The sequence below is a fragment of the Calypte anna genome, chromosome 4A, assembly GCF_003957555.1.
Source record: "Calypte anna isolate BGI_N300 chromosome 4A, bCalAnn1_v1.p, whole genome shotgun sequence".
NCBI classification, from domain to species: domain Eukaryota; kingdom Metazoa; phylum Chordata; class Aves; order Apodiformes; family Trochilidae; genus Calypte; species Calypte anna.
The window spans coordinates 30,849,451-30,921,539 of NC_044248.1; the positions used below are offsets into that span (position 1 = coordinate 30,849,451).

General features: G+C 36.4%; 1 protein-coding gene across 1 annotated transcript in view; it reads left to right on the forward strand.

Annotated features, from left to right (window-relative positions):
* The window catches only part of FSTL5 (follistatin like 5), a 253,234-nt gene extending 251,641 nt beyond the window's left edge, over positions 1-1,593 (forward strand). Inside the window, 6 exon segments of the mRNA XM_008493813.2 lie at positions 938-1,074; positions 1,077-1,183; positions 1,185-1,293; positions 1,296-1,441; positions 1,443-1,505; positions 1,507-1,593. Coding sequence (XP_008492035.2) covers positions 938-1,074; positions 1,077-1,183; positions 1,185-1,293; positions 1,296-1,441; positions 1,443-1,505; positions 1,507-1,593 — 649 coding nt within the window.
* Positions 1,594-72,089: the final 70,496 nt, after the last annotated feature.

Genomic DNA, 72,089 nt, shown 5'->3' on the forward strand with positions numbered 1-72,089 from the left:
ATTCTTGCTGCCATAGTGCTTTATATCAACAGGATATGAAAGGCATTTTTAGATTTTATATCAGCAAGCAGCTTCATTCTTAGGATCAAAGATTCAGTGGAAAACTGTAAGAAATGCACCAAAAAGAAAACAGCTTTTTGGGGAAAAGTGTTGTGAAAGCTACTTGGATTATAAACAAAACTAGTATGCTTTCACATGACACCCTAATATTTAGAGCAGCGTTTTTCACATATATACAGCTGAATGATTGTGCAGTTTTGCAGAACATAAACATTAACATGAGAGAATAGTCATATATTTTATAATTTAAATGTCATAAATATTCAGCTCTAATATTTTTAAGTTTTACCATGTTACTCATGTTCAGTGAAACTTCCTAGATGTACAGAAAAGAAAAAAAGTAATTTAAATTGTAAGAAATACAGAACTTGAGTAGTTGGGAGGCATGAACCTCAACCCTTTTATGACACTGAATTAATTTCTACTGAATTAAAATGAGGAAGATCCGGATAATTATCTGAATAACAATGAGTCCTGGAAAGTCAAAGATCTTTATAAAGTGAATTAAAATATGTAGGATGTACTCTCTATTGATATTTATTCTTTCTTCCCTGGCTTTTATAAAAGTTATAACCAAATAGATATGGTCAGAGTACTGTTTACCTTTTCCCCAGTGACGTTAGGAAGAAAGCATTTTTCCTATTAATCGGAGAAATGGGTTTTGGACATTTTATTTGCACTTTACATTACAATTGCAAGAACACTAAAATTCAAATATTGGGAACTGCTTGGTATCTGGAACATTTGAAGCTGAGATATATAGTAATGCAGTGCTGCACATATTAGCTCAGCTGCTCTGCATATAATGGCTTTCTCCATTTGTATATATTGCACACAATAGCTCTGACTTCCTTTGGTTTTGTGCTTTTCCTTACAGATTTGGATTTATTCTTCATAAGGATGAGCCTGTGCTCCAGAAAATTGATCTAGAAACCATGTCATACATCAAGACTATTAGTTTAAAGGATTATAATTGCATTCCTCAGTCATTGGCTTATACACATCTGGGAGGATACTTTTTGTCTGTTGTAAGCCTGACACTACTGGGGCTATCCTGCCGCAGCTGATAGTGGATAGCATTACTGATTCTGTGATTGGGTACAATGGGGATGTGACAGGCACCACCACATATCTCTCCAGATGGACACTATCTTGTCAGCATTGATGATGCAAAAGGCCTCATGAGGATCCAGTCCATAACAATGAGAGGAGAAATACAGGATGCATTTGACATCACACTAATTTGCACATATCGGATGTAGCTTTTCAGCCATCATTCACTGAAGCTCAACAGTACAATGTCTACTGTTAGCTCCAGCACACAACTGATGTCTCTTCGTGGAGCTCTCCTCTGGGAAAGGTTAAGATTGGGAAGAGTCTGGAAGGAGCCTCTCCCAAGGCAAGCGTGAAAATGGCCTTGGAACAGTAAGAATCGTCTGATTAAACGACAGTGGCCTTTTTGGTCAGTATCTCCTGACCCCTTCAAAGGAATCTCTGTTTTATCCTGGACCATGGACGGCTAAATTAAGTTAAGATTGTGAAATCACTGAAGTGTGAGAGGCAACACATTATTTTGGCGTTGGAGAGGCATAAAGAGTCTGCAGTAGATTACTTTACGGTATTAAATAGTTTTACAAGTACATTAGCACTTAAATTACACCATTCTTCAGATGCTACCACAATTTCTGATTTTAAAATGTTAAGACCTTTGAATTGGTAGGGCACTGTTACTTTTTTTGACTCGAACACTTTGAATTAACTTCCTTGTAAAATTTACTAAAACTACGACTATTTCATAATGATATTCCTTATTAATATCAGCGTGAAATTGTGTTGGTTGACTGAAATGACTAAATATTTAAATTGGTTATAAATATCATGGCATTATTTTAAAGAAAGTAGGAAAACAAAAACAAACAACAAAAACTTCAGGGGAATTTAAATATGATATTTTGCATTATAAATTGAAGGACTTAATTGTGATTCAAATATTTGTTTGGTTTCCTTTAGATACAGGCAAAAAAAAAGCAACTCTGCAACCTTCGACTTCTTAAACTGAAATGTTATGTCCTGTTCTGTCTAGTCCACTTTTTAATCTTTTTGTGCCTTGAAGTGAAAGTCTCACATGAAAGGTAAAGCATAGAAATTGTGTAATTTGTTCCCACTATGGCTACAGGATTGCTTGTCATTTGAAAGAAACTTTTAATATCAAATATCTAGTCTCAAGTTGTGGAACTTAAATGAAGGAGGAATAATTATATTTGCAGTGTTTCCTGATGACTGCAATTTGCAGGGAGTTTATTTTTATGGTGAGTCTTAGTTGAAAGAGCTGATTGCAGAAGATTTTTTTTTTAAAAAAAATGTTATTTTTTCAGCTATTACAGGGTTTCATCAGCAAGGAGTTTTAGTTCTACTAAAGAGAAATAATTGCACTTACTCTTTCAGAGTGAACCCAATTCTAAAAATTCCAGCATCACAGAGCTTCATTTATATTGTCAAGGAAAATGTTATTTAAAACATCCCCCCCATATTTTAAAAAACTGAAAATACAAAAGAACTGAGGTCTATGATCTGATCACGTTTTGCTTATACTTTGCAGCATTGATCCATATTTGTAAACCGTTTTGGTTAGCTCAACAGGTTTTCTATCCATGCATCCAATTGTATTATTGCAAGAACCAAACAACAACAAAAACTTTTTTTATGTAGTTTGTTTACTCGAGGTAATAATAATAACAATGGTTGAACATAAAATGGGAGAAATGAAGATTCCCAGAAGTAGAATAACAAGTCCAGCTAGGGTCAGAAAGCCAGCAGTAAACAACTGTCCAGACTTAGAGCAATGACGTAAAAGTTTAGGAGTATTTTTATTTTTGGTTTTAGTTAATGAGTGCTATAAAGCTCTTAAATTTATAAGCTCGACTTACTGAAGGCAATCAGAGAAAAATATTTTTTTTAAACAAATTTTACTGCAATTTAGTTTGTGTAAAAATTGTTTTAGAGATCTGGAATTTTCTAGCATTGTAATCTTGTGTGCACTTAGCATCCTGCCCCACGTGGTAACAGTAGCATCTCTTATGCTTGAACAAAATCTCCTGGTATGGTAGATTTAAACTAAGATAACAGTCTACTTACATTTCTAGCTACTGAATGTGTTTTCCTTTTTAATAGCCTTTCTCCATTGTGAACAAACAAGAATCATATAAGTTGTCTGTTACTAACCTATTTGCAGCAGTCTGTCTCATGCATATTTCTTCTGTAACTTACACCATGTGAATGTTCTGTATGTAGAAAATGCTTGACAAAACGAGAATAAACCCCGTAAGTTTTAAACACCTCCTGACTTTTGTGAATGCTCCAATGCAGCCATAATGAAGTGGCATATAACACCAGACTTGATTTAAAAAGCAAGGTAGATGGAAGTTTATCTGCCCACAAATTTTATGTATGTAAAGATACATGGAAAGAGAAAACTTTTTAGAAGGGCTTAACTGGAAAAGTTTTCTTTGGCTGCTACACAGAAAAGTTCACCTATTAATCAACTAGGCACAGAGTAGTTATTCTCAGAGAGTCTATTCTCATGCCTAGCCTCTGGAGCCAAAACTTGCTAGTCTAAAAGCTGTACAGACATAAAAGCCAAACCAAGAAGCAATCACTCCAGTAGCACAGCTGAACAAACTCCCCATCTAGTCTACTCAGTGTAGGTGAATTTTACACTTACTTCCCCCTCTCCATGCCTTGCCATTAATGTGAAATATAAGAAATTAATCCATGACAATAGTGAAATTCCCTTGACAAAGATGCTGTCCTGTGTTGTGCATGATCCCTTACAATCTGTCAAAGTCCAAGTCAGTTGTCAGTTTTGGCAGCTTTTTATGCTTTTGTATAAGCAACATTTGGCAACTGGAGAAGCTTTAAAATTTGAATAAAACTATATTGCTCTTTATGTGAAGCAGGAGATCAAAATCTCTATTAATAAAAATTTAACAGATTTGACTATGTTAATATCACAGTAATTTTTCTAGTATAGAAACTGTTCCAATCAGTTTAGAATTCTTGTTTGAAACCAATTGCTGTGTTGCCATTCTAAGAATATCTTTGACTCCTTGCTAAAGCAGTTTCCTAAAGGAGAATTGACGATTCCCTGTATTTCTTTTAACTAGACTAGTGTAATAGCTCAAAGACCATGGTTTGTTTCTTCCCCATTATTATGGAACTGAAACAAATTTCTGATGTCCAGGGGTTGTTTGATCCCACTGATTAAATGAAAAATCAAACACTTAAGTGTTTCAGATTTCTCTTCAAACAAAACCCAACAGTTAGTTTTGAATCCTGTCTTTCCAAATTACTGTTAAAAGCATAGCAACAGATGCTTGTTTCTTAAATCATGGAAAACACTCATGTTTTATTTCACAAGCTGTTACAAACTTTCAATATTTAGGATTTTTTTATAGAAACACGTTAGAGAAAAGTAGTAAAGACAATGGAATGTAACAGAAGGAACAAGAAAATGTACACGATGACCACATCCTGTTGCAACTGATGGAGGTTTTCCCTATATTTCTGTATGCTAACAAATATGAGAAGCTCATGAGAGGACTAGATTCTCTTTGCAACAAAGAGGACAATTCTCTTTGCCAGGAATTGTGATGGTGGAGCTGCTTTTGATAAGATATTTTTAAAAAGATATTATTTATGAGGCATGGATAAAAGGTTCTGTTAGGCTATTTTAAGTTACCAAAGAAAAGAAAAGGTGGGTAAGTAAAAAATGTTCATTTTGGCAGTATAATTGTTCCCAAAGGTATCTTTTAAATACTCTTCCATGCTAATAAACAGATAGTTATTTGCTTCACTACTACCTGTACATCACTCAATATGTATGAGGGATTAAAACAGAGGTTGTTTTCCTTGAAAGTTTGTCTTCTAGAAACTAGTAGAGATTTTTATTTCAAAGTATGATCTTACAATTTTTCACTTTTTCAGTTATGGTCTAAAGTATCATCATCTGTCTATCTACACTTTCCAACTGCTTGTTTTATAATATCAATTGTGAGAGATTGCTGGTCAAGCAACTGCATAAACATGTTAGCTAAGCTCAGAACAACCCCTTCGGTGCCTTGTATTATATTTCTCACAAACAAATTAATTCAAACATCTAGACATATGGTGCCAAAGCTTTAATAAGTGCAAAAATAAGACATCTTTGCAAATACATAAGAAATATGTATTGTGTAAGCATGCCTTTAAAAACTTTAACGGAAAAATAATGAAACAAGTCTCAAGGAACTTAACATATTTTTGAAAGTGATATCAATGAGGTTAAAAGTATTGCTTTGAGTTTTTCTTGAGCTTCCTGGTCAGACCATATCATTAAGGAAGCCTGTCTGTTAAACACAAGTTAAATGGCATAAGGCCATTTAAGACTGCCTTAGTATTACTTACATTTTAAATAGTGACTCTTCATCAGCAGTTTCAGCTTCTTTCAATTAACAGAATCTTCTGAGCCTGCAAATGTAAATTGTGAATACTCTGTTAAGAAAATAACATAGTTATGACATTTTTCCTACTAACTACAAGATATTCAGTTTCATTTCAACTGAAGAACATCAATCAGCTTAGTTTGGAACAGTTGCTTTTACCTAGTGAAAGACAAGTGAAACTGAAGAATATTTTGTAAATAAATTGCTAGGTCAAGTCTCTGTTTTAAAAATAACCACATGGCTACCAGTCATCTGAACTAATTTTTTCCCCTTTTCATGGCATTTTGAAATGAACACCCATTCAAGAGCTTCTGGAATAATGAATCAATTACTTAGTATGGGAACAGTCCAAGTGAGTATTATAAAAATTCAAAATTGTATTAACTAAAACATTCACTTACTCTCCTTATTCTGCCAGTTGTTCTCTCACATAACCTTAGGGAAAACCGATACAGACAGATAAGCTTTTTTAAAACATTTTTTTAAAAAACATTTCTATAGGTCAAAAGATTTCAATTTTGTCTTGATTTAACTTTATTGTGTAAATGTATGGATGCAGTATCCTGGACAAGTGGTCTCAGCCCTGGACAGGGTACAAAAAAGAGGAAGGCTTTGCTGGCTCTTCCTGCATCTACATTTTAGGAAAACGAAAATATTCATCTTCAAAGATTGTAGATGGCTTTTTTTGTCCTTCTGAACTCAGATCCAAAACAGTGGGAGGCCTCTTTCAGCTGTTCTCAGCAGCAAACTGAAATCATAGTGGAGTCCTACACCGTGTATCAGTTCCATTAGCTACCTCTAGGACCATCTTTTCATTCTCTGGCCTTTTCCAAGCTCTAATTCTGAGTTACTCAACATTTTTCCTTGACATAGAAGACTCCTAACAATAAGCTCAAGAAAGCCACTTAGTTAGTAATACCTGACACCCTCATTTCTGACTCTAAAATTAACTCTAAATACTCAAGCCAGTATGTATCAACTTTACAGCACCCTGCTTCTCCCAGGTTATGGCCAGAGTTTCAATGAAGGTAAAAAAACCCACAATAAAGATTATTTTGGAAGAAGATGTGTTAAAATTCTTTGCCTTCAATAATACTACTACTTCTTCGATAATGTTTTCCAGACTGTATGTGTAAACAGTTGTCCAAGACCTCTCATCATTTTTTCCACTGAAATTAGACGAATACATTATCACCATGTTTTGCTTTGATAGCTGTTACAGTTCAGCTTTCTTGAATACAAGCGGCCTGACTGAAACCACCAATGCTGAACAAGGGGAAGAGCTGGAACCCGAGTGTCGATTTTTTGCTGTCAGCCCTATGAGGAGAGCTGAGATAAAAGGGTTTTTAGCCTGGAGAGGAGACAGCTTCAGGGAGGCCTAATAGCAGCCTGCTAGTACTTATGGAAAATATATTAAAAAAGAAAAAGAAAAAAAAGATAGAGATATATTCCTCACAGCTGTGCATAGCAAGAGTTGAAGACACAACAGGATGAATTCAATGAAGAGTTTCAGCCTGGATATAAGGAAGAAGCTTTGAGGACAGCCAAGCAAGAAAGTGGGTTGTCCAGAGAGGCTGTGTAGTCTCCATCCTTGGAGTTTTTCAACCCCTGACTGGATTAGACCCATCTGATTTTTTAGCTGAACTGGTTTTCGTCAGGGTGTTGGACTAGAGATCTGCCAAGGTTCCTTCAAACCTGAATTATCCTGTGATTCTATGATTATGACATGGGATGACATAACAATCTTAATTTGTTTCAATTATTTGAGTTTCTGGAAGACTTTGCAGAGCAGATATTTAAATTTCACATTTGCAAATGAAAAGCCCAAGTGTTAAGGCTGGAATGAAATATGACCCTAAGCAAAACTCAAATTTATATGTTTGATCACCTGAAATTCTTAGCTCTGAGTGTCTCATCTTAAACCAAGGATTTTGTCAGTTTGAAATCTGGAATACATTTCTTGAGTTCCAGAAAATCCCAAGCTGGTAACAGGTCTTGCACAGGATGAAATATGTTAAGGTAAGTGTTTTTTTCTAAATATCTAAAGAATGGCTTTAGTGGAGGAAAGGGGTACTTGGGAACACTGTTGTAGGTAAGGTCTCTTGGTGTTCTGTGACTGCATATGTCTAAATGTGAATGTAGCGTCTTAAGTGAATCTTTTGTCACAGCTCTTCAAATAAAACCATTCTGGACATTTTATTGAGACCTAATATGTACATTTATAATCTGGATCTGTGGTAGAATAAAAAAAATTGTCAAGTTGCTAATCAATTTGAGATAGAAGAGCTCACGTTGTATCTGTAGTCATCTCTCCAACAGAAACACTAATATGGAGAAGGTTCTGTTCACTTCTGAGCAATTTATATTTTGCAGTTTGATTTTCATTTTAAACATGTCTGAAAGAAACCTACTGATGACTTGGTTTGAGGTTATCAACAAAAATCCCAATCTCAGCCAAAGTCAGTTAAAGACAAAAAAGAACATACTAGATAAGGGAGGAAAATTCATTCAGGGCACAAGTATCTACTGATAAGAAAGTTGTGGGATGGAGTCCAGCAGTTAAGAACTTGGTGCTTGTATCACATTTACAATGTTTCACTGTGATCAACATCCCACAGTGCAGTAATGAGTGAGGGCAAAAATAATGAATTTAGGGAAGAATTGTAAAGAATGACCAATAATTGCAAAGAAAGTTGCAATTAAGGGGGACTAGAAATTAACCTTGTTATAGATATAGTGCTATACCAGAGAGACATCAGATTGGTATAAACAAGCCTTCCCTGAGATAATTAGTGGAGAGTAATGACTTTTTGTGCTAACCAGAGCAGTATGGGTAGAGACAGTATATGTGTAGTTCAACCTTACATTGCTAAAAAACGGGGAAGCTACTAAAACAGACCTTGAAGAGAACAATGGGCTTGACCTGGATTCAATCCCAATATATGTTCCTGGTAACTGAACATTCCCAGCATCATAAGATGAGCATATAGAAACTGGTAAAGATAATCATGTTGTGGTATGGAGTCAACTACATACTGCAACAGCTATATTGTGCTTGTGTATATACTACACTATGCTGCTGTATCACTCTACTAAATCAAAATCCCATGCAACAGCAATGAAGTAAGTAAACTCAATGTTAAACTTGTGTGAAGTCTGTTCAAGAATTTAGAGGATATTAGACTATGACATTCACCAATATAATTCATTCACCAAATAAATGGGAAAAATCTTAGCTATGCTTGTATTAGGAGTTCTTTCATAGTCAGTGAGCTTCACATTACATGCAACATGGTAAAGGCAACAAAAACAATGTGGCAAGCTATTCTTCCATTGGGGAAAGAGGATATTGTGATGGTTCTGTAATCTAATGGTTTAACTGGTGTCTTATATGTGCAAGGCAAACATGTTCATGTTCTTTGACAAAGACAATTGAAATCAACTTCCAGATTGAGTTTTTTTGGGTTGTTCTTTTTTTGTAGTGCAGGAAAGAACTCCTCAGAGAAAGTACTAACAAAAATACTGAACACTGTGTGTTCAGAGCAAAACTGTATTTACAACAGTTTTATGAAAATTCATAACCAGGAGTTAAAAGTAATATATTTCACTTGAATCTCACCTGTCACCTCATAAGAAGTTATACGCCTCATTTTTAAAACTGTATTCAGTGAGCTATCTTTCACATAGTATGACAAATTCTGTTACTGGAAAAGGATGGAAAGATACTGAAATTGCCTTTTTCTATTTAGAAGTCATATGTGAAAAATTACGTCTTCTAGTTTATGATATTAAATTGTTCTTATGAATATTAAAATTGTTCTTATTTTAATCTAAAAGATGAAAAAACACCTTCTTGTTATTAGTCATGATGTTAATGTTCTTATTTTTAATCTTCCTGAGGTAGTACATCTTTTATCTTTCCACAAGGATGGACAATGCTTCTCTCATTTTGCAATAAATCTCTTTTATATTTTTCTCTGGTAATACAAACTTAGGTATATGCTTTTCTTTTAATTAAAAGTGTGTTAAACCTATAGAAAAGAAATGTATTTGCCTATCAATATTTGTCAGTCTTTTCCATTTGTTTGTTTCAGGAAAAAAACTCGAAACAATTCACCATTCCCCAGCAACTCCCTGGGGTCTTCCACAATCAGATTCCCCTCCCACAGATGCCCCTCTCCCTGTTTTCACTTGACCAAAATTTATTGCAGTTGTCGTCATATTGTAATACTGAAGGAAATTCATTTAGTTCTGTGAAATGATGTCTCAAGTTTAAAAAAAACTATTTCCCTCCTGTTTCCAGCGCAAGGTTTGTAATGCAAATTAATAATGTGAACACTCTCTTTAGGAGGTTATATAAACCATACACATGATTATTAAAAAAAAAACCAAAACCAAAAATAATAATCAACAGTATTTTTTCATCTCAGTGTATCTATGCTAAATCATTGTTAATGATGCAGCCCTACAGTGTGAGGAAGTAGAAGCAATATCATATTCATATTGAAGACTGTGTAAGGAAAAATTAGTGCATAAATGAAAAGGGAAGAGGTGCTAGGTCTCCAAGTTATTACAAAATTAGTTTTGAAGTGTCTTAATTAAAGATGTAAATAAATAGCCTTTTCTTCTATGATTACTGTAAAGATTAACTAACAATACACACTTGTAAATTGTATTTGGATGCTCTTTCCAAACAGAAAGTTTCCTCCAATACTTACGTAGTGCTGCTTTTAAATTTACATTCTTTAGGCTGGATTGTCTGATCTTCATATCTTCCTCCACTGGTGGCTTCTGGCTCTATTGTATTTCCAGTTAAGTGCACTTCTGGGGTGGCATTTTTCTCCATCTGCTTCTCTGGAAGAGAATGGATATGTTATAGAGCATTTATATCCCCTTACTCGTGTGTACTAAGGAGAAAAACCATGAAAGAGGCATCTTCGCATCAGTTGAGACCTGTGTAGCAGGAAACAAAAGCAATAAGCACCACAGTGCTTTCATCCTGTGTTTACCTACTGCTGTTTCACATGCCAGAGGTGCTGACAATTACAAGGAGATGGAGCAATGGATGTTTTTCGATGCAGTTTCACTGTGTCTGGGAGCAGGCTGGTAGAATACTAACTTTAGCACAGGAAACTCCAGCATTTCTGGGCTCTGTAAGTGGTGAAGACAGATACCAGTTTCAAATTTCAAACTAAACATCACACATGGCACTCTCAAGCACAGGGTCTAACAGAATTCCAGTCAATGCCAGTGCGCTGCTGTCTTAGACTCAGGAAATTTTCTCAGGGGAGCTAAAAGTACTTAAGATTGTTTTCCTTTCCAATTATTATTATATTTTTTGTTGTCACATATACCATTTATACTGGGTTTGGCACCTGTAGCCTACTGTTCTGTAACAGAAATGCTGCTACTTTTCATGTCTTGTCTGTATGCCAGAAGAAATTATTGTGTGTTGCTGTTTTTCACACTTGCCAGCATTCTGCTTGGTGCCATAAGTAAATCTTTTACTGTGCATGAGACACAGTAAAGCTGTGATGGTCTAAGGGTAGAAGCAAGGTCTCTTATGAGGGGATAAACTTTTTACTAACTACTTGCCATACTATGGAAAAAACCAGAAATGTTTCTGGTTCTGAAGTGTTTCTTCAAGGAAGCCCAAATATCTGATGGACTTTACCTAAAAAATTAAGGGCTTACTTGATCGACACAGATATGTTAGAGTATTTAAGAACCCACCTGGTGTTCTGAGAAGTCTACCTGGTTTCTAACAAAGTCATTACAGTAATTCTTCTTTTCTTAAAATATAAAGAGGTAATTGGAATAAAATGCTATTCATGCACTTAATTTTCTTTTATAATTTTAAAAAATGTATTGAATTGCTTCATAAAGGTTTCCCTTTTCAGTGCTCCCAATACCAACATTTTACTTCTTTGTGAAAGCAGGTTATCTTTTGTCTCCTTATCGACAATGACTGCAGCCAGAATACCTGTTTTAATGATTTTTAACTCTTAAGTAATTCTTCTATGTCTAGGCAGAAATAATATACCTTGCCTCATTCCTTAATGTTTGACAAAGACATTTAGTTGAAAAGTCTATCAACTTCCATTTCTCATCTTGAGTGAGATGCTGGTAATTATCAGTTTAAGAAATGTCCTTCTATCAGGAAATTTTTGTTAGTAATAGGCACAGAAATGGTTTTGTCATTGTTTATAGAATACAGTGAAGTATTCAATGGATAATTGCATGATAAAATATAGGGTGGTGGTTTTTTCCTTTTTGGCTGAAAAAAAACATTATATCAGAAGATTAAAAAAAAAAAAAAAAAAAAAAAGCCAAAACAAATGTGCTATTTGCTGAATTTAGGAAGAACAGAAATCTCAAAATAGATGTGTGAAAGGGCATGGCTGATTCCAGTAAAGTGACACACTGCAGAGCCATTACAGAGAAGCATGGTGGTTTCATCCAAAGTAGGTAAGACATGAGGATGCACATATTCTGCACATATTTTGAAATGTGCAATTGTATGTCCTGACTTGCTGAAGGGTAAAGGTTGTTAGGAGGCTTAGCCATCATAGTATTTACATCTACTTTTTAAAGCTTGAGGATTTCTATGAAGAAACAAAGATGATGGAAAGCTGGACTAAATTGAACTTTTTGAGGTTGAGAGTGACAATCATAACCCACAGCTGAAAGCCCTGGTTCCTCTGTGTCCTGGTTTGGGCCAGGATAAAGGTGGTTTTCTGTTTTTGTACTTTTGCTTCTAGCTAAGTCTCCTGTAAGTAGCTGCACTTGCTGAAACTAACAGCAAGTTTCTTAGTGTCTGTTTCTAGGATTGATAACACTTGATGTTTATAGTTACTGCTAGAGACTGGTATGCAGGGCCAAGGACACTGCTCAGCTCTGCATGAAAATATTTTACTGTCCAGGAGGACACAGAGGCCCCACCTGAACCCTCCCTTTAGGGAGGAACGGACAAGATAGATGCCAGAATTGACCAAACAGAGTATTCCATCCCATATACGTCACACTCAGTATAAATCTGAGGCATCACGGGGACCGAGCCAGATCTTTTCCGGATCTTTTCCTGATCTTTTCCTGCTTCCCTTCCTTCACCCGGCATCCTGGAAGGATCCTGTCTGTTCGTGTGCCTGTGGTCCTGATCCGTGCCAGCCCATATCTGTGTGTTCCTGCCTCCAGTTCCCGACTGCTGCCGACTCCAGGAGTCCAGCCTGGACTTTCCCAGGGCTGCCCTACAGCCTCGGTGGTGACGTGAGAGTTATTGGGGGAGAGGGGGGAGGAATGTGGTTTCCATTTTCCTGTATATTTGTATATATTTAGTAATTTTTCCCTATTTACCATTACTGTTTCATTAAAGTTGTGTAGTTTAGTTTCCAACTCATAAGTCTCTCTCCCTTATTCTCTCTCCTTTCTTCATCGAGGGGAGAGAGAGATTAATAGAGAGCGTCTGTTATTCGGTTTAATTGCCGGGTCAGTGTTAAACCGTGACAGATTTATTGGCGCCCAACGTGGGGCCCGAGCTAATTGGCTCGAGTCCAGTTTAAATTTTGACTAAATTGCCTGAACAGTTTGAATTCCAACTCCAGAGAAAGAATGGCTTTCCTGAGCTGGAATCAGACCTTGTTCTTTGAAAATTTCACAGGGTTGGAGATTAAACCAATCGTGCCATATCTTTGGTATTTAGGGTATGTGATGTGTATTTTCGCAGCTGGAATTGCTGTTGCTATGTGGGTTTTCGTTCGTAAGAAATGCTTAAGAACCATCGTTGCAATATGGTCCTCCATACTGATGTATATCATCGTGCATGGTGTAGTGGTGTTTCATAGAAGGATTAAGAACTTTGTTGGTAATTACATTTTCAGCCTGCTTTTGAGGAAATACACCACTCTTGGGCTGAGTTCAATGGATTCTAGTCAAAATGGCATTATGATTGTTATAGTTTTGTGCCTCCTGATTCTTGTAGGCATTGTTGTTCAGGTGTCTGTGAATATTTTCATGTGCTACCATATATTGGTGAGGAGTAAGACAATTACAACTAGGGGAACGAGCTCGCCTCGTAAAGAGAGCACCCCCACTCCTGCCTCTGCAGCCGCTTCTCGCCCCCCCTCACGCAAGGGCACAACTCAGATAAAACCGGCCAGCATTGCCAGCTTATCGGCTACAGCTCCAGTTGCTGTGTCTACTCCCACAGACACTGCCGCTGCTCAGAAAGCAAGCCCTGCTGCTGCTACTGCTGCAGATGCCTCAGCCTCTCCCCCTCAGCCCACACAGTTACTTGTTGACCCTGTAACTAGGAAAAAAGGAAAACAAGGGAAATCAGAAATTAACCCTTCCAAGTCTGAACAAGATGACCAGGTGATAGAGGAAACAGAGGAAACAGGGGATACTGCCTCTCCTCGTACAGCATTCCCTAGAGCAGAGTCAGATGAGGACTCAGACTCAGAATCTGCTCAGCCCTATTCCATGAGAGACTTGCGTACTCTGAGAAAGATTTCAGCCGTTTTACAGGTGAACCACTCCTCTCTTGGTTATTCCGATGCTGGAATGATGGGGCTGCTACCATAACATTAACTCAGAAGGAAGCTAGGCAGTTGGGCCCTGTAGCCAAAGATGCAGCTATTGATCGGGCATTTGGGGAAAAGGCTGGAACTACTAGCCTGTGGAAACGACTCTTGTCAGCTGTCAGGGAGAGATATCCCTATAAAGAGGCAATAGATTGCCCACGGGTCAAAGCAGCCACACTTGGAAAAGCTATCAGGTATCTGGAAGAATTGGCTGTACGAGAAGTGATCTATAATGATGATGACATTGAAGACCCTTATCACGTACCATGTCCTAAACCTATGTTGCAAAGGTTTGTGCATGCTGCACCATCACCTTTTAACCATACTCTATCAGTACTGCTATGGGTTCCTGCAGAAGTGGATACAACTGTGGGTGAAGTGATTAAAACTGCACGAGAGTGTGAGGAGGCTGTCACAGCCCCTCATCGGGCCTGGGTCTCAGCTATCAAGAGAGCATCTGAGAAACTGCATTCACCCCTTTTTCCTCAGACAGACGGAGGACGCCCCATTGCCACCATTAAGAGGAGACGCCCTCCTATGAGACAGAATCGGGGGAAACAGAATATCCCAAGAGGAATTCTATGGGCACTCCTGTGTGAGTGTGGAGAGGACATGACAAAGTGGGACAAGAAACCTACTGCTGACCTACAGGACCGAGTGATTAAGTTGATGAGTAAGCCGAAGGCAAAAGGAGGTCCTTCTAAAAAGATGGCTGCTCAAATCTCCAGTGTGGAGCTACCCAATCCAAATATGCTGGTGACTCAAGATCCCTGCACATCAGGTGTGAGTACTGGGGATGCAAGCTCCAGTAATGCACCTACTGATAATGCTGTATGTGCTCAAGCTTAGAGGTGCCCTGCCTCCAGCCAGGTGGAGGAGAGGGACAACCGAATCTATTGGATTGTGTGGATTCGATGGCCTGGCACATTAGAGCCACAAAAGTATAAAGCCTTGGTGGACACTGGTGCACAGTGCACCCTAATGCCATCGAATCAGAAAGGCACAGACTCCGTCACTATTTCTGGAGTGACGGGGGGATCTAAAGAACTGACTATTGTGAAGGCTGATGTGAGCCTCACTGGAATAAAGTGGCATAAACACCCAATAGTGACTGGTCCAGATGCTCCAAGCATTCTTGGCATAGACTACCTCAAGGGAGGTGATTTTGAGGACCCGAAAGGGTACCGCTGGTCCTTTGGTACTGCAGCTATTAAGACTGAGAATGCAGAATGGCTGCATACTTTGTTTGGCCTTTCAGATAAATCCTTTGTAGTGGGATTGCTGAGGACTACAAACCAGCGTCTGCCAACTGCTACTTCAGTAGTGCATCGTAGACAATATCGTGTCAACAGAGATGCTGTGGTCCCCATTCACAAGCTGATCCGGCAACTAGAGAGCCAAGGAGTGATCAGCAAGACTCATTCACCCTTCAACAGTCCTGTATGGCCAGTGAAAAAGCCAAATGGAGAGTGGAGGCTGACAGTGGACTATCGTGCCCTGAATGAGGTTACACCACCACTAAGTGCTGCTGTGCCGGACATGCTAGAACTTCAGTATGAGCTGGAGTCAAAGGCAGCCAAGTGGTATGCTACCATTGACATTGCTAATGCATTTTTTGCTATTCCTATAGCACCCGAATGCAGAGCACAGTTTGCCTTCACCTGGAGAGGTGTCCAGTACACTTGGAATCGACTGCCCCAGGGGTGGAAACACAGTCCTACCATCTGCCATGGACTGATCCATGATACCTTGGAAAAGGGTGGAGCTCCAGAACATTTACAGTACATCGATGACATTATTGTGTGGGGTGACACAGCAAAGGAAGTCTACGAGAAAGGTAAGAAGATAATTGAAATCCTCCTAGAGGCTGGTTTTGCTATTAAAAGGAGCAAGGTTAAGGGACCTGCACAAGAGATACAGTTTCTGGGAGTTAAGTGGCAAGATGGACGTCGCCACATCCCAATGGACGTGATTAACAAAATAACTGCTATGGCCCCACCAACTACCAAAAAGGAAACTCAGTCCTTCTTAGGAACTGTTGGTTTCTGGAGAATGCATATTCCTCTTTATAATCAGATTGTGAAACCTCTCTATGAGGTTACCCGGAAGAAGAAAGACTTTAAATGGGGCTCAGAACAACAAGCTGCTTTTGAGAATATTAAACAGGAGATTGTACAGGCAATGGCCCTTGGACCAATTCGAACAGGGCCAGACATCAAAAATATTCTTTACACCGGAGATGGAGGTGATGGTCCTACATGGAGCCTCTGGCAGAAAGCTCCAGGAGAGACTCGAGGCCGACCTCTAGGATTTTGGGGTCGAAACTACAAAGGCTCCGAAGCCAACTACACAGCTGCTGAAAAAGAGATATTGGCTGCATATGAAGGAGTTAGAGCTGCTTCAGAAGTGATTGGTACTGAAGCACAGCTCCTCCTAGTACCACGATTACCTGTACTGGGTTTTATGTACACAGGTAGAGAATCTTCCCATCATGCTACCGATGCTACCTGGAGTAAATGGATTGCTTTAATCTCACAGAGAGCTAGGATAGGAAGACTCAATCGTCCAGGAATTGTAGAAGCGATAACACATTGGCCAGAAGGCAAACACTTTGGAATGCCACCAGGAAAAGTGGTAAAACGGGCTGAAGAAGCCCCACCATACGACCAACTATCAGAGAGTGAGAAACAATATGCTCTTTTCACTGATGGATCCTGTCGTCTGGTAGGAGGCCATCGAAGGTGGAAAGCTGCCGTATGGAATCCTACACGACTAGTTGCAAAAACAGATGAAGGAGATGGTGAATCAAGTCAATTTGCAGAAGTAAAAGCCATCCAATTGGCTTTGGATATTGCTGAACAAGAAAAGTGGCCGAGACTTTATCTCTATACTGACTCATGGATGGTAGCAAATGCCTTATGGGGTTGGTTAAAGCAGTGGAAGCAAAACAACTGGCAACGTAGAGATAAACCTATCTGGGCTGCTGAACTCTGGAAAGACATTGCTACTAGGTTAGAGAAACTTGATGTAAAAGTGCGTCACGTAGATGCCCACGTACCTTCATATCGAGCTACCGAGGAACATCGAAACAACCAACGAGCAGATGAGGCTGCTCAAGTGTTCCAGATAGATCTGGACTGGGACCATAAAGGTGAACTGTTTTTGGCCAAATGGGCCCACAATGCTTCAGGTCATCAAGGCAGGGATGGAACATATCGATGGGCTCGTGACCGAGGGGTGGATTTATCTTTGGACTCTATTATGCAGGTTATCCACGATTGTGACATATGTGCTGCAATTAAGCAAGCTAAAAGGTTGAAACCTCTTTGGTATGAAGGGAGATGGTCAAAATATAGGTATGGGGAGGCCTGGCAAGTCGACTACATCACATTGCCTCAAACTCGCCAGGGTAAGCGCTATGTGCTTACAATGGTGGAGGCAAGTACAGGATGGCTGGAAACATATCCTGTGCCTCATGCCACAGCCCGAAACACTATCCTGGGCCTAGAGAAACAAGTCTTGTGGAGACATGGTACACCAGAGAGAATTGAGTCAGATAATGGAACTCATTTCAAAAATAGTCTCATAAATAACTGGGCCAAAGAACATGGTATTGAGTGGATATACCATATCCCCTATCATGCACCAGCCTCAGGTAAAATTGAAAGGTACAATGGTCTGTTAAAAACTACCTTAAAAGCAATGGGTGGTGGAACTTTCAAAAATTGGGACAAGCACTTGGCAAAAGCCACCTGGTTAGTTAATACCAGGGGTTCCATCAATCGAGCTGGTCCTGCTCAGTCAGATCTTCTACACACAGTAGATGGGGACAAAGTGCCTGTGGTGCATGAGAAGAATCTGCTAGGGAAAACAGTTTGGATTTATCCTGCCTCGGGCAAAGGTAAACCCATTCGTGGGGTTGCTTTCGCTCAAGGGCCTGGACACACTTGGTGGGTGATGATGAAAGATGGAGAAGTACAATGTGTACCACAAGGGAATCTAACACTAGGTGAGAATTCCTAATTTCTGCTTGTCTAGCTTAATCAGTAATGCATGGACTCTTTGGGAGTCATGAACTTGTATCCCACCATAACTACTGTTATGTGAACTGTTGCATAAACTAACAGTATTCTATGAGTGTTTTTCAGGATGATTTTGTGGTGATGAAACCAGAACTAGGTTCATCGGCTGGCATCCAGTAACTTCCTTGAAGTTACCACCTGCAACTTGTGGACCATGGAAATGAACTGTGAAGACTGGTCCTTCTTTTGAGAATCTGCTACAATAGATCAACATCTGCAATTGTAGACTGAATTACTTAGTGAATTTTAGCACTGAGAGATAGTAATCATTTGTGTATAGATATGTTTAGGAATAAGAGTTAGTAATGATTGGAGCATGACGCAAATGGTATGGAATAAGGGGTGGAATGTCCTGGTTTGGGCCAGGATAAAGGTGGTTTTCTGTTTTTGTACTTTTGCTTCTAGCTAAGTCTCCTGTAAGTAGCTGCACTTGCTGAAACTAACAGCAAGTTTCTAGGATTGATAACACTTGATGTTTATAGTTACTGCTAGAGACTGGTATGCAGGGCCAAGGACACTGCTCAGCTCTGCATGAAAATATTTTACTGTCCAGGAGGACACAGAGGCCCCACCTGAACCCTCCCTTTAGGGAGGAACGGACAAGATAGATGCCAGAATTGACCAAACAGAGTATTCGATCCCATATACGTCACACTCAGTATAAATCTGAGGCATCACGGGGACCGAGCCAGATCTTTTCCGGATCTTTTCCTGATCTTTTCCTGCTTCCCTTCCTTCACCCGGCATCCTGGAAGGATCCTGTCTGTTCGTGTGCCTGTGGTCCTGATCCGTGCCAGCCCATATCTGTGTGTTCCTGCCTCCAGTTCCCGACTGCTGCCGACTCCAGGAGTCCAGCCTGGACTTTCCCAGGGCTGCCCTACAGCCTCGGTGGTGACGTGAGAGTTATTGGGGGAGAGGGGGGAGGAATGTGGTTTCCATTTTCCTGTATATTTGTATATATTTAGTAATTTTTCCCTATTTACCATTACTGTTTCATTAAAGTTGTGTAGTTTAGTTTCCAACTCATAAGTCTTTCTCCCTTATTCTCTCTCCTTTCTTCATCGAGGGGAGAGAGAGATTAATAGAGAGCGTCTGTTATTCGGTTTAATTGCCGGGTCAGTGTTAAACCGTGACACTCTGACATGGTGTGGGAGTTGGGTCAGGAGCAAGATACATAAAAATGGTCAAGCTGTATAGGCTTTCTCATTTTACCTGTCCCAACATGAAAAAAAAACCAACCCACAACCCACCAAAACCCACAAAACAAACAAAACCAACCAAAAAAAAAAACCCCAAAACCAACCAACAAAAAAACAAAAACAAACAAAAAACAACAGGTGGCAATTTCCAGGCTTCTAGGAGGTACTTTCAGATTTTTATGTATGGATGCTCTGGACAGATAGTTATTTATTTGATCTAATTACTTATGTTACGCTGTCATTAAGCCCAGAGTAAGAAGACCCTGCAGAATAAGATCCTGCTGTTTGCCTCTGACAAGACTTCTCTCTGTGACTCTTAGGTCTAAAAGAAATCGACAGATTGCTTGGCATTGTTAAAATACAGTCAGATCTTGATATGCTCAGAAATAGACACTTTGTCTTCCAGAAAATATGTCTGAGGTAGATGACATGCACTGGAGAATTTAAGGGCCCAAGTTTTAGAGGCAAGTATTCACAGGTTTTAGGGATCTAAATTTTATCCTCAGGCATTTTCAAGTTTTGTAGGTCTAATGTTTAAGACATTCAGAAAGCCTGTGGCATTCACAACATCTGAATGGAAGTTTTTTGATAAAACATAAGTGCTTTAGGCACAAAGAAATCTCTTGTGCCTCACCAACCGAGCCACAAAGTAACTTTTTTTTGTTTTCTAAGAAACTGTGTACAAATTTCAGTTAATACAGTTCTTTTGTGACTACTATGAGCACAAACTAAGCAAATGTTTTCTCCTGTTTATAGGACAGACATACTGGGTCTGATCTCAAGAAATCAAGTCAAGAAAAGTCCTGACCATTTCTGACCCATAAGGTTTAAAACACCTAATGAAATCTTGCTGGGAGTAATAGCCACATACCAGGAAACTAGTTCACTTCTTTTCCTTTTTTTAAGCAATAGAAATAAGTGACAATATTGAAAAGCTGAGAGCACTATTTCACTGCAGTAGCAGTTACTTTGTTTCCAGACTCTTACAGATTATTAACAAATTCCAGAGTTGCTAAGAATTGCACCTCTGCTGCACAAAATAATTTTGTGGCTGGTCTCTTATATCTGGGAAAAAAACAACAAACCATGCAAACAAGGCACTGCCAGCAAGAGAAAACAGGCCTTCACTTTGTTACAGGCTCCAGTTTAAAAAATCAGTGTGAGTAGGGAAAAAAACTTATCTGCTTACTGGAAGACTCAATCTCAATAGTGGCAAGGTATTCTATGTTAACATTCCTTTTTTTATATAAAATCAGAAAGAAATAAATTTTTTTTCTCCTGTGTAATATTTTCTAATGCTTATACCTGAATTGGAGCAGTATGTGGCTGTCTGCCATATCACGGTTTTATGCTGAGCAGAAGCATCATGTGACATTCTGAGGCAAACACCTTTATCCTGGATCCTCATAAGATCTCAGTGGGAGTCACTGGCTTATGCAGCACAAGATGCCAAATTGCCTCTGAATTTGGCAGCAGCTGTTATCACAGTCTTGGGCAACCTGAGGATAAGGCATCAGCCATCTGTAGGAACAATCCATTTGCTCCTGCTTTCCCTTTTTTCTTAATGTACAGTGAATAAAACAATGAGGGAGCAAAAAAATGTGTCACTGCTTCCTGAGAAGCAAAGGCCTTGTGAACATGTTGACCTCGGTGGGTGTATTAACAGTTGGATTTCTTGATCTTAAAGATCTTTTTCAACCTAAGTTACTATATTCTTGAATGAGATTTCGGACTTACCACAGGAAACTATTGACCCCTGTGTAAGAAGTGCCACAACCATGTACTCATTCTGCTAAAATGGGCTTTCTGTTCCAGGTATAGCACAGTTGCTGCAGTCTGTCAGGCACATATAGAAGGCCCCTGGGAGGAGGCCACCTTCACAGAAAGACCTGGGACTCAGTCATCTTGCTAGAGAATTCTTCCCACTCTGATGCAAAAGTCCTGGGCTCTTCTTGCAGAGGACAAATTGCTGACAGGATGTCTACCTGAGTGAGGGTCACCTGAACAAGCTGAGGGAAGGAACATGGGTTCTCAGTGGACTGTCACAGCATGGCCTGGGTAGGGGTATAGATCGTGCTGCATTTTGAAGGGGGTGGCACTGTTCAAAATATCAAAATGCAGCTGTGTGATTATAGGGCTTGCCTTGAGCAATAATGCTGGACCTCTGAGTCTGCTGATGTTTTTGGTGCTGCAAGTGCAGCTATGCAGCCTTCCATTTGCAAACCAAGGGAAGTGATGTATCTTTTCAGATTGTAGATACTAATATTTGAAGTAGAGGAGGCATGAAAAAAATGTGAGAATGGTGACATAGTGTTTTCTGGACTGTGGCAGCATCTCAGTCCCAAGGGCAGCAACAGGCTGTGCAAACTCTCCCACTGCCCCAAGGGCTGCCTGTGCTCAGGACCATCCCTGCTATTGCCCAGATGTGTAACCTTGGGTCAGACTGCTATGAAATGAGCTAGGTGATGGGAAACAGCTGTTATAAGACCCTTTAGGGCCCTTGCTCAGCCTGGGAACAGCACTTAAGATCAGACTATTACATGAGCTCTGCTGTCTTGCCCTTTGCTGTTCCTGGCCTTCCCAGCTTGGCTCACTGGCTGCACCTTGGACTTGCCCTGTCACAGGAGGCTTGCCTGGAGATCTGTGGTCATCTGTCTGCTTACTATTGGCGGTTCCTCTCTTCTTGCTTGGGCACTATGGAAGTGAAGTGCTTGTGGGTGATGTTGCAGCCTAACATTCATGCTTTGCCATCCCCCAGAGAGCAGCTGGCTCCTGCTGCTCCCTGGAACACCACTTAAAGAGGTGGTGTCAGGGTTTGACCTTTGAATGTGTCATGGCTACCGTTGCAGATGACACCTATCCAATGAATCACTTGGTTGAGCTTTTCATGGAAAAATGTTTCAAATACTATGAATCTGTGCTCAGTAGGAAGACAGGTTTTTCTATTTTTCTAGCTGTTTTGAACTTTTCCATACTGAACATAAAGGTTAGAAATAAATGGAGGTTTTGACATGAGATTTCATTAATACTTGTGTAATGACATAAATATCTTCAAGTATCTCTTGGGAATACAAAAAGTTATGTATATTAGTACACTCTTTACCTTTCATACAGATGTCTTGGCCTCAATGACTTGGGAGTAACCTGTATTCAACTAGTATTCTTCTGTCTTCCTAGCTTCATGTAAAATCCTCAACCAGTGCTGTTGAGTTTCTAAGCACTACATATAAAATATATGCCATGAAAATTCATACTCTTTCTGTTACTCTAGTCATTGTACCTTCCACGTCTTTTCTGTACAAACCTTGGATCAAGAGTTCTGCTAGATCCAGCTTTTCATGAAAGCTCAATGAGGGGATTATTACTCTTTTGACCCAGATTGCACCGTGTCATGAGTAAAAAAATTAAAACTTATTCATATGTATCAAAGCTGAGGTAGTCTTGCATGGAAACAGAACTTGGACCTTTCAGGATAAAGGAATTGAAAGTCAAAACAAAAGATAGGATGTAGGTTAGCTGCCTCCACAGCTAGCCTGAACTTTAACTGGTGCTTCTACAATTATGGTTTTAAACTTCACTAAAATACACTCTGTGAAATTTTGGGGGTGTTTTTAGATCTTACAGAATAAAATACCATTTTTTTAATGTGGGGTTATATGAGGTATATACACATATATATACATACATATATATATATATATATACACATATATATGAGGACAGTCTTTGGAGGCTTTGTCTTAGCATCTTCTCCATTCTCTGGGCAGTTTTGGTGAAGGAATTTAATGCTGGAATACCTTCTCTCTGTCTTTAAATTCTGTCTTTTAATTCACTCTTGTTCTTTCAGATTTGTTGAAGTTTTAGTAACTGCAATCACTGATATGAATTTCCATTATGTGAATACAAAAGGGCTTCCCTGCAACTGAGCTTTTTATGTTACTCTACAAACTTTATGGGGCAGTTTGCCTGAATTATTGATGTATGAACAGTTGAAATTGCTTAAGAACAGCAGCAAATTGGAAGCGTTTTTTTAAATACTGTTTCTTCCCTTTTTTTTAATCTACTGTTCACCAATCCGTTTTGCTGGAATGTATTATCTCTATAGAAAAAAAGGCTATCACTGTTTTAATTCATAAGAATATGTAAGAAGAGAAAGATGCTGTAACATGCACTGGGTGTCACAATGATTCTGTGACAATTCATTGATTTTTTTTGCACTGCTAACTTATATGAAATGCTGTGACTTATCAGCATGTGTTTTTTTAATGTAATATGCTTTTTTGTTTGGACATAGCAAATATAAAATACATTCAGTAGCATCCTAGCTTCCAAATTCACATCTGGTCTATACAGAAATTCCTAATTTATCATGGCAATGCAAGCCATTTTCTTTTCCAGATGTGCATTATTTCCACTTAACCAGGGGCACAGAGATGAGTTACTGCTTAATAAGACACAAATTTATCTCTGGAGAAGCTGTTTCCACAGTGTCTTGAAGAAGGTTCACTCTAATAAACAACACAGCCACCTAGTGGTAAAATGGTAACCTGGCCTTTTCATACGCTGGATATTTAGTTCAGCACTTATGAGCACCCTAGAACATGTCTCCTGGATTAAGATCTTGGATGTGAAAGTCTCTGACCTCACAATTTTATTCAGGTCCCTCCTTGTTTTCATTGCATTCTAGGCCCTGTTCAATTGCTCATCTCTTTCCAAACTGCAATGACCAAACACTCAAATTCTGTGACAGGGAACTTGCTTAAGTGATCTGGTCCTTGAGTGAGTTATACCTGGCCATTATTGTCATATTTTCCCTATCCATAGGCCAGTAAGTATGAACTTTGCTATGGCCAGAACAAGGCCACAGGTTTTGTAATGACCTGATAGTGCAGGTCTCAGGACTTGGCTGGTCTTGCCTTGGCTTGAGCCAACAATTCTTGTTTGGTCTAGTGATTAGTGCCTAGATTGTTTTAGTTAGGGCCTGTGAACAGGCTTTACTGTACAAATATGACAGACCAGGCTATCTGTTCATTGCCTAAGGAGCAATAGCCCCTTTTGTCAAATAAAACTGACGGAGGCTATAGTAAACCTTTAAAACTTTAGCTGGAAACCAGGAAAACAGCAGACTGTGATAAGAATGTGTGTAAAAATAGCCCTGGGTGAATGCTAGTATTCAGGCAGAAAGGATCCTGTACAAAGAGCTAGACTGAAGCCCTGATTGGAAATAACTCAGAAAGCTGATGGTCTGCTGCAACACTGCTTTACCCACCACCTCGCTACTTAATGGAATTTAGTACCATCAACCTTGTCACACAAGAGACGTGAACAGTGAGCATAACAGCAAAGAAAAGCAGTAGACATTATTAAGTGGTCAATAACAATTTTAATGACATCACCAGTAAGACCTCTCCATATAAATCTGGACTGTAATAATTAGGTTAAAAATAAATTCTGGGCTCCATTTTGTTCTTTTCTGGCCATTAGCAAGCAGTTCTTTGAGTCTAACAGCCATAACAGCATTGTCACCTCTACATCAGAACTGATAAGAAATATTTCACTCTTCATCCAATTTCATTTTATCTCTTCACTATTCTTGAAAATACAATCAATCTGTAAGACCTGTCCGTAGTAACTTCTTCCTATTGAATAGTTAAAGTTTATTATATAAAGCATCCATACTAAAAGACAAGAGACTGGAAGAACATTTTAGATTTTATAGTCATTATCATAGTTGGCTTATGAAATCTCTGGACTAAAATTATGTAATGCCAATACTCTCTCATTTGATGCAATTTTTGAACATAAGTTTAATTCACATTTTCTATCAACTGGAGACCTAAGTGACAGAACTGAAAAACAAGTACTGGCCTACCTGAATTATATCATTATATCATAAAATCATAGAATATGTTGGGTTGATGTAATTTTGTGGAGGCCATCTTATCACTGAGGGTTTACACTGACTAGGATGTTAAAAAACCTGCTTTGGAAAATCTCATCCTTTGTGTGAAATGCAAAGTTTGTCATAAATTCACAGATATGTACAGCCAGGTTATTGACACCAGATTTTTCTTGTCATGGATTTAACCCCAGCTGGCAACTAAGCCCCACACAGACACCATGGAGGATGGGGGAGAAAATCAGAAGCATAAAAGTATGAAAACTCTTGGGCTGAGATAAAGTCTTTTTAACAGCTAAAGCAGAAGCCACACAGACAGCCAAAGCAAAACAAGGACATCCTTCACTACTTCTCACCAGCAAGCAGTTGTTCAGCCATCCCCAGAAAAGCAGGGCTCCATCCCATGTAACAGTTACTTGGGAAGACAAACACCATCACTCAGTGTCTTCCCCTTCTTCCTCCTCCAGCTTCATACACTGAGTATGACATCATATGTCATGGCATATCCCTTTGGGCTGTTGTGGTCAGCTGCCCTGGCTATGCTCCCTCCCAGCTTCTTGAGCACCTGCATGCTAGGGAAGCATGGGAAGTTGAAAACTCTGTGATTTATTAGAAAAAAAAATGAAAACCATCAGTGTATTATTAACATTCTTCTCATATCAAATCCCACACTAAATCCAAAACTTCATGATATTCTAACTAATATGAAATAAATATAGCTCTATCTCAGCCCTAACCATCCTGCCTGAAACCAGGACAAAACAGTTCCAACATTTGAAATTACATGAAATAAATCTAAACGAAATAAAAATTTTTAAAAATGAAAGTTTATATGATTTCTATACAGAAGAAAAAAAAAAAAAAGAGAGAGAGAGAGAGAGACAGTTATTTTCAAGAATCTGGGATACAAAAGATAATTCCATCACTGTGTATGATACCAGAATTCAGAAAAACAGTATGTGTAGCTCTTGTGTATATTAATTTCTTTACATTTTCTTTGTGTCTTCTTAATTCTAGATGCTTGAAAATATCTGCTGTTGGGTTACTAAGGCAAGTAGCTTGAATTCCAGTATTTCAAGAGAGGGACATTTACATGTGATTTGTCATACACAGTAAATTCTTCCTTCTAAAAATTCTTTGCCTGAAATTTGCATTTGCAATTGCTGTCATAATGAATAATGTGTCATATTTTTTTCGTTTTTGTGTCCTCCAGCAGAAATCAGATGAACCTTTGCTATGAATCTGTAAAAGTTCTTACGGCTACTAGAACACAAGATGAACTGGCTTCAGTCTTTTAGCATTTGTTTGGATAATCTGAACTATAATATCACATATGACTGTAATGGTATCAGCAATAAGAGAAACATATCTATTTGCTACCAAGGTCATACTGTATTATAGCATACTCTAAGTTTTTACTAAGAAGGTTTTTTCAAGCCTACTTTCTGACAAGACTATTTCTTTGGCTATCACTTAGAAATTATTTCAAGCAATAAGATTCATGTTCAGTGTGACTGAAATATCAAGGGACCTTTGTCATTGACAACAAAAAAACAGAACAAAGTCTTACTCTCCATTTCTAATTTAGACTACTATAGGAGTAGAATAAGATGAATGCTTTAGCATGGAGGACAGAACATAATCAGCTGGTTTGTGTTAGCCAAATAGATATAAAAGAAACTAAAAATACTGTAAAGGTTTCTTTTTCTTCTCTCCTCTTCTCTTCACTGATAAATCATATTGGTTTGTTGATTTCAGCTCTCATGAGATTCTTTCTTTTGGAATAAGAATTCTGACTTTTTTATATTCAGCTATGTGAGAACATTTAGTACATTGGTGGTCCACTCAAAAGTTCTATGCAGCTTTGAATAATATTATGTAAAATGTTATGTTTTGTAGGGGAGGGAGTTAGGTTTTGTTTGGGTTTTTTTTAAGTATAAATAAAGACTGGGCAAAACCGCCTTAGTACATAGTGGAAATCAAGATAAATAAGGTGAGAATGAGGAAAGACAATGCTACTATACAGCGAGAACTGGAGTCAAGATCACAAGTGGTCTGGGTTAAATCTAAGCAACTTTTTTTGCATTAACAGATACTCTGTTGTGTAGAGAAAGACCACATGCTTACTGGTAAATGAGTTAGAATTTTTTCCCATGTAACTTGTTAGAAAATATTTTTCTAGTTAAAAAAAAAAAAAAAAAAGAAGGCAGTCTTCAGTCTTTTAAGTCACTCATGTGATCTCTCTTGTGTCTGTATTGTGAATTGAACTAAAAGTGGAACTAACCTGAAGACAGCATAACAATAAAACTGAAAGCTTATATTGTGGGTTGAGAGAAAGATTTTCTAAAAAGGGGGGGGGAAATACTTTTGTTTTCTTGGTTTGGGGTTTTTTTGCCCTGCATACTTGAACTCTGTGGTGGTAGTTAAGAAACCTGGCTCGAATGTAAATTGCTAACTTTGAGTGGCTTAGTCTCCGGGTGTGTCTTGTCCTGACAGACAATACTGAAGGAACTGGGCAAGATTTAAGATGGTAGATGCAGCTAATACTATGGCACAGATGGGTCTTTGTTAAGCATACTTTTTTATAGTACAGCTATATTTAAATGTTATAAAATGCTTTCAGAGTTTCCACATGACGAAATCATGGGTGTTATTATTACATTTCTGCACTTCAGAGCGGCATTTTGTTAGCAAGGAGTTGGAATAAAAACAGAACACCAATAAACACAAAAAACTCAAACTGGAACAGGAAGGGAGATGGCAAGATTGAAAGATTAATGTGTGTTTGTGTGCATTTTTTTTAACATCTGATTTTAAAAAGTTTATTAAAGTTGCATTTTAAATGCATGCGGCTTCAGATAGACATGGAAACTGAACAGAGGTCTTTGTTCTTTAAATGTATATGTAGAAGAACAAACTGAACATCCAAGTAGCTTATAGTCCTATTTTATGGTGTCCATTTAATGTTCATTCAGAATAGAGGCTGCTGCTATTTCATCTATTTCTTCATTAGTGAAGAGGTAGTTATACTGGAAGACTTTGTGAGAAAGAAAATGATAATTCAGGAAAACCATCTATTTTGTGTGAAGGTGCTGGGTTTTTTTCCAAAAATTGTACTTTGGAGGGGCTGAATGTGCAAAGAGAAGCATTTAAGGAAACAGATTATTTCTGGGTTTTTTCTTTTTCCTTTTTTTTCTTTTTTTGGTTTTGTTTGTTTGTGGTTTTTTGGGTTTTTTGTTTGGTTTGGGTTTTTTGGCAATTATATGCTTCTGAGCCCTCAGCACACCAAAGGACTGCTCATACCCCTTGTGTTGATGGCAAACTTTTTTATAATTGTTTTTCCTGTAGCCTTTGCTGAGAAGTTAAAAATTATCATTTTTGTTCTAATGTGAGATGAAAAATTTGATATTTTCTCATGACACTATACTACTGTTCTCCAGGCAACCCTGGAGAGCAATGAATGATACTTATCTCAAACCCTTGAAAATAATCCACATTGTTTCTGAGAACTTGAGCAAACAGAATGCTATTATCTGAGCCCCAGAGGACAGGTTAGGAGACCTGCCAGTCCCCCTGCTGTGTATATATTTATCATCATCATTGTTTTCAAGATTATGAAATGGACATTTCCACAGGGCATGGGTTCTGCTTCTGCAAAACAGAAGCTCTAGCATTAAGGCAACTATAGTTACTTATTTTGTTGCTGACATCAGTGGGTCAAATTCTGCCCAGCTAAGTTTAGGCATTTGTTGTCCTTGATCAAAGTAAAGAATCTAATACATGAGATAACACTCTCATTCTGGCCTAACATGTGCAAGGGACAACAACCATCTGAACAGCCAGAATAACTTTATTGCATGACTTTAGCTGAAAATGCCACAAAAGCTCATTAGATCACTGGATTAGCAGAGATCGCCCTGTTTATTTGCAGTATTTTAGCACTCCTGCTGCAGAAACAGTGTGTGGAAATCAAGAATAACTGAACCTGCTGCGGGGAAAAAAATTACAAAAACTTCAAAACAGCTTTCCACACAGACAAAAAAACAAGCCAAAAACCCCTCTGAGTTACTCAAGTCTGTTATACTTGGGCAGAACCTTTTTTATTATATCTAGTTTTTCAGCTTCTGAATTATTATCAGATATTTTTTGTTTAGGACTTTATATATATCTCTGAAACTGTAACATAGTTAATACTAAATTAAAGTATGCCTTGGCTGAAAAACAGTGCCATGAAATTCTTGAATTTTAGATGTTATCACAAATGCTGTCCTTGAACTATGTGTAAACCTAGCAATACCCATGTGAGACTGATCAATTTCTAAAAACTTATTGCTATGAAACTGCAACTTTTTCTTTCTGACTTGCTCCTATTTTATGTGACTAATTGATATACAGAATGGTTTTGGTTGGAAGGGACCTCGGAAGGTCACCTCTGCAGTGAGAAGGGACATCTTCGACTGGATCAGGTTGCTCAGACTCCTGTATGACCTGACACTGAGTGTTTGCAAGGATGAGGCATCTACCACCTCCCAGTCAACCTGTTTCAGTGTCCTGCCAACTTCATTGAACAAAACTTTTTCCCCACATCTAGTCTAAATCTATCCTCTTCTACTTTCAAATCATTACCCCTTGTCCTGTTACAACAGGTCCTGCTAAAATAAGAGCGTAAGTGCTAAAATAAGTGTATAAGAGTTGGCCAATGGGAAATTAAGCAGTCTCTTCTTACATGAAGAAACATGATAATGAGCTACCAGACTATACTATGGAAAACATTTTCGAAATATCTACTTCACACAAATGCCATTAATGCGACTGGGATTTGTTTGCTCGTTTGTTTTTTTTTTTTTTTTGGGCCATGGTGATGTTTGCAATTTTCAAAGGATCTGTTTAGGTTTTAAAAATATATTTGTGAAGTAATAATAAAAAGGTTGCAGTTGCTGAGCTCATTTCACAGTAAAATGTAATTGTGTAATGATACTGAATTATTTAACAAGACACCTGATATTGTGGACATGAATAAAATTTGAAGTTTAACATAGGAGACATGAACTAGGGGATCATAAGTATCATTTGGTGTAAAAACGGCTCTCTCTTACTCTGTTCTCATTATTCTGCCTTTGAGTCCTGGCATCAGAAACACCTTCCTTTTAGTTGAATAAGAACAAATGTCTCTCCCATTGGACTCTGTCTTTCTTATCCAGCCAGAAGGCTCACTTTTAAGTTACATGAGGCAAGAGGTAGTCTCTCTCTCCCTATGAAGTTAAGTGAGCTGTCAATCTCAGCCCCTGCTGACTGAGGCACAGGGAACCAAGATCACAACGGTACAAGCGAGCTGTACTACTGATATGCTTGGATGTCAGGAAAAGATTCATTAGAACTAAAATGCCATTCTTATAAAGCACTGCCTTCAATGCAGAAATGGGTTGTTTTTTTTTTTTTTTGCTTTCACTCCTTGGGATAGCTAGACTAGAGATCCAACAGCAAAAAGAATTTAGATTTCCTATGTAGAAAAGAGAGACATTGTGAAGTCATTAAAACTGGTGGAACAATACATCTTCTGCACTGCTGTATTTCAGTGAGGTTAGGATTAATGCCCTCATGTTCTTCAGTAACTCAGTCTTTCTGGCTTTTAATAGGTTTTCACAGTGTGCTTGGGCACATGTTTTTCCTACAGCTTTTGGTCTTTGCTACCCAAATTAGAGGTACAACGAAGAGGCTTCTTGATTTCCTTTGCACTGTTCAAATACCCTGTTAAAATAATCATGTAACTTTTAAACTAAGTTGAAACCACGGAAAATAAGAAATCACAGGATGTCTGCTACTTTTGAGAATTTATAGAACACAGGTAAACTGCATTGTTAATATCTATTTACTTCTAGAGGGTTTACAGAAGGATGGATTTCCATACTGAGACTTACTATTAAGACAGTGTTTTCTTCCTATCTGGCAAAATTAAGCAGCTACAGCACAGAGAAAAGTGTATTTTAATTTTGTACCCGTGACACAATACTTCCCATTACATGGTTGCCTTTTTAGCAATGGAGCTTTGAGGTTCCTTTGTACGTTACAAAATGGTTAATACTTCCTGTGTTTGAAGAATAGTCATTTAAGTCGCAGTTGTATGGATTGTATGTATGTATGTATGTATGTTGTGGATTCAGGACTCTCTTTCTATGCCCCACTCTGTAAAAAATCAGAATAATAGTCTTCCACAGAGATGGCATAGACATAAATATACTACTGATTGTGTTCTTACTCCACCTTTGGAAGGAGCATTTATGACTGTCTAAAATGGATTCATGGTTCAGTGATGAACTCCAAATTTTTACTGGATGTTTGCATAGCTTGTAACCAAGGAAAATTCTAAGAGTGTACATAGTAACCTTGTCTCTATAGTAAGGAATTGCTGAGCCTTCCGTGTCTGTAGTCACAAAATAGGAGTACATTAAATAAGGTTATGATTGCACTGCCACACAAAGAGGTTTTTGTCTCTTTGTAGAGAGAGTTTTGGAAATAGCATCCTGGGGAAAACAGGAGTATGAGAAACTTTGCTGGCAGGCTGAAGTTGTCCAAACACAGTTGTTTTTGCTGGAGTTCTGAAAGGGAAGTTTTGCCTGTGAATTGTAAAATTTGCTGCTGATGTTGCCATCAAGATACCTGCTCAAGCATACAAATAATTGTGAATAAATCGACCTTAGGAATTTGGTATTCTCCTCTGTTATCTACTTCTTTCTTTCCTGATTATTAATTGTAGCACCTGGAATAAATTTTTTCCAAGCCACTGGGAAATTACAGTAGTATATACTTCCCTAGAGTTTTGTACTCTTATATTGTAAGCATTGTGTTCTAATTTTATTTTTAATACTAATATTATTTCATCACTTAATGTTTGTGGCCATCTGACTTTTACTATAAAATTATGAGAACCTACCACACTCCTTGCCAGGAAAAAAAAAAATCAAAACAAAACATTTAGCACCTTGCAACCTAAAGGAGCATGGCAAGAACTCTAGGAAGAAGAACCTGTCTAACAGTTAGAGGGTTTTCACTAGTTAATGTCAAACACTACCAGAGAGGTTCTCTTCCTGTACTTATGTCTACTTTGCATCTTTTTTTTCTGTAGACAATCTAAATTGCTCTACAGAGACAACAGCTTGACTTTGTCACAGTTACCCTTTAGCAGTTAGAGCCAGGATAGAGGAATTTTTTATTGCTTCTTTTATCTGAAAGACTGGATGTCAGAGTACTATGAGAACAAACTATTATAGAAATAGGACTTTGTCCCTTAGGCTGATATTCCTCAGGATATTTGTGTCTACTGGCAGGGTCTTATTTATGTTCTGATTTCTTGTAGGTTTGTTTTGATGTTTTGTTTTTGTTTTTTTTAAACTATCTAGTATCTCCTGGTGACATGGCAAACCTTATGTTTAATTTCATAGTGATTTATTTCAATTTGAAATTATTTTTCTTCCAACGTTGCTTTGAAATATAGGCAATACTCATGTAAGTTTCTTAAAGATGGATAATATTAAGTATTGCCAATTCAGATGTATAACAGTGTAGGCAAACAACAGCTCAGTAAGTCAAGTAGACTCAGTAAGTCAAGGCATATTGTGCTTTTCCACAAAATGCTATTAAATTCATTGCTTAGTACCCTTTCACTGAGCCCTTTTTCCCTTTTCTTCCTGTTTGCCTTCATTAAACTAAAGTAACAGCATTGTGCTGAGAATTACCCGTAAGTAAAAAGTGGAGTGGGAATTCTAAAAGTGATGTTAAGAAAAAAAAAAGAAAAAAAAATTGTCAGGAGTACAGGATTTTCAGATAATGCTGAGTACCTGCCTTCTAGAAACTCACCCTCCAGGTGATCTTAAATTGGCTAGCAATGCTAGAAATTGTAAGCAGGGTAATATAAAAGAATGTTTTATTTCCTTTAGGCCTGAATGCTGCCAGGAATGAGCCACTGACATTCCCTTGCTGCTGTTTTCCAAAATGCTGATAACAGTCATTGCTGAATATCTTTGTAAAGGTGTGTTTGTGAAGAGAGGTGCTAAGGGTCTGATTAAAACTTACAACAGATACTTTTTCAAAGTATATTTTTTTGTTTTTCTGGTTCACAAAGAAACTTTTAAATAATTCCTATAAAGAAGTTTTGATTTTTTTGATAAATTAGTCACTAAAAGAATGTGTTTTGTTACAATACCAAACGTGCTGTAATTTTAGGAAGTAACATATACCTAGTGAAATTAAAATTGATTATAATAGTACTTTTAAAAATGTGGTATTATTCAACTGAAATTTAAGTTAAGAATTCATGACAGTTAAATTTCCAGATTTGGTGTTGTAATGATACATAATAGCTTCTCAGGTAATGATTTTTCTTCCATCTTACAGATATATTTTTTTTTTCCAGGAAAGTAGATGTATTTCATAACTTCTAGTGTATATTTAAAATTTTTTTTAAAGTATTTGAAGTTTTGAAATGTTATTAAATGATATTTCAATATTTCTTTTTACCAGGAAGTAATATATTAGACTGCTTAAAATCCCAGTGTATTTGTAATACTGCAGTCACACATAAGCACCCACCAGATTAACAGCAGTTTAAAACCAGTTTACTCAGTCTTTAATGGAAGCTTTACAAAGCTCTTAGCTATGGCAGCAGAAAGTTTCATTGACTATACCAGTTATGGATTGCTAATATTGCTTGCAAATTGGAAACTGAAGGTTGGACCAGTTATTTTACTGACAGTTTTGGAGACATACAGGTGTAACGAAATGAGGCAACCAGGTGCCACTAATTGCCAGATAGTGGGCATGAGCTTGTGTCAAGCCCACCTGTGCCTAATTAGGGTGGGCCCCCACTGCGCATGAGCAGGACCAGGGGGCCAATAAAAGGTGAGGCCTGAAGCACAGGCTTGGCTCAGTCCTGAAACTCACAATCATGGCATGCTTGGCTTAACTGCTTCTTTCAGCAGTGCACCACCTTTATTGCTCCACTAGAGCTTATTGCCGTCAGGGTGAGGCTTGAGTGGCGCAGCTGGCTAAGCACATAACGACACAACCCGAGCAATGCTGAGGGCTACGGGTTCGAGGCTCCTCAAAGCCTCACCCTGACCCCCTGGTCCTGCTCATGCGCAGTGGGGGCACACCCTAATTAGGCACAGGTGGGCTTGACACAAGCTCATGCCCACTATCTGGCAATTAGTGGCACCTGGTTGCCTCATTTCACTACATACAGGAGACTTGCTTTGGAAAAAATTATGGTTTTATTGGACATGCAATATTCCTGCTCTAATTAGGAGAGATAACCTTTATTTTATTTGTTGATTCTATTGGAGTAGATATGCTGTTTCACTGAATATTGGCACAGATGACCATGAAGTTTCACAGCAGCATGGAGCAGTCCTTTGCAGGGCTACAGACAGCTCATACCATAACTTCTGCATGTAGGGGGTTTTTTTTGTGGGTTTTTTTTGGTGATGTTTTTTTTTGGTTTTTGTTTGTTTGTTTGTTTGTTTAGTATTATTATTGATTAATACTATTCCCTGGGTTTCATTTCACTTCTCAAATGAGCTTGCTGTCCAGATATTGATAAATCTCTGGGGTGTACCCTGACAGTAGAGAATTTAATGTAAAGTATCTTATTAGAGATTATTTATTATGGAGGATATAGTAAAGTCTTATTCTTATATGAGTCTCCTTGTTTATTTTAATTTTTAAAATACCCAAGCTTAGATTCTCCTTTGTATATATCACCACAGACTCTTTATGATATAAAGCTTTATGGTTTTATACATCTCTCTGCCACCTTGATGTGATGAAGAGTTTTGAAGTGTGGAGCAAAAGACATGCTTGCTTTTTTATTTCATCACCTTTGTGTCTATATTTTCCAGCAAATGTTATTGCAGTTTATCCACTGATTTATGCATCATGTAACTGCTGTTTGACCAAGAGATGAATAATAAATATGGCATTTATATTCAGGCCTTCTGTTCAGCACCAAGTGAGGGTTGACAGTCGCAGCACAGTATCATTTGTAAAAGACAGCCAGTCGTTCTTTTACCATTTTGTTTAGCTAGGAATGCATTAATAAAGTGTTTCATTTGACTTTAGAGGCAAAACAAGCATTTAGACCTATTGACAAGCATAAGAGTCTATTGACCAAGAATTCTGGATTTCTTGAAATGTGAAAGGGACCCTAAAAATAATGTTTGTTTGATTCCTGTTTTAGGTGTAACTTTCAAATAAAATATTAGCAGATCCCTGAATAGTTCTGCTCTACATGGTATATCTTCTTCTTGTGACAATGTATGACTAAACGAACACTTTTAATTGCTATTATGGGATTCCCATAAATTCCAGTGATGAATGACACTAAACATATTCTCCACAGCAATTCTAAACATTCCATAACTTGCTATCTTTGATGACAGGCAACAGCAAAAGATGCAAGACTAATTGAAAATAAGATTCCCTGGAGTCAGCAGCACTTACTCTAGCACAGATTTCCATGAAAAAGGAAAAGATTATGCTGCTGGTTTTTTTGTTGTTGTTGTGTTGTTTGTTTTTTTTTAATCAAACTTCTCTCATTTTAAGCAAAAGCTCCTTCTATTCCTGGATTCTTCAAATGACCTAGAGAGACCAATGTTACTGGGGTTTTAGCCTGTCATAGAGGTAAACATATGGAAGAAACTCTATATTTAAAAATGGAGTAGAGATCTTGACAAATAAATACAGAATAGCTTAACCAGATAGACTGATCACTAATCTTACTTTACTGGTGTCCACCATCACACCTCATGCTGTTTCTATTTATTGGTAATTTTGCTGAGAAGGAGAGCATAAGGAGTGGACATGTATCTCCTCCTTGCATCTGTGAAAGCAAAGTTAAGGAGAAGAAAAAATAAATTTCTACCTGGAACATTGTGGAATGTGAGTTCAAATAGGATCTTTTCCAGAACCCTCTTAAGTTTCAGTGTCCTTTGCTCATTTGAAAGCAGCAATGTTGCTCATTGTTACATGACCTGGCTTTTATACTTCAAATAATAATAATAATTAGAAACTATCTTCTGGCTGTAGTAATCTGTCTCTTAAATTGTGGATTTTTGACAATTAGTAAGAAATTAATTTGATGAAAACAATATATGTATATTAAAAGTATGGGTTGTTTTCTTTTCTCTATAAAACTGATGCTTTCAGGCCTCCACAGAAGCCAAATACAGTACCCTTGAAATGAAAATAAATTCTCCTTAATATCCTGATTGTGAAGAAAATACAACTTGAAAAAATATCAGCCTCTGAAACTATGGGATTCTTTACTGTACACTGTCTTCTTAATGACTAGCATGTACAAGAACACAATTTTCAAGAAGTAGCTATATAAAAGAATCATCCCCATCAGATATCATAATGTATTATAAGCTTTTTTAAAAGCACTTCTGATAGTTATGAAGTATAAATTCAAATAAATTTCCAGGTTTGCAGATTTTGTAGATTTGATTAAAGACTCTGATATGGAAGCCAAATCCTCCGAGAGTGGTTGAAGTTACTGTATCTAGAATAGTTTAAGAAGCTGTCTTACGGTTAACAGACTGTACAATATCCTAATCTACTAAGCTTTGCCTTTTTATTTCCTTTGATGTTCAGCAGAAAACAGAACTCTTCTCATAGGCTTGGGTTTTTTTTTTCTATTTGATGGGTCTTTGCAGTTGTGAATACTTTCCAAACACAGACATGCTTGTGTGACTTTATTTGTGCTGTCTCTAATTGTGGATCCAGCACTGGGGTTTTTTGGGGTTTTACTCAACAGGTCTGTATCAGAACTTGTTACTTTACCTGAAAAGAGAATAAAACTGTAGTATATGTCTGGTGGAAAACCGGAGAGTTTTTAGTTTAATCAAAGCTCCTTCCCAAACTATTCTGTGCATGTGTCAGTGTAAGATGATGGATACCATGTGTCTGTGATCACTAATGAAGAGTCTTTCTTTTAACCTGCAGTCCTTTAGCTCCACATTTTAAAGGGTCTTCTTAAAGTTAAGCGTTTCATTTGAAATATATAAGGGGTTGTCTTATTTGTGAATGTATGACATAATTTTAGAAATCAAGCAACATCCTATTCCTCTAGTTTTTATTATTTCTGCAACATGAAAGTAGGAAGAACAGCTGAGCAACAACAGAGTGATCTGATGTGTAAATGACTTCATGACCAGTAAAATGGCCAAAAAAAAAAAAAAAAATAGCATTTAAATAAATCCATCTTAGTTTTAAAGGAATTTACAGGACTAGCCCCATGAGATATGCTTTAAATTTGACTGCAGTTATTTTTGGGAATTTTTAGAATTGTGAAAAACTGAATACTAGAAATCAAGCTATTCTATGTCCTGTATCTTGGAATGGAAGCCTTTACAAGAGTAACACACTCTTCCCATTATTAAAGAACAAATTCTACTGTCTTCGGCTGAATCCAGGAGCAATCATAGCGGGTACTGGGTTCAATGAAAATTACATCTTGTAAAATCTTGTGAAGAAATATAATGCTGCTCTTTTGAATTTTTCTGCTGGTTACAATGTAAGCACTGCTGAGGGTGTAGGTGCAAGTTTCTGCCATCTAGGCAAGCTGTTGCATTATGTGTGCAGAAAGAGACTTTGCTCTTTATCAATCCATTTCTCTTGATGTTGGTGTTAATACTACAGTTGTTGAGAAATCATTCCACATAGCTGCCTTCTAACGTGTTCTGAAACAGCTGCCTTTCAACCATGGATTTTTCTAAGCTCTTAATTTATATTTCTTCAGCTTCTAAGCCTTTTGAGAGCTTTTTAATGTTTTCTGAGATCTGAGTATCTTCACTGTGGGCTCTGTCCAGCAGTAAAAATAAAATGAGTAATTATTAGAAAAGTTGCTATTATGCTTTAAACTGGCAATTCTTTCCCCTAAAGCTATTTATTGTAACCCCAAATTTTTTTTTCTTTTAATAAGGATAGGCCAGTTACTACATACAGACAGCTGAGATTTTTCTTGGTTGCTTGCATCATTTCACACTTTTATGTCCAATTTCATCTGCCAATTTATAGTCCAGTAAGTTTCATGAAGTCTTTTGCTGTTCTTTGTGGTCATCCTTCAACTCTTCTGTTTTGAAAAATTTTATTTCATCAGCAATTTTTGCCATTTTGTAGTTTTTTCTGTTTGCCAAGTCATTTATGTATTTGTAGTGTTGACTAGCATGTAACCCAGCATATGTGAAAACCTCTTCACAGCCCTTCTCTGCCATGAAAATTCACCTTATCCAATATTTCAACAAATTGTACAAGACCTTTCTTGTATCCAGTGACTACTTAGATTGCTAAAGAGGGTTTGGCAAGTAATCTTCTTGAAAGCCTTGTAGCTGACAGTATCAGTTTAATCTCCCTTATCCATGCACTTGAGAACTAGCATTTAAAATAGTTAATAAGCTTAAGGATGCTCTTTCACTTCTTAAAAGCCATTCTGATTCTATCTGTTATTGTACTTAACAATGAGTTTTCTGATGTGTTTTGGAGTTGTTGGGATTTTTTTGTCCTCTTCTGGTAGCTTCTGATAGCTTCCCAAGGGCAGATGGTAAGCTTACAGGCATTTGTTTTCCATGGCTTTATGTGGAAACTTAAAAAAATCTTTAACGCCACTTTTTGCCCAAGAGACTGAATACAACTAAAGCTTACATGTATGTACACCTGGCTACCTGGGTGCTGTCAAGCAATACTGTTTTGGCAGCATGCTGAGCAACAGTAGTACTTTAATCACCTTTGTGCTTTTGAAATTGGTGTGTATATCCAGATGAGTGACCTGTGGTTACATCTTGACCACAGTGTAGAAATACCAAGGAGCTTCCCTGAAGAGGAGATTTGAATTTGAACCTTATCTTCAGCCCCTTAGAGAAATATGCCAACTACAAGGCAAATATGAGGGAGAAACAATCCCTAGTGCTGCTGTCTTTGTGGTGTGTGCCTGGGTTAAAAATATACTTAGTATCAGGCCTAGATAATCTGATGATAAAGCAGTGCTTTATGATAATACACATCCAGGATTTCAGGCAGCTTTATTTTTTTTATCCTATGGAGGGTCAGAAAGGGAGCCCTACCTTAGTAGGAACCTAAGCAGTAAAGGATTTCTGTTCTTTTCAACATTAAGCAGGAGCTGAGAATGTTGATTTGTTTGTTTATATAGCAGACTTCATTGGCTAAGCTTAGATTTTTTCAAAGGTACAAAGTATATTCCCCCTTTTAAAAAGCAGTGTGAAAATACACTTAAAATTCACACTACTTGTATAAATAGAAGTTGCATATGTGCCAAAGAGGGACTATTCAGGTATTTGTTTGCAGAAAGACAAATACATCTGGATCATCAAATGCAATTAAGAACAAGCCCTTATGATGTGCATTAGATTTTTTTTTCCTTCTGTTTGATGGTCATAAGTAGTTGCTCAGCAATCCCAACAGTGATTATCTATGCTGTAAATCTTCCTTTGGATGATAGCGGGCTGAGGAAGCTGAGAAGACAGACTTCTCTAAGAGTCAGCAGTGAACAAAATGTTTTTATGTGAAATGCCCCATGTACCTTTGTATAATGTCAGCACAGAAGAACTTGACCTTTTTTTTCATTCATGAGACTGAATGTCCTTAGCATACCAAGGGAAACAATTACATTTGCTTGAAGAGAAAAGAAAAAGCCTGATGAAGGTGCTATACAGAGAGTTATTGTTTTGTATAAAATGATTTCCAGTGAAGTGCATCTCTTCTCTTTACATATTTTAGTCTTGATGAAAGATGATGTTAGACTTGCTTTGGTTTTGCATGTCAGATTAGGCTAGTGAAAACCAAAATTCGTTGGCTGGAACTTTTACCCTCCAAAGCCTAGAAAACAGCCACAAAAAAAAAAGTATAACCTTCTGCATGACTGCTATGGATTGTTTTATGTTGTGAAAGGAATGAACGCTTTAAAATTGTTGTGCTTCTTGGCAACAATAGATTTGCTTTTTTATTTTTTTTAGGGTGTGATGCACATTGTTCTGAGTATCTGATTCATCATGGTTTCTTAGATTGCAAATCTAACTGTGGTTTTATTTTACAACAAAGTTACAATACCTTGACTAAAATTGCAGAATCAGTTTGCAGTTGTTACTATTAAAAAGGGTTAACTAGTGAAGTTACTACTGCTTAATTCAGTGTTTGACCCGGTAGTATAGTATTGTGGTCTCCCTCAATTTTCATTTGTGACAAATGAAAACATTACAATAAGATTAGTTATATGAGTAATTTGAATGTTTTCAAATAGAAAGGGAAAAAATGGTAGAATCTTGGGTTTAGCTATAGTTTTATTTATTGGCTGAAAGACTTGTATCACTTCTCAGTTTCCTGGGACATTTTTTGAAAGTAAACCTATTTGAAAGACATTATTTAGGCACATCCAGAAGAGGATTCAGGGATGTGAATCTCCAGTTAAGAGTGCTATTTCTTTACAGCCTACATTGAGATGCCTAGGCACTAGAGAAAAATGACATTTTAAGACTCTTTCCGGAATAGCTGTTTCAAGGCTTTTCAATAGTGTAAGTCATATCTGAAATTCACTGTCCATAAGGATAAGGACAAAATAACTTAGTTATTTCAGGAACCTTGAGGGAGAACTATTTCTGCCTTGTAGCAGCAGAGGTGGTTTTGAGGTTGCCAATATGTTTGGCTGCTGAAATAAGTCAGAGGAGTTTGGAAAGGGGCTGTCACATTTAAGGTGTTCGAGGAGACTGGGATGCTTTGATCTGTTGAAAAGATTGGATGGCTTTCCCTTCCTCTCCCTTCCCTAGCTCTGCTTCGCTTATATCTCTGCCATTCCTCTCCCACAAATCTATCTATTACACTTCCATAAAAATCTCACCTGTCAGAAATGGGGAAAGTGGTTTGGGAGGAGGCTGTGGTTTCTTGCTGTTGCAGCAAGGACGACCGAGTCAGTAATGTTGCTTACGGTTGTCTCCCCCCCAAAAAACCCCAAATTTTAAATGTACAACTGCCAAATGGTTCCTGTATGTTCCCTAGAGAAACTGGTAAATTAAAATAACCTTATTTTTTGTCTACTGCATTAAGGAATTTAAGTATCTATCTTTGCCAGTGCTCTGTCTTCTGTAATACAGCTGTTTGGTTTGGTTATTATTTTATGGAGGTGTATTTTTACACTGTGAGCCAATATAGAAAGTATTGAACTGGTGATCAGGCTGACATATTCAAAATCCTTGCCCTAAGTGCTGGGACCAATGTTTCACTGGTGGCACACCACAAGCAGCATAAAGCGTGGGCAGTCTTAAGCAGAAGATTTCTGAGTGTGGGGATTTAGCTAACTGAATTGTTAGGCAACAGCTGAATGGTGTTCTAGTATGTCAATGTTGTAATTTCCAAGTTTTTATATAGATCGAATCTTTCATTCTTATTTACTGGTTTATTGAACTGATTTTAAAAATTATTATTTATTTTTAAATTATGGTGGGAAATAAACTTTTAGGAGTACACATCTTGATTTGGGTGAAGATAACAAGCTGAAAACCTACAAATATGTATTGGCTGTTGTGTTTCAGAAATAGTAAAGAAGTGAAATATTTTTCATGCTGAGAGGACTTAATATAAAAATTTGACGGGGTAGGGATGGTGATGGCAACTAAACTTCAAAGCTCATAGGAGAAAATAAACTTCCTTAACTGTTTTTTCTGTTTTTCATTCAGATGTGAGCTTTAGGAAGAGGATGTTTTAGGCAGAAGTACAATCACACGGATATGGAGACAGTATAGTTCTCTACTTAGAATTGTCCTCTCTGGGAAGAAAATACAGTTTTACCATGAGACAGTGGAAATTCTGAGTTTTTGAGTTAAGATTTTAACATTAGGAATATGGCTAGGATGTTCAGGAACTTTTTTTTTTTTTTTTTCCATTTCAAAACTGATGATATTGCATTAACTTTGACCTCTTTCTGTGGCTCCACTGTTGTGTCTGTCTTTGTCAGTGATTTTCAAATTCTATTATGCCTTCCTTACACCTTATTATTCACTCTACTACCCTTACATGTCCCTCAGCACTTTAAGTTACAGAGCAAACACCATACCTAAACTAAGAGAAAATGCTGTAATTCGGATTTCCTTTAAATAATAATTCAGTCTTAGTGACACACTGTTGTTATTTCTATTTCATTATACTTCACATGAGGTAAAAATGTAAACATGATCACAACTCTTGTGAGAATACTGGTAGGATTTAAGCAACTTTAGCAAAAGGAATAGCTTTGAAAATAGCTTTTCCAAGTCCTGGGAGAGAATCCTTTGTTAGAATATACCTGTTTTTGAGGAACTGCCATCAGTGAGTCACAAAGCCCTTTCTGCCTCTCTCCAGCAGTAATGAACTTCAGGGGGTGGGGTGAGGGGTATTGGAGGGAGATGGGAAGAAGTGGAAACCCTATCAAGTTTTTTCTTCATATGCATTAGTTGCCAAGTAAAAAGGTGTTTTGGGAATGATTAGTAAACTTAAACAGAACATTAACTTAATGTTGTCTCCCATTGCAACATGTTATCACATTTACCAACTGAGGAAACTCGAGACCATAACTAGAATTTTAATAAGATTTTGGTTTTGTCATTTGTACTTAATTAAAATACTCAAGGCAAAGCCCAAGAGTTTTCCTGTAAGAAGGTGTTTCTATGCTTCAGTGGAATAAATTTTTCTTAGAAACACATGTTTTGTGATATAGATGTTTACATCCTCTGGGAGTTGTAATGCTGCTTTACTCTCCTGCATGCTCCTTTTGAGGTCAAATAGAATGTATTTATCCGAGTGGCTGCAGGCAGCACTAAAGATACCTTGTTTGGAAAGGTACCTTACATCCAAAGAACTTTAGCTACCAAGATTATAGGAACAGTTGCATGAATTTGAACAGATGAAAGTTGTGAGGCAGGAAAATTTTTAACATTTTCTATAGTAATTTAAAAAAAAATTTGTTAGCAGAGAACCAAGGCTGAAGAAATTTGAGAGATGCAACTGAACTAATTAAAAGCCAGTTGTGTGTTGTCCATGCCACAAAGCTGCTGTAGTATCAAATTTGTGTATGACTACTTCAGGAAGACCTTTTGTCCTTCGATCTCTTAATGTTTTCACCTGATGAATAAGGATAATCAAGTCTCTTTTTGTTTTCAAACATTCTACATCTTAGTGGTGGGAAACACATAAATTACTTCCAAATTACCTCCAATTACTTCCAATAGAAGAAATCCACAATCTGAAGACTATGAAAGAACATAAAGACAAAACCTGATGCCATTATTTGTGTTCTAACCCTCTTTAAAAAATTTTAAAAATTATATCTTAAATAAAGGGCGTTAGTCCCTCTCCTCCACTCCAGATACGTTTCTTCTGTTTATTGATAGCTTATTATCACACTTTTAAAATTTATTCATTATGGAATAGATTGAGTTATATATATCTCAATTGATAAATAATTGCTTAGTTGCTCTTATTCCCCCCAGAATGGATAATTTAAATTCATATTTTCATATTTTTATGCTTTTCTGTTTTATTTTTGGATTTGTTTTGGTTTTTTTTTTTTCCTTTTTATTACTTGATTTGAGACCATGCTGGCTTGAATGGTTCTACATAACAGTGTATGGTGTTAAACAATCTTATATGAGGTTTATTGCAACTGTAGAAAAATCAATTTAGATTTAGAACATTAATGAAATGTAGAGCTCTTATCATGTTCTTAACTATAAGTTAATGTTGCTGTGCTTTTTCCAGATAGATGAGGTGATTTAAGTTTAGTGAAAATCTGGATTTAAACTTATTTTTTTACTTTAGTTTTTTTTTTTTTTTTAATCTGAACCTCAGCTCATGGGATGCTTCTGCATGTCTTTAGTCACATATACAACAGGCTATGAAGATTTCCTTTCTTCCCAGTTCCCTGTGATAAATCCTTTAGTGATCAAACCTGATGCATACATAAAACTTAACATCTTTACTTCAAAAGAGGTGAATGTTAGAATGTAACTAGTATTTCATACAGCATTATGTTATCCATAATACAAGCAGCCTTTACAATGTTAGGTATACTATAATTATTTCTGAACTGCTGAACATGTTCCTGGAGCTGACTGACTTGATCTTGAAATTCAGGAGAACACTGTGCTTGTCCTGGACAAGTGAACTATAAAGCCCTGCCCATCTGACCTCTGTGAAGTTTGAATTTTTAAGTAACACACTACTGAAGTGAAGTACTTGCTTAACTGTAGAGAAACAAGATAAACCAGGTGCCTTGAGTTGCCAAAGAGTGGGTGTGAGTCCACCTGTGCCTGGTTAGGAAAGGCCCCCTATTACCAGGGGGCCAATAAGGGTGGGACACACACCCACAGAGAGAGCTCACTCTTGTGTGAGGTAGTGCAGAGGCCAGCAGCTCGTCGAGCCTCAGGAGCAAGAAAGGCTATTCCCGCTACACTTTACAGAATGTTTTCAGAAATTACAGTGATCTCTGGATATCTAAGGAGGTACCGTTTCAATTGACCAACATTAGCATAAAATAAAAAGCAGCCTAATCCCTCTTAGCAAAGCTTGATGGATATGCTAAGCAGTGATTTTTAATATTTTTTTAATGTAGCCCATTTCATTTTTAAGTGCAAAATATTAGCTTATTTAATATGTTTTATACATCTTCAGTTTTTATCTGTACTTATTCCCAGAAGCTTGGTTTGCTATTTGAAGTCAGTCAACATCTTCAGATAAAACCAGTATTGTAAACTCTTCAGAGTACTTCATATTTTGTCCATGTAATGAAGAAATAATTTTATTTCTGTGTAGATGTGGAAACCACACTATCTTATCTAAAGTCAATGCGCATTCTGAGCAGTTGCACGAATTTTGATATGTTCTCTACACATCAACATCTGGAAAAAAAATTGTGTATGTGGAGGGGAATAAAACTTTCAAATACAATTAAATGAGGTGAAAGTAGAGCATTTTGGATAAGAAAGTGCAGCCAGTTGTAATTTTGTTTAAGAATGGGAACTGTCTCTCTTATTTAAATACATGAAATGATAAAAATATAAAACATAACAGAACACTTATATTTTACTGGAGCGTATTTAACTATTAATAGCAGCCCATCTTCATGCTGCAGATTAGTTGTTATGTAGCTTTCTTTTCATTGTTGTAAACGGAGGTGATTTATTCCTGATTGTGGATCTCAATGGTCAAACACACCACATGCAGTTACTGCTATAGAGATTTCTTCTTTTAGATCTCAATGGTAATTGTTATAGACAACAGGACTATGGGGAATCTATGGTCTACATCATTCAGTATCATAGTAATTGCCCCAAGTGTACCAAGAGATTACCACAGTACATTTAGGCAAGTGAATATCTCAATAAAATGAGGTCTTAAAATTCTTTTTTAAATCCCTGTGCTCGTCTTTTCTGGTAAGATTCAAAGACAGAAATTATCATACTTCAGTTGCTTCAAAAAGCACTCTAAGAAAGAATGAAGATAGCCTTGTGTTTTTCTTCAAAAACAAGGAAATGTTACGTGGAAGAAATGATGTTGTTTGTCACTGTAGTGTTCTTTACTGGTGTTGTTCTGGGTGAACACAAAATTCCTTCTGTGGCTGCAAAGATGTTATCCTGCACAGGTCTATAAAAAACACAAGGGTGTAATGTGTTACATTCACAAGTATTGATTCTGAAATATATAGCAATGCTAAATACATGTGGATTGTTTTTTTCAAGGCAGATGAGAGGCACCTCAGTTTTTTAAAGCATCTAGAGAAGGGAAATGGCATCCTGACACTGATACTAGCATTCCCTTGCACATAAGCCTAAAATAAGTGAGAAAGCAGTCCTAAATGAGGTAAATCTTCAATGTCCCTTGGAAGGGGACAAGCCTGTTGTGAGATCTTTTAGAGGGGAAAAGATATATGGAAACAGTCTTCCTGTTTCTTTTCTGAGAAACTGAGAGATGCAGCAATAGTCCTGTAACTTCTTCATTCATTTTTTTGCCGTTTTTCAAAATAAGGCAAGATTATTGTGAAGCTTGTCACTGAAGCATGTGTAAAGGGAGAATTTACATATATAATTTGCAATTTAAATAATGCAAATAATTTCTTCACAATTTTTTTAAAACATTACAATTTGATAATTTTATTATTGAGACTAATTTATTGCCTTATTAATTTAGATTGCTGACAGCATATGGATGGAAACAAATACTAGATGCTTAAACATGTTCAGAGGTTGCATAACTGAGTGATTTGGCACAGAGTTCCCAATTACTGGTTGCTGAAAGGTTTGTCCATGCCTGATGCAGGCGTTCAGGTGGAAGCAAGGGTAAGGGCTCTGTGAAGGTGTTTTATTCATAGAGTATTACAGAAAGCTCTGAATGTTAGTTATGAGGGGAAATGACCTGTCTGTTGGCTCAGTAGTTAAAATACTGTCCCGATGACAGAAGACTTGTAGAGATAATACATGTGGTTCACAAATGGCAAGTGCTAAGGTAGTGTAATGTAAGAGAAACTGTAAGATAATGAATACTCAGATAACACTGACTGTAAGCTTAGAGATAAGTCAAAGGTCACCATAAATTAATACAAAATTCTCCAACTAAAAATGTGCTCTGGACTGAAAGCTGTGCATTAAGAATAACTCGAATTGACCCAGAAGTACTGTAAGAGTCTTGCACAGAAGCTGGGACTCTCCAGAAAAAAATTTTGTGTATTTAAAACTTATCTGTTCAATTTTAAATATCCCATATTAATATAAAAAAAAATTTGTTAAAATAGTTAGATTTAGGGAAAAAAACCCCAAAACAAACATCATAAAGCCCAGTTTTTTATAATACGAAGAAATCTAATTTTCAGACAGTTACACTTGTAATTCTCTGTATACAATGATTAAGCAGAAAAACATCTGACAAATGTGAAATGTCTTTAAGAATTACATGAACTATGCTCCAAAGTTATAATAAACCCTCTTCCTTCAATGAACTCCCTAATGAATAATGAGTGGGAGTTAATCAGAGTCTGTCAGCTGCTGATCCCGATTCTTTGTGAATTGATTTTTTTTTTTTTTTTTTTTTTTTTTGGTAAAGGACTTCAAAGTTTGGGGTTGTCTGGGTTGTTGACAGAGCAACACTTCTTAGAGGAAGCTTTTCCTGGGCCAAAACCCAAATCATCAGTGTATTTGGTACATTGTTTAGTGGCTGGAAAAAATGTTGCTTATCTAATGGCAAAATAATGATGCAGAAATTTATGAAATAAATATTGGACATTTAAAGCTGATTATCAAACAATATCCAATCAAATACTCCATGTTTGTGCAGATCTTCTGGCTTTTCATAATCATAGAATTTTGAAATTCAGTGCAGGCATATTTAGTCCATTTTTTTTTTTGGCAGACAAACATAAATTTATACCTTACTAGTAAGGTGTTTCTCTTTCCAAGGGTAGTGTGGACCTTTTAAATTATTTTAAATTATTTTAAATTATTTTAAATTATTTTCATTAGAACAGGGAATTTGTTAAAATGCTTGAAGTTCATATGTGGATGAAACTGTATCCAACAGCGTTTACTACCAGCTATTTTAATTACACTAGTTATTAAAATCTTCTATTATGATCAAATATTTATTCTTTCTTTCTACTTATGTACATCTATATTGATTTAATTATCTGGAAAGAATAAAAGGAATTACATGGAAACTGAAAAAACCCTTTTTTTTCAGTATTGTGAGTGAACTTGAGTAGGCCTTCAGAGGGTTTCTCAGAGCTTCTTGATATAATCCAGTAGGTATGTATATGGGACATATCTAATGTGATTTTTGTAGTCTCCTGAACATAAAGCCTGCTACTACAATGTTCTGTGGTAAAATAGCATTTCTTGCTAATACTTGCTGCTTTACAATGTTGCAAGCTGGGTAAAGAAAAAAGACAAACAGGTTATTTTGAGTGACAGCTTCTCTAGTGCCCAGTGTTACTATCTCCAAGTAAAAGGCAAGCTCTCTTAAAGCTTCTATTAAATATCCTTTGCAGACTAATCCTATGTATTGTTTACTAAATACTTTGTGATACAGTTTTAAGAACAGAGCTATCAGAATTTTTTTACAATGGTCTGCATTTTTTCACTTTCACTCCTGTAGATCTCTTGTCCCTTTCCTCTTTTACCACACATCAGATCTGCTCTGAGCAGACAGAAAGATAGTCAAATAAAATAACTATAACATTCTGTTAAACTTGGCTTTAACAACAATAACAAAAAACCCCAAGAGACTTGGGGATTTTATGAATAAAAATTAACTGGTAATTTTAATTCATAGACAGTTTTACAGAATGTAATTTCTAATAGCATTTTAATTATTTGTAGTTATGGATGGAGGGTTCCATTTTAAGTTTTCTTTTGTGTGGAAAAATTTGCTAGGGTGGTGACATGTAAATACTTGATATTCATGACTGTATGCATCTTTACCACAAGTATATAGAGCCAGAGTCAAACCCCTCTGCTGACCTACCTGGAATTTAGATGAATATCAATTGTAACAGGCATAGGTTTCAGCATAGTCAGACTTAAAAAGCCAGTTCTGCTGTCAGTAATTGATTTTAGGTATTCTTGCTCTCATAAGCAAGAAAGTGCTTGGAATTTTCACTTGACCTAGACTTGCACAGTCTTGCACAAGGGTAAACTGTATTATGAAAAATCTTAATTTATTTTTTATAGTTCTTATAAGCAAATGTTTTTTCTCACAGGAACAGTAAGCATCATCTTTTTCCCTGGTTCATCAGCAGAAGAGCCAATAGTTAAAACACAGAGCTGAAATTTTTATTCCCTGATGATCATGGGCTGGGACAGACTGGGAACTAAACCTTGACATATTTCTTTCAGTGCTTCATAAACTGAAGGAAGTGTCCTGTAAGACAAGACCAGCTGTAATCATTACATGACTGCAAAGGTTTTTCTGCCTGGAGCGTTCTAGTGTCTACCACCAGACTTATTTAATCCTACAGCTTTCTGAATTTTCTCTCAAATTCCCAGAGCAAAATCCATTTCTGTATTAAATTATCTGAGGGTACTTCAATTTCTAGGTAACTTCTTAGTGGAGTACCTGTACTGCCCTTCAGCGATTTTCTTTACACTGTGATGTATTAAAACACCTAATGTCATTCTTTTTAGTCACCTTTTTTGAAAGCCTATCTTTGAATTGCTAGTGAGTCAAAAACATTTGGAACTTGTTTGATAGTCCCAGTTGTTCTTCAGTGAATGCAGTTTTCTATCATGACATCACATGTATCTTTCACTTGAGTGTCTGATTATTGCCAGCACGTTTACCCACTGACATGGTTGTATGTGCAATTTAGGGGGAAATGCTGTCAGAGTGACTGAGAGGACCACGTAGTTTGCCTTTTACCCATCTCTTCTCAACAGCAGCATTTCTTATACAGAGGATCTGTAATGGCACCACAGCAGTCTTTACCAACCCTTTTTCTGAACTACAACACCAGGTCTCACTAAAAGATTTTAAGAGGCTTTCTATAAGTTACTTAGGTGTAGTTACTTCTCTCTGATGTAAGCTTTGCCTGGCATAGCAAATTGTGAAGGAACTGAGGTCATCAGGGATGTGGGTTTTGGCTGATTGTAATGGAGAGTCTTGGTTTTGACATCAGTAGCTGTCTTGGGTGCAACCTGCATGCTCTAGGTGACGTTACATGCTTTTTTGCATGTGCATGGAGAGAATGCAAGAAGATTATAAAGAGTGCAAAATTGGGAAGCCATTGCTTTTTGGCAAATGCACGCAACTGGTGAGACTGAGCTAGCTGTTGTCTAGCATTAATATGTTGGTCATCCTAGTAGCAGCAAAGGTGTCTTTGCTACCCAAGATTCTGTTGGTCATATTTGGACAGATTAATCTCTACTATTCCTTGGAAGAGGCTGATCTTCCTTGTTGCTGAGTTACCACTGTCAAATGCCCTGTTTTTTCTTTAAAATTTTACATCTTTGCATTTTGGTGTTTTCCTCTTTAATCCTTGAGTTTAACTTTCACTGCTAAGTTTTACCTTTCCTGCTGAAGTTGACTACAGTCTGTGTGTTTTCTCACAGTTTAGTCTAGATTTGACAACATGTAAAATGTTGCATAACTCTATCCCCTCAAAACTAGACCTTGGAGAGGAGACAGCTGACAGCTCTGGAAGGGAGGTCAGACAGGCATTTCACTTACAGCTTTTTGGGGTGATCGTAAGGAAGACAGCAGATGAAGGTTATTTTTTGTTTCATAATGTCTACAGACCTAGAAAAAACAGGAGACTAAGCAGTGTTGGCACTGAGATGCAAAGGATCTGAAGGCTGTCAAATTAACATATGGCTGCTTTTTCCTTTTTCTGTTAAAGAATAGGAAACAATTCCTATAATTTTCCTTTCCATTTTTGATGAAGATAGAAGGCAGAGATAATACAGATAAAGCCAACACATGCTGAAAGAGGAGTGAAGGATAGGTTGGAATGGAGGAAAGAAAGAGAGAATTGTTGGAATGTATATACAGGTATAGCTGTTAGTGAACTCTCTCTTGTGATGTATAGTATGTATAACCTTACCTTGGCACCAGAAAACAGAAAGCAAAGATTAATATGAGCATGGAGTAAAAAGAAGGAAGATAGGAGAACAACTTTTTCTGGTTTTGGTTTGTTTTTTTGTTTTGTTTTGTTTTTTGTGGTTTGGTTTGGTTTTTAATAAGAAAATAAAAGGCAGATTAAAAGATGATTTAGATAGTAAAAATACGAACTTGATACAGAAAGGTTTTGAAGACAGAGAAAGACAGTGGAATAAAGACCTGGTAAAAGTAAGGACATGTAAGAAATAACTTAATATACAGAAGAAATAATTGTATATGCTCCTCTATTCAATAAATTCTGAAGTTTTTTGATGCAAGTATATAGGCCTTATTTTCCTAAAGGAATCAGGTTTATTTCCTTCTTCAAAAATTAATAAATAATCCTTGAATCATGCTTTAATAATAATTGAATTGAATAATATAATTGAATAATTGAATCATGCACTTAATAAAAAGGGTAGGTTTTTTCTCATTTCCCATCTATTAAGGTAGTTAGACTTTGTCAGTCATTGCTGTACAGTCGCCTCTCTTAAAGCTGCAACATGCGTCCATCATATGTTTGACAGGATCACCATGTTATCTGGCTAACTACATATTTTGCTGGAAAGTCACAGAAAGTCTTATCACCTCTATAGAGATTATGGAGGACACAATTTTTCAAGTAAGTGTCAAAATCTATTTTCATTTGTTATCAGAAAGTTAAATACACTGTCAAGAGATCTTAAAGGAAGAAATACTATCAAGTGTCATGGCTGATATTACTTGTGTATTGTGGTAGCATTGTAGGCTAATTCAATGTGTGACAAATGTTTACACACAAGATGTCATACAAGTAGTTTGTGAGTGCTACGGTGTCAGTACAGATTTTTGACTCTTCAGAAAAATCCCACAACAACAACTAATACATGGCATAGACAACAGATGATTTTTCACTCTCATAAAGAAGGCTTTGGAGCCCAATGTTAGGACAATTTCTTCAATTGACAATAATATGTATAATATGTGGAAAGTTATCTGTACCATCAGCAGAAACTCCTGTCTCAGTTGTCTGAATTACCCTGGTAGTTCTATGTTCTCCAATATGAAGACTGACAATCCAAAAATTGTACAGGTTAGAGGTGTAAAGTGTCTTGTAGCCTGTAGAATTTGAATTAAGCAATGAATGTTCTGTATTACAGAAAACTTCTGGATATAGGTGTTTGAGTAAGTCTTTTTGAGTACTTAATGTTATTGGAGGGTGTATCTAAAAGGCAGCAGGACCAGTAGTCTATTTGCCATTAATTTCTGTACAGTATATAAAATTATCACCTTTTTGGAATATAACCCACTTCTTCATATAATCTTAAAAATTTATGATGTACACCTTTCACTTGGTTATGTAAGAAAAAATAATGAATAACAGTAAAGTATGATTTGTGAAGCAAGTAGGAGACATATTCATTTTTTATGATCTTATTTTTAACAAAGGTTATGTGGTATTGGGGAAAATTATCTGCTTCAGCTTAAGAAAATGTGGTCTGTCATCTAGTTTTCTATTCTTGTTATCTGCTTAAGGAACAAACTACAGCAACTATATAATACAATGGTATATACTGTATAACAAAAGATCTTGCAGATACTATTTATTCCTTACAAGTGAATTTTCTTATTTCAATGAAAAAATCCACTTGGATTTATTTGGGTCAGTTTTGTTGCTGTGTTATTTCTGTATGATTTTTTTTAGGTTTTGTTTGTTTCTGTGTTGTTGGGGTTTTGTGTGATTTTTTTGGGGGGGAGAGTTGGTTGGTTTGTTTTCCTCTTTTTTTTCTTTTTTTTTCTTTTCTTTTTTTTGTGTGGGGTTTTTTTTGTTTTGTTTGGTTTGGTTTTTGGTTTTTTTTTGAGGTGGGAATGTATGTGTTTAGTGACAAGCTATAAAAAAAATAGTATTTTTTTCAAGAAGCAAAATGCAGAATTTTGCAGTATTTTTCATATGGTAGCTTATCCTTCAAGTATTTGGTACTTGAAGGAAGACAAATGAAAGGAATAAAATATGGATAGTGTTAATGTACCTTTAGTATATACAGGTAGATAATATAATGGAAGTATTCAACCCATTTTTAAGTGAACTTGCCCAAGGGTATTCCTGGAAAGAACACTTCAGCAATTCTTGTACACCATTAAATTATTATAGTTTCAAAATCAGAGAAAGGGAATGAAGTTAGTTCTCTGTGCTTCTCAGCTAAACTTTTATTTCCCAGTCCTACCAAGCCAAATTTCCTGCAGCCTTTAAATAGGCAATTAATAGTCTTCAATGTACTAGGAGAATTTCCAGAGTAGTAGTATACTAGTATACTTTTATCATTACTGGTACTCCTTTCTGTTGGCAACTCTACTGATATTCTTCTTTTGTTTTCTATACCACTGTGATGTTACTTCCTTTAAAACAGTAGATGTTTCATATTATAACATGATTCTAAATCACTTCATCAGGTACATTTAAAAATGTGTGATTTTATTTATACTATGTATGTAGTGAACATAACTTCTTGAAAAGTGTAGGTACACAGCTGACTAAGTTTTGCAAAAGATCCTGTTGCAGAATTAAGAGACTATAGTAAAATTGGGTTCAAATTAAGATTGTGACCTGTGAACACCTTGTGTATATTGTTGTTCTTTCTCACACAGGTAGGAATTTAAAGAAGAGAACATGTTGAAAAATGTTTAGAAACTTGGCTTTTGCATTTGTGGCATAAAATGACAAACATTAAGCAATATTTATGATAAAAATGTATCTGGTAGAGGGTTTACATTCCCCTTAAAATAAACCATGGAGGATTATGCTGGAGCCAGCTATCTGGTTTCTGCAACAGCTTGGGTTTATCATTTCTGGGTAGGCTTAAACACAGTAGTCCAGAAGTATTTTGCATCTTCAGTAATTTAGTGGTCTCAAACTGGATGGACTCACTACACAGATTTTCTAGTAATGCTTATTGTGCAAGAATAACTTTGAAAGATAAGATAATAGGTTTACTCCCTCGGGATAACTCTTGCATCTTGCTAGGAGATAGGATGAAAGCATTGGTGTTGGTAAAAGGACAGAGGGCTCTCATGAACTATGTGAGCTGATGTGTTACTGTTAAGAAAAATAAGAAAACCAGAATTGTTAGAAATAAAAAAATAAAGATCTTCATAAAAATAGAAACTCCATGTCTTTTGATACAGATCATTTAGCAGATTTAGTGATATACCAATAGCTTTCCACCTCGACAATCACTTCTTCAGACGAGTTATAAAACAAATGAATATTTTTCATAAGGGACTTGCTTGAAGAGATTTACATCTCCAGAAGCTAATAGCTTCTCTTGTTCAGTAACTAAGTGAAATGAAAAGCTCAAAGCCATAGGCTTTCTTGAGTTACAGTACAGTGTAAAACTGTCTCTTTTACATTTTATAATGAGGTCTCTACCTTTTCTACTGTACATAATGGATTGCTTCTTTTCATTCAGATAAAATATTTAGACATGAATGATAACTGACACTTCTATTTGTGATGTGTGAAATGTTCCACATGAACTTTAAATTATTTCTAATTAAATTTATGTTTCTGGAAGCAATTAGATATTAAGTGTTTCATGAAAAATAGTTTTGCTATTAGAGGCTTTAACTGGATAAAAATGTATCTCTTGCTGGTTTGAGTTTTGGTGGAAGTTAAATGGGTTTGTTGGTATGACTCATTAATTTCTGTCTAAAAAGTGGTAACAACTGATTTTTATGTTTTGTCGGAAGTATTGTTTAGAAATATTTTTTTAAATAACTGGAAAAATCTTAAGGTTTTTATTTTGAAGGTGAAAAAATGCAATATTTATCTTTCATTAATGCAAAAGGTTTTAATTACTATTAAAAAATTGTAAATTGATCATCAGTACTTAGAATGTATAAAAGAGTGAAGAAAAATTGTGTATAGTGTTGACAGCTCTTTAGAGGTTAAAGAGGAAATGTCTGCGCTTTGAGTAGCAGTGAAAAGAAGTAACAGAACTTATGTGGCTCTGAAACTACAAATATAGAAGTACTCAGGAGCTGCAGGATATTTAGCTCTCTCCTTCAGACAGACATGTGGATCCTGCATCACTACCCTAAGTAGACTCTACTATAACTGCAGACTTCCTCAACCCAACGCTCACCCCAAATACAAGTTCCTCATTGTAGCCTTTGTGAATGGAGTGACCATGATGTTCCCTGCACTTTCACAGCTTCATACCTATCATCCACTATATTTTGAAGGCTCTTTTCCTACCAGGTCTAGGTCATTGGAGTTTTGAGTCTGTTGTAATAATGTCAAAAGAAGAAAAAGCTACTGGGGTCAAGGATCCAGTTCAGCTCTTTATATTAAAAAGTCTGTCATCCCTGTTAGAATAGTAAAAAATAGATAAATAAACAAATAGAACAATAAACAAATTTTATTTATTGGAAGAGATCAGCCTGGCTTCTTGCTGCAAAGAAAAATCTGGGAAGAAAATGGAAAAAGCATGGAAAAATCAATTGGCTATAATCACTAAACACTGAAGACTTGCAGGCTGTCAATTTGCTTTTTTGACAGTGATTGTGAAAGAAAATAATGGATAGCTTAGAGCAAGCCGTATCACAATTTCTCAATTGAAATTGAGATACTTTTATTTTACTTCCTTGTAAATATTTAAATAACAAATAGAAAAAGCCATCATGTCTTGAATAGAGTAACATATTTAGGAACTCCTCATAAACATGCTATTGCACTGTAGTTGGGAAAGTAAACCAATAAGCTTTCCCACGTCTGGAAGGGTGGAAGGGTTTATTCTCAGTTTAAATAAAGTATTGGGATGATGGCTCCCTTTTGTGTAAAAAAAACGGGGGGTTTGTGGGGAGGAAAATGGAGGAGGAAGGAGATATAAGAAGTTGCTACACTTTTATCTGTCAATCTTTTCAGTTGCTTCTGTATTCTAAAACTTTCAGAGCTGAATTTCACATTCTTAAGCTATAGTGTAATTATAGCACTTTAATCCCCACAGTCTTTCATCTTGTTTCATCTTAACTTTGGTCCATCAGTTTGTTATTATATTTCTTTTCATTTCTATTACTGTAACTATGAATAGAATTTAATTTGGGGCATACTTTTGCAGAGAATTTCTTATTAAATTGAAGTTATAATTTTTTGTGGATGGGTAGAGTTAGTCAGATGAGTTGATTTAGTTCTCATGCCTGTATATAAATGTAGCTGAACGATATGCAATTTACATAAGATTATCTTATCTTTATGTTCAGTAATAATCTTCCTCAAGCTAAGCATCATGTTTTTACTACAAGGAGTGCTGTTCATTTGATCAGCATAAATTAGTTTTCAATAAATTGTTTTCATAGTTTAGTTTTGTGTTTTTACATGGGTTTTCTTTGTTAGCTTATTAATTGAAGGTTTTGTTTAATGTAAATCTGGTTCCTGAAATAGGTATTGATACAAAATAGATATTTGCTCAAGTGGGGATAGGAAGGGTATAATTCCCTGTGCAGGCTATTCTAAATGATTGCATTCTAACTGAATGCAATCACTTTAAGTCAATTTGAATCATTAACAATTTATTTTATGTAAAATATTATTTACATAATTTTGTTTAAAATGTAAGCTAACAGTGTACTTTGACCAGATTTTTTGCTTTCCAAATGTACTAAATAGAGCAAATGGAATATTTTCTTTTGATAATTTCTAGAAAAAATGACACATTTGAAGCTAACAGTTTCAGTTGAGCTCTGCTTAGTTTATAATGTAAATAAAATTCTTGAAAAATCTGGGACAATCATTAGTTTTTGCTTCACTGAGGATGCAAACCCAACTACTCTTATCTCAAAAAAATGCCACTTTTATAGGTCAGTGAGCTGTTGTGCAGCACAAGGCAGATTTACTAATATAATTATAAAAGGTTAATTTTTTTAGCAAAAAAGTAGTGGAATTCTTAAAGTTTCAGCTTCAAAGAGATAAAAAGAGAAATGAGGAAGAGAAACAAAATGCTTTCTGGCAAATATATAGTATCTAGGGAATTGATATTCCTAGGCTTTTCTTATTTATGTCTTGAAAAAGGACATGCTGTTTAAACAAAAGTTTCAGTGTCTCCTATGGTTAGAGCTTTTTTTCAGCTGAAAAGAAAGCAAATTATTATTAGGGGAAAAATAGACTTCTTTTAGCTGAGATGTTATGTCGTATTGTTCTGAAACCTTTGAGTAATTAAATTACTTTTTAGATAGTGTTAAAGCTAAATTATGCCAGTAATTATAGTACAATGATAAAACCCCAGGCTATTGATTCTAGTGATATTTGTACTTCTATTCAGTGCAATGTTTGAAAGTGATTTATTATTGCTTCAGGTTGCAGTTAGTGAAATGAAAGCTCTGAAGTTAAAATTTCCATTAAAATACTTTGGTGATCCACAAATCTAATCAAAACCCTTTGGTGTGCCTGCCCACGGCAGGATGGTTGGAGCTGGATGTTCTTTAAGGTCCCTTTCAACATAACCCTTCTACTCTGTAGTTTTAAGTCCATCATATGTTTTTGTCTTGAAACCAAAATCACACATGTGCACAGATGTTACCAAACATTTGACCTCACTTCTAACAAATAGGTGAAGTACAATGATTTTTTTTTCTCATGCACACTATGTGTAAAAAAAAAATATGGCGTTTCAGGAGGAAAAAAAGGAAGTTGCTTAGTGTGACTGACAGAATTTGTCCTGAACAAATGAAGCTGGAATACACATTTATAATATAGATGATTTGTCTGTCTTTTGCCATTGCATATGTTTATCTTGCCTCATCAAAACTTTCATATTTAGACTTGGCAGCGAAGGGGTTAATCTGAGGCATGTTTTTCCAAGTTTTACTGCCTAAGTGAAGGAAAAAAATACTTAAGAAGTCTGTATTTAACAAAAGAAGTAACTGAATGAATTCTCATGTAAATGGAAACTGGTGGGCAAGTTGAAATAATTTTTGCTAAGAAGAAATTTCAGGTCCCATTAAAGCTTCTTCTCTATAGAAAAAAAGCTTTTTCAGCTGTACATGAGAGGAGAGGGTGAGATGAGTGAAATACCCCAAACAGTTGGCAGAGATCAGACCTAGGATTTGGTCAAGCTCAAGATGAAATCTAAATGTTCTCATTCCCCCCAGATTATCTGTTTGGGTAGATAATAAACCCAAATGTTACATTTCCCAGCAGAAAAATGAAAGTGCTGTACCTTGGAGAAGAGTCAACAGAAAACTGTAGTAAAGAAGACTGGAGTACAAAAGAGTAGACATTACTCTTTGCAGGCCACAAGGCAAAGAGAATATTAAAAAAAATAAAATAATCAAAAGAGAATGACTAATATCTTCAAATATTAAACTGGACTGTCTTCAGAGACCAGGAGAGATTTCTGAGGCTTCATAGTTCAAAGAGATGGCTGCTCCCAAGGAGATACTGGAATTGCCCCTTCAGGATGGCTTCTTAAATTGCCCAGTGATTCTCAATTCTGGGCTTCACTTGCTGCAGTGGTTTAGGAAAAAATGTTGCAGTTGCTATATTGCTGTTATTGACACTGAGTGACTATACAAAGCAAAATATAGAACAGTAATATTCAGAAATATGTATTCTTTTACATCAGCTGGTGCATCTAAAGGTCAGGCAACTAGATTAGACTTGTCATGCAGACTTCTGGAAGCAGCTGAAAGAGAGGTCCAAGCCATAAGGCAATCTATTCCGCCTGAAGTCAGTGACAATAATTTTCCTTTGAAAGCAAGGTTTACACTCCTTCAATCTTGTGCACCTGCCTCTTAATCAGCTGAATAGCTCCTAAGTGGTGGCCTTGCAGCACTAACCTGCTAGTTATTTAAGATTATTATTATGGATTTCCAGATACTACTCATCTAAGTATTCCTGTACAGTTCTTTATTTTCTTTAATTTATTGAAAAGAAAATCTCTCTGATGACTTATTTCAAAAAGCAACAGTTTTACAAACACTAGCATGCTGAAAATTGCTATGTAATTAGCAGCTTTGTTCTTAAAGTTTTAATCAGATTATCAAATTATTTTGCTTTGTGAAATTGATAAAAAATATTTTTATAAAAAGACAAAATTAATGGAAGGGGTGTAAATAAATAAATAAATCCCTACTTATTTTTTTTCTGACTACTACATTAAATAACAACGAAATCCATCAGTGAGCAATGTATTAAGCTTGTAAATTTCTAGTACATATAAACTAGAAATAGCTCTTACTGCTTTGTGTATCTTGCAACAAAATTCTGTTGTTTATGTTTCTCAAATTTTAAGCTCGAATGTAAGCTGAACAAATGGGTCTTCTTTATGTGATACAATAAATAAAATTCTGTTTTTCAAGTTTACCTGTTTTCTGGTAAACAGGTTTAAAATGGAAGGAATTTGCCATCAATAAAATTAAGTGAACTTTATGTTCAAATTACATTCAAAACTGAATGGGTGTTAATGTCATTTGTTCAGTTTGCCAAAGTTTCACAGCCCAGAATAATGACATACCATAGAAAAAAGATTCTATAAGTATTAATATTGTTAACTACTTTTACTACTTTTTTAGAGTATTTCCTTTTAATGTAGAAGGGGAAAAAACCTTCAGCAGTGCTCTTTTTCTATAGTTTTTATTTTTAAAAATGCAAATTCATGGTTTAATGTGCTGTTTTGATTCACTTTCACTGTAGATGAATTAAATCAGTTGAGCTGCAGTACTTGGAGAAATGGGGAAACAACATCACCAGGTTTTCATTGTATTCTACATTGTGATACTTGAAACTAATACTGTTCATTTCCTCTGAGAAGATTCAGGTCTATTATTAGTTTGTTACACTATATTTTGAATTAAACCAGTGGGGAGGTTTTTTCTTTTGAGGAATATGGGGCAGCATGCACATGAAAAACTCTTAAAAAAACAATGGCCTTAGAATGCCCCGCAGTGATGGTCACTGAAACCATTCCTTTCTCCTCTCTTGGTGAATGGGAGTAACAGTAGCGTGAACTTACCTTCTCTGTTGGAGTGTTTTAAGCTTTTCACATGTTGAGAGTTTTAGAAAGAAAGCAATGTGGATAGATCTTTAAATTTTTCACCAGAAATGTCTTTCACTTTTGTTTCCCAAACTTGCATTCTTTTGCCTCTGTATTTTAGAGAAAAATCACTGCTTGTATCTGCAGAAGTTTAATGCTCATTCCCAAGATCTCAACATTGCTACCCATTGTCATTACATGGATGTCACAAAAACTTTAACAGTAAGAAAGAACACATTGAAATAGTAGGTGAAGGTGATTTAGATTTTTTTTTCCTGCAATTTAGTTTTAGATTGAAAATAATGACTTGTATTTCTTTTTGTGACAATCTACATGATATACTCTAATAGCCCTTTCTGCTATTATTATTATGGCTGTGCTAGCCATGAATGGAATTAAATAAATCCAGGAAATCTAACAAAGCCTAATAGGAATGTGTTATTATATTACCAGTATATGACTCTTGGGGCTAGCCTTTGGCTTATATTTATCTGATTTAAGAGACTCTTTATTAGTTACACTTTCATGTTATAGGAGTTAATTTCATTATTATGAAATACCAGCAACATTCATGGCTATCTTATTAATTCCGTTATTTATTGTAAGTTTTGACAAGAAAAGTCAATGAAAAATAGGTACATTAAAAATTCTGACTGTGAAGTAAGCTTTCCTCCCTTTTAAGAAAAGTTTTTCATATCCAGATACTGTCTTTTGTTTTGGTGTACTTCATATTTATAGAGAAGAACTAAACAAATAAAGTATTTTTTAAGCCAGTCACGAATTACGAAGGTGCTAAAGTTGCTTCTACCATAAGATGGATACATGTTTCATAATGGTATCAGATAAAAAATTGTGGCCCAGAAATTTCATTACCTACTTTTAATATTTTGACCTCTTCATAGGCTAATTAATAGAAAATAACACAATAGTAAAAAAATAATATAATAATGATTAAAATAATCCAGTACTATATTTATAAAATAAAATAATATCTGCCTATGTATGTGCAAATAAAGTACATCTTGATGAAAATTCTTGAAATGGAGAAAGGAAATATAATGATACAGACCTAATTTGGGAGCCTATGCAGATGCCACTCATTTTTTATTGCTTGAAAAATTAGAGAGAGGCAATAACTTATTCAGGATACTTGGGACTTAGCTGATAAATAAGAGGTTTTCTAGGGTGTAGGGTGAGTTTTTTCCTTTAATATCAGAAATGTTTGCAAGAAACATTGCAAATATTACCTGTGTGTGTGAAGAACCTGGGGAAACTAAATGCCCAGTCATCAAAAATGAAGCCTAGTGTAACAGAATATAAGTTTATTAGAAAAGAATTGAAATGTGTCAGTTTCAGGATTTTTATAGATTCAGGAGTATATTAATATAACACTTTTAAAAGCATTCAAAGCTCAGATCTTAAATTCCTTATCACTGATATCTCAGTAAAGAAATTCTTGCCTTCTCCAGAAGTGTACTATATTTTGTATTTGGGTCTCAGATGAAGAAAAATCAAGTAAGTCACTTTAATGACTGGAAGCTCAAACAAAGTTAGTCTGTTGTGGTTGTAGGAGTTTGTTTTAAGTTGGCTTTGTTTTGGTTTGGGTTGGGGTTATTTTTTTTCATTTGTAAGAGCAGAGTCTGGGCCTTATCTATCATTTCAACAACTTGCAATCTTCTTTCATTTCCCTGATGCCTTACCACAGGTTACCTTACGCTAACCACAGGTTCCTGCATGAGAACCATGTTCTAGTCCTATTGACCATCCATCACAAACTCCTTCCCCCACTATCATCTCAGCTCCTCCCAGTAGCAATGCCTGCTGTGCTTACTCTCACTTGATTCTGTGCTAGCAGTCATCTTGTGTTAGATATGAAGCACATGCATAGGCTGGTCTGAAATTCTGCATTTTCAGAAATCATATATAAAATTTAGGAAGTCATGAAGTAGCATTCTTCCTTTACCCAAGGGGAGCTGTCTCATGATGCTGTTGGACTGACATTGTTCTGTTATTGTATCATTAACTGGAGAGGACAACGCTGGAGCAATTATCTCTTTGTTCTCATTCTCATAAGGACTGTAACTCCTGTAACTCTCTTGGATTTTCTTCTCTCTTTTGTATTATCTTCATATTGGGCTATTTCAAATGTATGTTATTCTCCTTTATATATTAAAGAACGACTTCTACCCAGCTCTACAGATTAGTTTCCTTCAATAACCAGGAACTAAGTTGGCTTTTATTTTACCCTTAGAGATCTCTGTTAACATCCTGGGCTTCTGTTATTAGGGATTCCTGCTGAACTGGTAGTAGTCTTGTCATTCTGAATACACACTGAATAACATCCCATGTTTACCTTCTTTAGGAGTAACATGGTGTCATTTTTCACCTTCTGTCACCCTGTTGCTTTGGCCCCCTCTAATACTAGCAATAGTGTTTTCCTATATCTCTTAAAGCAGTCAAAATGGCTTAAAAGAAATTAGAAAAGATACTATTTTTCAAGAAAGCCTTGGATTTATCTGTGGTACACAGCATGAGATTCTGATTCTGATGGCACTGCCAAATTGCATGTGATTTTTAAGAGAAGCTCCTTGCCATGATACAGACATTACAATGTAATATTAATAAGCCCTGGGACCATTCTCTTATTCTTTGAAACCAGTCTAATAATAATAATACTTAACTCACTAGGTTGGCTGCTACATGTATTAACTACATTATTAAAAATATCAAAACTAACATTAGCTGAAACAGGCATTCAGAGTCTCCTGTTTTCTTCTGGTCATCAAGAGAAAAAATCATGTAATTTAACATGGTGATAGTCTGTAGGTGGATGTCACTGTCACAGTTAATGATCAAATGTTTGCTTTTTTCTATAATGTACAAAGCAGAGATTAGGAAAACTATCTGTGTTACTTTCCTTGGGCTGTGATCTGCCTCCTGCTCTCAATATGGCCATGTTGCCATTCAGAACATTGTGGTGTCAGGTACATCAAATTAGGGTAAAGTTTCTTTAAGATTTTACCCAGCACCAGTGGAAATAATTAGGCATAATTATGATATGGTGATGGTGCAACATAAGGGTAACATATGATCTATTTGAACTTTATAGTGTTTGTTGCCCCCAGGCAGTGGAAGTCAGTGTGAGCAGTGGTAGCATGGCTTCCCGAATTTTAAGGTGTTCCTATATAGGAAGAATAAAGAAAGAAGCATATCCGTGGGAAATGTGATATCTTTACAAGTAGGAAAAGGGGAAAAACTCCCTTTAAAATATAAGTTCTTCCTAGGGAGGATAAGACTGCAGATATTTGAGACCAAAAAGCACAGTAAGAACGATGGTCTTTGGCATGAAAATAGTTCTGAAATTGGAAAAGAAACATTCATGTCAATGTGGACATCCTGATTTAGATTTCTCCTTTGTAAGAAATCTATAGAACTTGTATTGAGAAAAATGTAGCATGCTTGATCAGTGATTACTTTTTTGTACCTTTCTCCAATAATGTAAAATGTGAAATGCTAGTAAATTAAGTCTGATTCCTAGAGTAAGTTCTAGTTGAGTGGTTTTAATTAACTCTTGTTATTGTAGTAATGTCAGAAGTCTGTGAAACATGACTATAAGGAATTTGCATTTGTTGTCCTTTTACTCCAGAGTCTTCCACTCAGAAACAATATACAAGTGGTTATTTTCCAAAAATCTAGGTAATGTTTAATCCTGCTTTGTAGGATCATTTGGAAAAGTCACAACCTGCTGATCTTGCAGGTGCATTTCCATTAAAAAAAATAGTTGGAAGGAGGATATCAGTTACAAACAGCAAAACAAAGTGGCATGAATCATAAATGTGTCAAAAAGCTGTTCTTCCAATATATATAGAATTTCTCTAATGAGTATACAGTCATGGAATTAACAAAGTTGTAAAGATATAAATTTGTGTCTTTTAGTTCACTCAAAACTTCCTTTCAGAGAGAAGCAGGTCCCTGCCATAACCATTTATCTGAGAAAGAGAAGAAATTTTTTTACCCTTGCACTGAATTTACCCAAAGCAGTTTGGTCTTCCATGCTCTCTATGATCATCACAGAGTAAGCAGTGACAGCTGTACAGCAGTAGCTGCTTTTGCTTCTGTGCTGAAGGACAGTCTGACTCCTTACCCACCAACATTCTACCCCTCAGTAGTGTTGAGACCCCAAAGTGCAGCTGAGTGATCCCACACCCTGCTCTTGCAGACCCTGAAAGTTTATTCCTCTGCATAGTGGAATTCCACTGGGGTGTCTAGAAGGGAAATTGCTGATGGTCTGAGTGCCTGTCATGGAACACCTTCAATTGCATGCTCCTCTGGACACAGCTGAGAGACAAACTCCATTCTTCTCACCATTGTCACATAAAGCATATGTGCTTGTATTTTAAACCATAGCATTGTCATGCCTCCTAATGAAATTGGCAATAGGACAATTAATTTATACACCATGCACCTTACTGAAACATCTCTGAATAAAGAATCACCTATTTCTTTGTTGGGGTTTTGCTTTAGAATGCTTCCTCATTTTGACTTATTAATTAACATAGGGTTTGCCTAATAAAAGTTTCAGTTCCTCTAGAAGAATTTGAGACAGAAGGTCCAGATTGCTCTATTTTTAATGTTCTGTAGTGTTACATATGTGTATGGACAGAGAAAAATAGAAAACCAAAAAGAAAACCCCAAAGCATCTCTCCCCTAACCCTCAAAACAGCTGAGCTCTGCCATGAAGTTAAATTTCATTGGTTATATTTACCTATTCTATGTTTTTACATTTCACATATGGTAGAAAATTTTTTGTTATAAGAAGGACAATTACACGGAGGGGGAAAAGAAACACTTCACCCTTTAGTTGATTTCAGTGTCTAATTGAAATAGTGTAACCAAAAAGTAAGTGCTTCCATCACACTGAAGCAGATATTACTGCCCTAGGGGTGTGGTGCCTAAATGAGCTGTTTCAAGTTTTCAGCTGGTGAGATTTCTGTGAAATAATTGTGGCCATGGATAGAATTTAGTTCTCTCAGTTAAGAGCACAATGTGTAAAACATGGCCAAAATTCTTCAGACAAGAAAAAAAAATGCACTGTTCCTTTTAGTGGAAAAAATAAAAGTGTCCCTTTTTGCCTGAGCTGAATAACATCTGCTCTGGGATTTGCCATCAGAGAAAACTGGATACCAGCAGCTTTCAATTTTAGGAGATGACTTCCTTTCTCAGTGCCAGGACTCTGCTCAAATTTTCAAAGCAATCTTGGCTTCTGGCACCCTGGGGAGGTTACACAGCCTTAGGCTTCCCCTGAAGTCTTTCTCAAATCAGTTTTTTTGCACAAGACAGCTGCTAAGTTTCTGTGACTTCTCCCAAGCATCCTAATTATCAGCTAGTTAAATGCCTTCCAGTAGTGCTGTCTGAACAGTCTTTCAAAGTTCAGATGCCTGCAAAAACAAACAAAGAAAAACAACCAACCAGCTACAACATAAAACCAACAAAAAAACCCACAACCAAAACCAAAGCATCAATGAATGAACTCTAGCAATGAAGTTTGCTAGAGGATGCTGAAATGGTACAACTATGCACCTATTATTTCAAAGTCGTCCTCAGCACAAGGAAGAAAGGGGAACTGGAAGAAGCACTGTAATGTTGTAGAAAAATAACGTTTATTTGTACAGGTGTACCTGCTCATTACTTGTGCCATGTGTTTATGTGTGTGTATTTTGTTGCTGTGCTTCTCTATCACTGTTTTTTGCCTAACAAAACTGACCCATTTCTGTTAGTGTCAGAATGACCTCTGGCAGGAGGTTCTGCCTCAGGGCACCTGGATCCTACACTCCCCAGGATCCTCTCCCAGGAACTAGTCTAGGAGCTGGGTTGGGTGGCTTGGTGTGGAGTGTGTGGGTATCTCCAGTATATCAGGTGGGACCAGCCTCTGGGGGAATCTCAGCAGGATGGGAAGAATGAAGGATCCTTCCCCCAATTGGTTTTGTAGGTGTTTTTATTTCCTAATAGCCAGTGCAGGGCTCCGGTAAAATCATTGTATCACATTTCCTTATTGGATATTACTATATCTGTGTTCCAAAGTCACCTGTCTTGAATATAAATGTTCTGTGCTACAGTGAAGAAAAGGTAGTTAGAATAGGGATATGTATGTAAGAGTGTGTAGAGCTAGGTGAGTAACCAGGGAATTTTTCTTCTCTAAGTCCAGGACAATGCTTTGAGTAGCTGTTTAAACACAAGTTATAATTATAGCTCAGTTCATGACAGCAAATCTGCTGTAATTTGCCAACATATAGCTTAAAATTTCAGTTATGGAAGGCTACACCTTTCAAAGTCTGAGGTCAGTGATCTCATCTTTTGAGGAAGTGTTTTCTGGAAAACTGGGCAGGAGAGTAATAAATTCATCAGAAGCCAAGAAATTGGCCAAGTGCGAGGAATAACACTTATTCTTACTTTGAATAAGTAGCAATAAGGGAATGTTTTCAGCTGCAGGAAGATTATATCCTTTAGACCAACTTTTGTTCTTGGGGCTTTTTAACCCCAAGAAGGAGCAAGATTCATTCTTAAGAAGCAAGATTCATTCTGGACCATATGAATGAAATTCCTAATCTTTTGATGTAAAGCCTTCTGGAGCTTATAAATCACAAATAACTTTGCTGTTTCACTTTGTAGCTCCCACATTCACAGTTCTATGTATTCAGTGTGACATTCAAGGTGGAGAGTTTCATCATTCTTCAAAATGTGCGATGGGATAAATTCCAAACGTTTAATTTCTCATTCTGTCTCAAATATTTAATGAAAGAAGAAAGGCAAGAATATAAAACCGTTGCCTACTTGGAGAATGTAAAGAGAAATCTTTACTCAGATCCAAAAGAAGCAAGATGCTAGCTAATAACACAACGTGAATAAGTCTTGTAACTCATTACAGTTTAAATAGGAGTTGAGGTCTTGGGCCTATGCTTGAAAAAAAAAATCCACAAAAAACCAAACAAAAACAAAAAAAACCCCAAATAAATAAAAAAAACCCCACAACACCCCAAAAACCAAAAAGTAAACATTTGCAAAATAACAAAGCCTTTGTAATAATTGTGAAGCTTCTTGTGTCTCTTTTTAGAAGCAAGGTATTTGTACTTCATTTCTTTTACTGTTACAAGATTATTATTTTTTTTCATTTAAGTACCCTTGATACTTAAAGACATATATATTAGAAATATAAGCCATACATATTAGAAATTATTGTAACAAGGGAAGTGTCATAAGCATCAGAACTGGTTTTACACACAGATTAAAAACAAAAAAAAACCCAAAACTTAAAAATTTTTGTAAAAGTACTTATTTTTTTTCCTTCCAGTTAGTGCTAGATGCTTCCCTGTCAGGTAGTAACAAAAGTTTATAGTCTGTAAGAGTCAGATAAACAACTTTACTTATTGTTCTCTTTTCAATACACTGTACACTGTTTTTTGTTGCAATAGTATCAATTTGGCTTGTTAAAAAAAAAAAAACAACAACCCAAAAAAACCACCACTAAAAAGACCCCAAAGGATGCTAAAAAAATCAGCCAAACCAAACAACAATAGAAGAAACCCCCTAAAAACCAACCAAACAAAAAAACCCCAACCTCCCTCAGAATAAAACACAGAAACCCACAAAACCCCCTTATATGTTAAAACCAAAACCAGCAACAAAAAACCTGCATCAAATAAATATTTTCTTGTATTTCTGTCCTCATCCTAGGTTTTTTTAAAAACCAAGCCAAAGACACAAATCCTCCCCCTCTTCCCCCTAAATATATTACCATAATTTTCAGGTCAGTTCAAATCTTTTTCGGCTATTGGATTATCTAGTCTGTGCTTCTGTGCATCAAAAACCATTGCCTGTCTTCCTCTCCTCTTAAAGACCTTCTGAACATGTAAACAGAATTACATGATCTGACACACTTCTGTTAATTGCTCTTTGCATTATAATTTCCATAAAGCTACTCAAGTCTTCAAAGGATGGCACTACTGAATTAGAGAAAATAACCTTTTCCTTTATAGATAATCTGTATTCAGTTTTAGATGTGAGAATCAAATATTTTGGTACTCATGATGTTTGTAACTCTTTACAAAAGTTATCCTGATCAGCTGAGAATCAGGCAATGCCAGTAAAACTCAGTTTGGGGTTACAGCACTAATGAGTTTGTTACCAATGCCATGACACAGAGAAATATTTATTCCCCAACTTCAGTATCTATTTAAAGATACCTCCTTCCAGGAAAGTGGCTGGTTAATTTTGAAACTGTCATAAATAAGTACAATGTGACAGACTGTAGTATGGTTTGTGTTTGAAAATGAGTATTTTGAATTATCACAAATTATCTGATTACTGATAGTTTGAGACTGTATCTCCCAAATGAAAGTTTCTGCTGCCACCACAACTCTAAAATCTGCATATTACCTAGAAAAGGTTGCATAATAACATAGCTTGTTCTCCACATGGGATTTGGTAGTGCCCAAAAGCCAAAGGTATCATATTCTCTGCTTATATTGATTAACATAGCCCATATTCATTAGAGATCCTATATACAGTAGTTCTTCAGAACTTTATCACTGATAACACACAGTGCTTGTTCCTTCTGCTCAAAAAGTTAATCATTAATGATTTTAACATTTTTTTTGCAAATCATCCAGCCCACTTCTAGTGCTGGCAATCCACATCAAACCAGCAATGAGCCTGTTACCTGGCATCCCTTTGCTGGTATTTTTGAACCAAAAAAAAATTTCCTTCATGTTTATTAAGACCTTCACTAATAGTAGAATGGCTCCTAAACTTGGTTTTGAAAAAATACTGATATTTTAGGGCCAGTAACCACGCAGCATACAGGTATGTTTCCAAGGAGGATATATATATATGAGATTTATGATTTTTGGGAGCTACCTTTACACCAACTGAACTGCCTGGTGTGAGCCTGAGCAGAAAGGTGCTGTCAGTGCTCTTAGCTCAAGTCTCCAGTGGAAACTGTCAGCTACATGGGGCTGGAGAACAAAGTATATTGTCAGTGCCATTTCATCAAATGACCATAAGGACAGAAAGTAGAGAAAATGTGCCCTGTGTCAGAAAGGGATACACAGATCACATTGACAGAGAAATTGAAAGTCAGGGAAGTGAAGTCATGGAGTGCAGTTGAGTCCTGTGATGGGGTATTAAGCTTTGTGCTGTGCAGCATTAATCTGCCCACAGCAGTTATTCCTCATCTGTGTGGCATTGCAAATAATTAATGCAATATGATTTTAAAAAGGAAACCAAAAAGAGCACTCAGAAATATTTGCTTTGCTAGCATTCATGAATTTCTGTTGTCTAAGTAAGGCCAAAGTATTGTCCTCAAAATTCCTTAAGAGTAAGTAAAGTATATATTTTTTAAAAGGTAAAAAAATAGTTTAATGCATGTTACTAAAGTCAAGAGAAATATTCAGTTGATTTTAGTAGGACCAGGATTTCTCCAACATTTATACTTTTTAATATGCTGGATCTCAATATATGTATAATATATTGAGATATGTATCTATCTTACACTATATGTATTAGTCAGCAATACTGCCATGTGCAATATCCTTTTGTGTCTAGAAAAGTAAAAATATAAATTAAATTATTCCAGAAACATATGAATATGCCATTACTTTAAATGTCATATGGTTTTCTCTAAAAAACTTCATTCTAAGAGATAAAAAACCCCACCAAATCAAAACAAAAAATACCCATCAAACACCTAATATCATGTAAGGACGTTTTATGGTCTGAACTGTGGATCTGATGTCATGTTTAAAAATCCTGAAATTAGGCCTTCGTCCTCTTCCCATAAATTAAACACTATTTGCAGCTGAGCTCAGGTTGCACTTATCTTTCAAGTAATTTTCCCAGAAATAGCAGTTCTTTTAAAATGCCTGTGGTGAGCCATCCATTTAGTGATTTATTGGGTTGCTTCAGGTCCTCCATCAGACATACAATTGTAGTGTAACACGTTAGTGGGTTATTCTTTGTGCATAGATAATACTGGAAATTGTCTACAATTCTCACCATCCTCTAGGACTGGTGACAACTTTATCCACAACTTTCCATACAGAGAATGTTGCAGATATTTGATAACTAAGCAGTACTTTCATAATGAAACTTACATTTTTACTTCCAACCTACTTTTGCCCCAGGGGTGAAAACTGAATTTTTCACTTCCATAATTTATGCAGGAAGTTGTACATATCTATCAGATTATAATCACTGTCTAGCTCTGTCAAGTCTGTAGTAGTCTCTACAAAGGAATGCTGTCTATGCCATAATGTTGATCCTAATATTGCTTCCCGGGGCATCCCAAAATGACTGCATGAGCACTACATTATTTTAGCATTTGGGCACAAGGTTTGTATTTGTGTTTTTTTATCAAACACTTCAGCTCACTAGCCCACAAGATTATGCAAGTACATCAGAAAAATAGTTGATCATGCCTATAAATTATTTTGATTCTTATCTTGATTCTCTTCCCATCTACTCCCTTGCAAAATTCAAATAACAACTTATTAGTAATTTATTAAATACAAATTTATGTTAGGGTTGTCTCACTAGACTGCTGATGTACTCAAAGCAGTCTCAGGTACATTAATGAAGGAAACATTCTGCTGGGAGACCTGGTTGGTTCCTCAAAGAATTCCATGTGGAAACATGTTTCTAGTGCAAGCTTTCCTCCTACACATTCAGTTCCTTAAAATATACCTTAATAAATATTAAACTACATCCATGGAGGTTGATCTCCCTCCTCTTTCATATGGTGATAATAATTGTGCTTGAGTCTTGCAGCACATGTTCTTTGCTGCTGAGAAGTTTAGGATTCTGTGATAACTACACTCCAAGAATTCCTGGTTTGCTGGAGTTTTTGTTTCTATTAGACATTTAGAAGTGGATTTTAAAATTCAAGCCCTTAATATTTCTGGACCCCTGCACTGTGACAGGGATTTCATTACCTCCAACTTCATCATCTGGCTAGAAGATGAATGGCCATTCTCTAGTGGCATTGCTGAAATAAAGCAGTGGAACAAACAGCAGGTGCTATCTACAATGCAAAGCTTTGCTTATAAACCAAACTACAAGCTTCAGCTGTTTCATTTCAAGCGTAATTCATTAGCTCTTCCACTACTGAAATATTTTTGAAATCAGAACATAAGTTTTTCACATCCTGTTATTAATGGCTGTGCGACATTCTTTTTACCTTTATGATGTTTTCCACTGTATATGTGGAATGATCGTAAGGCTTGCATTTAGAATTATTTTTTTTTTTCTATCTTGAAAACTGGTAACTTTTACCTTAAGTCTGTGAATTGTTCTGTACTAGTGGATATAATAACCTCTGACTTCTACCTAGGACAGTTAAATTAACCTTAATAATTAAACACATCTTTCAATATTAACTCTGAAAACCGTATGTAGCACAACCCTAAGTACTTGTCTTCTGTTAACATTTTTAACAGTTTCTAGTACTGCGTATTTTAGTCAAACCTTTTTTGCCCCTTGGTTTTAGTTATAAAAATATAGAAATAATCTTTCTTACCTCTTTAGGTCATTTCAGTAAAAGCTGCAATCAAGCCTTTTGTTGGATATTTTAATGTCTCAAGCAGTTTGAAAAAAATAAGTTGTAATTATTTGTAATAAATTATTTGTAATTATTTGTGATAAATCGGATAATTTTTTTTTTTAAATTACTTAAATGTCTTCTCTTAATTTTTTTTTTAAAATATATTTCTCCACCTACCTGTCAGTTCTTAAGGTTGGATGAAAGCTTGATTTTTTTATCTGTGTTGTAGTATATTTTACTCTAAAAACTTCATAGCCCACAGAAGCACTGTGGTTGAGTTTTCCAGATTTTCTTTGTTTTTTCTGCACCTGTTAAATGCATTTGGTTGTAGTAGTACTCATTGGTCTACATTGAAGGTGTCATGTTTTGTGTATCTCTCAGTGGGTGAGAACACGAAAAGACAATTTGCTTATAGTGTTAAATGATCTTTTTAACGAAACAGATGTTTCCAAGCAGGGATGCTGTAAGTGCAGCTAGCATTCTGTGTGAAGTTTCCAGGTGCCTCTTCTCTATTT